Source organism: Cupressus sempervirens, chromosome 4, assembly GCF_028749045.1.
Source record: "Cupressus sempervirens isolate cs-2001-9-10 chromosome 4, ASM2874904v1, whole genome shotgun sequence".
NCBI lineage: Eukaryota > Viridiplantae > Streptophyta > Pinopsida > Cupressales > Cupressaceae > Cupressus > Cupressus sempervirens.
This window is the reverse complement of record NC_143121.1, coordinates 905,934,032-906,006,120: the sequence shown is the minus strand read 5'-3', so window position 1 is coordinate 906,006,120 and position 72,089 is coordinate 905,934,032. Positions and strand designations below refer to the sequence as shown.

The 72,089-nt window shown below is 35.7% G+C and overlaps 1 protein-coding gene across 3 annotated transcripts; it reads left to right on the top strand.

The window, feature by feature from the left end:
* The first annotated feature begins 25,775 nt into the window (after positions 1–25,775).
* LOC149564316 (thymidylate kinase-like) lies at positions 25,776–67,646 on the top strand. Of its 3 annotated transcripts, none has more exons than XM_089827378.1 (7): positions 25,776–25,949; positions 26,657–26,739; positions 26,860–27,210; positions 66,208–66,319; positions 66,437–66,496; positions 66,767–66,871; positions 66,994–67,646. In XM_089827378.1, exons 2-7 carry the CDS (start codon positions 26,711–26,713, stop codon positions 67,108–67,110), a joined length of 774 nt encoding a protein of 257 aa, XP_089683504.1. In that variant the 5' UTR covers positions 25,776–25,949; positions 26,657–26,710; the 3' UTR covers positions 67,111–67,646. The 3 variants fall into 3 exon arrangements, with proteins under 3 accessions (XP_089683504.1, XP_089683506.1, XP_089683505.1); XM_089827380.1 differs by lacking the exon at positions 25,776–25,949 and adding an exon at positions 26,045–26,356 and having other exon boundaries at positions 66,994–67,435; XM_089827379.1 differs by lacking the exon at positions 25,776–25,949 and adding an exon at positions 26,189–26,352.
* The last annotated feature ends 4,443 nt before the right edge of the window (positions 67,647–72,089 follow it).

Sequence of the window (72,089 nt, the reverse complement as noted above, 5' to 3'; positions counted from 1 at the left end):
ATCGAATGCTTAATTACTTAATTTAATCATAACTAAATTCTCTTCCGCGTTCTTGTAGATTATCTCCACCTCTTCACCATTTCATTGGCCTCTCTGCTAGGTGAATTCTTCAGTGTTAATAGTATTCTGGATTTGTTTTAAAAAAATTGATAGCATGTGCATTGAAGTTGATTCACTTAAACAATCTAGTTTTTAAACACTACTATCTGAATTCAGAAATGATGCATTCTTAAGGATACTCGAAGATTGATCTCTTATGCACATCAGGAAAACAACAACTAGTATATGTATATATATTGTTCTCAACTATCATGCCTAGCTAGCTAAGGACAGATATCCAATCAAAAAAGATTTGGAACATATATGATTCATTCTTTGACCTATCATTATGTACTGAATTAAAATAGATATTATACTCAGTGTAAAACATATTAAGAATTGCAATACTTTTCCTGGTGTTGGAAATTGTCTAGACAATCCTAAATAGCATGACACTAATAAAAACTGATGCATTCATATGTAAAAGACATGGGACAATAAACTTAGCATTGTACTGTCATGAACTATCATTAAAGATAAACATATAAAGTAGAGCACTAACTTTGGTTTAACAATTTGAAACAAGCATCAGATTAGACTTAGTAGAAATCACATGAATTATTTGTGTAGACTCTCTACACCTCCTCACCATTTTATGCTATTGTGTTGGTGATTCCCAAGTGCTCACGAGTTTGTACCCAACATATTGTTTAACTCCTCTTCACCTATATTGCCTGGTGAATTCCTTGGAGTTTGGATTCATGATAATATTTCATCTCTGTGATATAAATGAATGTAATAATTTTTGGGCTGAGATAATTATTGACACATGATTAACATGCTTTCATGATTAAGTATCCATATTCTAAAATCTATATATATTCTTCCCTGAAATCGGGTCTGAAAATAAGTAGATATTAATGTTATGAATTTGATGCAACGTGGCACAAAGATACAATTCATGCAATATGGAAATGAATAAAAGATTTTGAGTCTCTGTATTACTATCACTTTCTAGATAATTTATGATTTTCTACAAGCTTATTATTACAAAGAAAAATAAGAAGAAGGCTTACACTAGATCGACAACAATCTTACTTGACACTTCGATTTTGTTTGAGTTACTATGAAATCGGGAGTTTGGCTCCACTCCTGGTTTGGATTCCCACAGCAAAAAATGTAAAGGAGAATAAAAACAAAAGACAATAAACTCAATTGAAAATATTCATAGTCAGATTAAATTGCAGATGGAACTATTCTCAGTTTCTTGAGAGCCACCGACAGCAATGAGTAAGAAATAAGGTGAAGAATAAAAGGTGTGTTGTGATATGACTATGAGACTCTATAAAAGAAAGAGAGGCTCGGCTCTCCAGCTTACTTCAATTACAAGAAGCTATTCAAATGCATCACAAATATAAAAATAAAAGAAAAAGAAATAAAGAGGGATCAGTTGGAAAGACAATTTGAATTGCCAAATATTAATCGATTAATCATGCCAAATGTCATCATTTAAAAGCAAAGAATATTAAATTAAAAAGAACAAGGTTAGAAGGTTGTAATTCGAATATTATAATAATTCTAATGTTACTCAAATATTATTAAAATCTTATATGTACTTATAAACATCACTTTATTAAATTATTAAATTATAATGATGCCAAATCATTTTATATTATATGCACGTTTATAAATAATATGACGAAAGATAAATTAAAATCCTTTCAGATAGGTTTATATTTTAACTTGATTATTAATTATTTAAATAACTCATGCGGTTCTACAGATGTATCATGTTTTAAGTCACTAGATCCTCTACCCATCTGCCCAGTGATGCTGACGCTCCTACCTAATTCTTTTCTTATAATGCTTCCACCCCATGACATGCTCCTTGTAAAAATTAACTCTCCACCGTTAAATTATATTATCATTTTAAATAATCACAACTGTTAACCATCTTCTTAATTTCATGAATTTGTGATTAACGATCAATGAACATGTTATCTTTACTTGAAATCATAACGACTAACTATCTTATCTTTTTGCCAGATTATAATGAATTAAACTGCCAACTGACTTCATGTGAACCTCAACAACTATTTTTCAAATTTGGTCAAAATTTGGGATGTAACAATGGCTAGGATCCACGATGGTCTTATGATGCTATTGATGGTTGGGAGGAATTGCGTACTTAGTTTGGTTGTTTTGCACATTGCGATGTTGTTTTTAGTTATTGCTATGTTATTTTAAGTACACTGCGATGTTACCTTCTATACTTTCCCCTTTACTGCTTATTAGATGGTTAGATGTTGTTTCTATCTTTCAGTATTGTATTCAAGTGTTTATGCATTGAATTGTGGATTCGGTACCCTCCAGTGTGGAGAAACGTCACCCCTTAGCTTTGTTATCTTTTCATTCCTTGCTTTTTATTTTGCGAGTTCGCGCAGAATCATGCATCCTCATGCGAGGATGCAAGATCTCGTATGGTGTGTTGGGTTTCTTCGCATGGTGGAGCACTTTCTCGTGCAAAACCCAACACTAGTGTTGGGTGCTTGGGTTGTTTGACCAAGCACTTCCTCACTCCGCATGGTGCACATCCTCATGCAGAATACATTTTCTCGTGGGGCATACTGCACATCTTCGTGCGAAAACCTGTCAATCTGTGGTCCTTGTGCGAAAAACGGGGGGCATCTCAACTAGTTTTTGAGGAAAATTTTCTAGTGATTCTAGTACCATTTGGGTTTTCTTAAATTACCATGCTTTGACAGATCTTAGATTCTTTGTATTGTTGTCATTTTGTCTTTTTGTTTCCTGTTGTGTGTATATCAGTTTGGGTAGTGGTGGTTGGAGATTCATTGGTTATCGGGATGGTGGTTAAGTCTTCCATTGCGATCTATGTGATCTATGTATGATGTTGTCATGTGCACTCATACTTGTTTAAAAAAATAATAATCTTGGCTTGTATTTCATCCTTGTTCCAAGGATCTCCGAGCAGGGCATTACATTATGCCTTTTATTTGAAGACATGAAGGATACTGTCATTAATCTCGTCAATACAAAATGAAAGTATTTGCAAATGTGAACAGTGAAAGGAAGGCCAATAAATAACATACGATTATTCACTAATTCCCCCTTATAACAAAGAGATTGAAAGAAATTAAATGCTTTAATCTATAAAATTCAAGTATATAAACCACTAGATTTATCAACTTGGCAAAGGTATACATAAAAATGTTTCAAATAGAAGAGAAATGATCACGAGATCATTTTCAATCCAAGAAAACTATATTCAGACTTCAAGATCACATAGATATATATTAATCATTATTTCAAATACAAAACACATGATTATAATACTTTTGCAACACTACCAAGTTACCAACAAAATAAAATGAAAGCATATAAATTCTCCCCTACTCTCTATACAATCACTATTCGAAAAATGTTTCTTTCCTTTTTTGTAGCCATAAGACCTCTCAGAAAGAAGAACCCCTTTGTCTTAATCTCTTTGCAATAAATCATGTCCTTAAATTATTGTTCAGTTATTGTAATCAATTCTTCCAGAGTTGAATACTCTATTTATAAAAGTTCTATAAAGGTTGTATTAAACCTTTATAAGCATTTATGTAATGTTTTGTTTTTAAGATCAATCATTATCACCATATTTACAACTTCATGAAGTGTGATAAAAGATTACAAATGGAATATGAATATATATATATATATATATATATATATATGGAAGTTTTGACCTTCTAAATTATTAGTCGATAGACTTTCCCCTAGTCGAGAGCCCACTGGAAAGTTATCATACTGCTACTTGACTTATTGGAAAAAGGAAAATTCGATGCTAGAAAAAATTTGTAAGGAATGATAACTAATAAAAGTCAAACAATATGAATATATATATACATAAGTTTTGACCTTCTAAATTATTAGTCGATAGACTTTCCCCTAGTCGAGAGCCCACTGGAAAGTTATCACACTGTTGCTTGACTTATCAAAAAAAGGAAAATTCAATGCCAGAAAAAATTGGAAGGAATGATAACTAATAAAAGTCAAACAATTTTACAACACCAGCTTGTGTTTACATCCGTTTTGACTCGGACTTTGATTGCATTTAAAGCAATGTTAACACAGGCAACCACAAGATTTCTTGTCCATTTTCAGCATTTTTTGCACCAAATATTTCCTCAGGTAGTAGATGAGTTTTTGTTCACCCATAGATGGAGTTCGTGTATTACCGAAATACTGATATTGAAGAAAAACTATCCACACATTATTTAATGTCCAAAGTTGTGAATAAGGAGTTCTCTTCGAGAAAGAGCTCATATCAATAAATTTGTATTTAACTGATCAAATTAATAAGTTGATGTTAGGCTTAAAGCTTTATAAAGCTATATTTCATTATTTTGTTTTAGGTTTTTCAGTTCTTTTAAATTGATGTATTTTAAAATGATTTAGAGGTAGGTTGATTGGTCATTGTTGATAATTTATTAGTGTATAAAATTTAAATCAATGTTTTTGTGAGTGAATTAAAATTATAATGTATTTGATAATATTGAAAATGGAAAATTAAATTTTATAGTGTATTCGACATTTTTATGAGTGACCTATAAATGATATAGTATGTTTTTATCTATTAAGAAAAGTTTTGGTGGTAGGTGAGGAACTTCAGTTAATCAATTTCCTTCTTTATAAAACAAATTCTTTAAAATGGTAATATTCAATTATAAAAAATTATATTATAATAGGAATCTATTTATGACTACATAATCTTAATCAACATGTGGATGCTCTGTGTGATTGTATGTGTATATCACAAAATAAGAGTGTGATAAATTCAATAGATCACATAATACCTTTCATAATTTTAATACAATAGATCAACAATCTCTTACATCTTATACCATAAATGTTAAACCATGTAACCTTTGTGCTAACACAAGAATTTAAAATATTATAATTTATCATATGGAAATAATCATGCTAAATTCAAATATGTCTAGTTGTTCTCTACTCTAAATGACACAAATGCAAAAACCTAAATCAACATAAGTTTTTACTATTTTTTTTTTTTTAATTTTTAATTTTTTTTTGCATTTTTATTGCATTGAGGAGACAAATTGTGAGGATCAAACTAGTCCCAATCACATGAAAATCTATTGTGGTATGCATATTTTGATCTTCATTCAATTCACGACCTTAATAATATAAAAGAAGAAATATTACTTTCAAGCACCATCTCTAAATCACCACAATACCTCTCAAGATGTTAGGCTTAAAGCTTTATAAAGCTATATTTCATTATTTTGTTTTAGGTTTTTCAGTTCTTTTAAATTGATGTATTTAAAAATGATTTAGAGGTAGGTTGATTGGCCATTCTTGATAATTTATTAGTGTATAAAATTTAAATCAATGTTTTTGTGAGTGAATTAAAATTATAATGTATTTGATAATTTTGAAAATGGAAAATTAAATTTTATAGTGTATTCGACATTTTTATGAGTGACCTATAAATGATATAGTATGTTTTTATCTATTAAGAAAAGTTTTGGTGGTAGGTGAGGAACTTCAGTTAATTAATTTCCTTCTTTATAAAACAAGTTCTTTAAAATGGTAATATTCAATTATAATAGGAATCTATTTATGACTACATAATCTTAATCAACATGTGGATGCTCTGTGTGATTGTATGTGTATATCACAAAATAAGAGTGTGATAAATTCAATAAATCACATAATACCTTTCATAATTTTAATACAGTAGATCAACAATCTCTTATATCTTATACCATAAATGTTAAACCATGTAACCTTTGTGCTAACACAAGAATTTAAAATATTATAATTTATCATATGGAAATAATCATGCTAAATTCAAATATGTCTAGCTGTTCTCTACTCTAAATGACACAAATGCAAAAACCTAAATCAACATAAGTTTTTACTGATTTTTTTTTTTTTTTTTTTTTGCATTTTTATCGCATTGAGGAGACAAATTGTGAGGATCAAACTAGTGCCAATCACATGAAAATCTATTGTGGTATGCAAATTTTGATCTTCATTCAATTCACGACCTTAATAATATAAAAGAAGAAATATTACTTTCAAGCACCATCTCTAAATCACCACAATACCTCTCAAGACTCTCTAAATATCATTCTTAGTTGCCTTTGTTATTTACTAAGTGGGTTTTTCATACCACTAATTTAGTTGGAATCTCTACCAAAGATGATGAGATCATTATGACCATATTTTGTTATTGAATGGATTAACTTGTCATTTCTACTTGTACACATAATATTTTGCATCTCCACAAGGTCATTTTAATTAAGAAGCATAAAGCTTCACATTTTGTTTATGGTGTGAATCTTTATAAATATTTACAAGATTTAATTTGCCTATTCTTATATTAACATGGGTAAGCAGTGAAGAGTTATTATTATGTGGAGCTTAGTGATATGCCAATGTCTAAAATAAAAGATCTTATTATGATATTGCTATCAAGATTTAACTGTGTAGTTTTTGAGTCAAACTCATTGACCCATATTTCATGAGTAGTGATTCAACATGAATCTGTCTCTCATGAGAATAAATGGAACACTTAGCACTCATTGGATCTAGGTGATGCTCATAGGGGTGAAACACCGAAACTTTCCTAGAGGTCACCCATCACAGTACTACTCTAGCTTGAGCACGCTTAACTACGAAGTTTCCTCCATGGTTAAACCAACTCTACTTGCAACCTCATTTGCAAAACCTTCACCAAGTGTTGTGCCTTATGAACCACTCATTAGAAAGCCCCTTAAGCTTAAGTCAAACTCATTGAGCCATATTTCATGATGAACTTAAGCCCCTTAACTCAAACTCATTGGCCCATTCATTAGAAAGCCCCTTAAGTTTCTTCTTACAATAATTTGTTAAAGTTCTCAATTCACTAATTGATATATAAATAAGTGCATTTAACAACATATCAATATATAATTACATATCAATATTCAAATGTATATCTTATTATTTAGCTAAATTATTTTATTACCATTTTTTATTTTTCCACTTATTACATTATATTATATTGCTAAAATTACAAGTATTTATAAAGATTTTTTCAATTCATAAACTCTTTAATCTTAAACAATTTATTTAACATATATAAAATTCTCTATCAACTTAACCTTGTACCGGCTTTTGGTACAATCGCTAGTTTATCATGTGTACAAGAAGGACTATTGTGTTATGTGGCATCTTCCTTATGTGACATGGGAGTCCTTTCACAACGACAATAATCACCCTGAGATTAGGGATTCTTTCTATTTCGCCAATGTCTATGCCGACATCAAATCAGCATTTTACTGTTTTAAAAAATTAAATTAAAAATTATTTTAAAACTGTATCTTAAATTAAATTTGATTTAAAAATTGCTGTTTTGATGCCAGCATAGACATGGCCTTCAATTTCACCTTAAACTGGGAACGACTCTGACCCCTTTGGTGGCTTCGGCTTTTGGTGTGGATACATGCAAACAACACAAATAATACATCCATAAGACTGATGTGTCTTCTCCATTCATATGCTCGATCAAGTGCTTATTGCTTTCTCACAAATCTTAGCAACCCAATTCCCTTTCGGGTCCCATGACCTTTTCACTGTTTCCTTTTAACTGGGAGAGATATGGATATTCTATAAATGCTTTATAAATGGGGTTTCCGTAATTTGGATCAAATACCCAATTTTAGTGATTACACATGGGACTTGGCACTGTGTCACAATTTTGATGGGTATACTGTCACTCATGCGTGGAACCCATTCATACTTTCTGTGAGGCCAGTTTCACCTCAAACTTTTGTTAAAGCAACTCACAACACGGAGACACGGGAATCCCTGTGTAGATTTTAATAGATTCAAGAGGGAGGCTTGGGAATTCTTGAAGTGTCTTCTAATAGTTAGTTGGGAGTTTGGGCATTCAAATTAACCTTCGTTTGCAACCACCTTCATGATAAATAAAATGCCTCAACTAATTCATCATCCTCGTGCCTCCATGAAACTCAAAAATGATGAGTCTGTGGACTCCAATATTCGATCAACATCCCTTCATACTGAGTGCGTGAAATGTGACCTTCGAAGTTTAAGACTTCTGAAATTCATTCCAAAATATGCGGCCATCTCCTATGCATTTTGATTTGTTTTAGTACCGACGACATTCTGTCAAACAATTTGAATACCCCCCTCGATGATGTGCTTCACCGAAATTGGTTGGGCAATTTTTGAATTCTCAGAGGTCAATACCTAAAAGCGGCAGGGATAGGACTACATTTGTAAAGTGGAAATATTGTTTGCCCTTTCTCTGTATGGAGAATCATCGTGTGTGGTTGGATTTCCATATTTAGAAAACATTAATTGGTACTGATTAGTGGCATTTTCCCCCTTGTTTGGTAAATCTTACATTTACTCACCAATTCATCCACTAGTCGCACTGGTATCTCCATGATAGGACGGACCTTGTAAATTCACGCTTCATGCATTCCACCTTCACCGTTATACACGGCCTCTAAAATGAGATCACTGAACTTGAACTATGAACTTTGGAACTGACAAACCTCTGAATTGAACCTTGAAGCTGAACTCCTGAACCAACGGATCTGGACTTTGAACCTTGAACTTTATCACTCAAAAGTTTAAGTTCAACACAATCTTGGAACACTGCCTCTTCGCAAATTAAGCTTTACAAAAGCATATTTAGTTATAAAAACCCACGAGAAACTGAAACAATTTAAGAATTCCTTCCATGAAACTATTCTCAAAATTTTAAAACTTGGATGTTGAAGGCATGCTAACAAATCTTATGAGGAAGAAGATGACACTAAAAATAATCCATTATATGGAAATTTGAAGTTGAATCCAAATGGCTTGAATTATAAAGAGGAATACATATATGCATATAAGTTTAATTGAAAAAGCAGAGAAAGACAGGTTGAAGAGGAAGAAACTAAAGAAGAAAACTTTAAGCAGAGCATTTGAAGTATTTTCAAATTTATTCCCAGATTATCTATTGAGACAAGTGAACCATTGATAGATCGGTTAAAAAAATTGTTGGTGCAATAAAGAAATTTGAACATGATATAGAAGTTGAGCTAGGCAAGAAGATTGAGAAGAAAATGTAGAGGAATGCAAATGACAAGTTGAAGCAAAGGATCACACAACTTATAAATTTATTATCTAAGTTAGTTAAGGAAATAGAAGACAATCTAATTGGCAAGCATGATATGCAAAAATAAGATTCACATTGTTACGAGTTTTTATACATAAATCAATGTTAAAATAGAAGAGGTAAATGCTAAAATTGCCACTGTGTTAAATCAAATAGACCTTATGACAACACCTATAATGGAGCATACAGTAAAAGTAATTGAATTATCCTATAGAGTAACAAAGTTGAGAGATGCAAAAGATAAGACAAGGATGCAGTTAATTGAACTGCAGAATATAATCACACCACTCATGTATATAATGTAGAAACAGGTGAGGATAATGGAAGATCCAATCAATACACACAAGAGCATAAAACTCAGAAAGTATGGAAGGACAAGCAATACATCTAAATGCTCATATCACTTCACTAAATAGACTTATGGAGCCAAATTTTGATGACTATTACTTGATCAAGTTCAAAACTGTGATTGATAGGATATAAATAGGTGAGTACCCTGATACACATATCTTTGTTATGATCTTTGACATTGCTCCCAAATTAAAAGGGAGAGATAAATGTACCAACTTTTTTTTAGTTATATTACCAAAGAGGGAAAAGAAAATACATAGGGGGAGAATATTAGATTAAAAAGAATAATAAACAATGATTAATTCAAGGTCAAAGAGACAAGGAGATGGGAACTTTCAAATTTTTTTTGTGACAATTTTAAAGTTTTGCCATCAATTCCAAAGGAGGAAAATTGTTGATTAAAAAAATCATTTATTGGTTATTGGTTGAAGATTTTGGAACATGTTTTTCATTGTTGGCAAATCATGAAGAGATAAAGATCACTATTAAGAAGATAGACCAAGAGGTAAACAATTATACACCAAAGTTGCACATAAGCAAATAGGTACACTACACACTATCAATAAAGGAAATAGATAAAATGCTATCAGTGAACTAGAAATAGAGAAGTCTTATTGGTGCAAAGCTAAATTAATATTATCAATAAATAGTGCATGGAATGAATAGGTAAATGAAATAACAGTTTTGTAAAATTAGATGCGCAATCATGAAGGAGTGAGACTCATTAAATCTGGACATAAGATGATATGTAGTACAAGGATCCATGAATCAGAGGAAATAATTTATAAAGATTTGTGCAAAGATCTAAGTGATGAATTCGAGGAAGGTTAGAGAATGGAAATAAGGTTCGTTATCTTGGGAATGACAAAGCATATTAGATGAAGCTTACACAATAAAAACATATAATGGAAAGTTCAAAATTTAGGAAGATTTGAGAGGAAGTCAAAGGAATCCCTAAATAGGTTAGGTAGGCATGCAAGGCAAAAAGAGATCGAATTAAATTAAGATCAATCACAGTTATTTTGTTGTGTCGTAAGTTGAAGTGAATGAACTAGTGTTGAGCCAAGGATCAAACACAAAATAAAGCAGTTACTAAGAAAGAAGAGAGATTTTAGGATCTGATAGGATTTAGGAGGAAGTAATCATAGGTCATACCCTTGTTACTTCATTCCTAACAATTTACCAACAAGTTTATGAAATCCCTTAACCGAGTAATTATTAATAGGATGAAAAGTCTTTCATACAAGACTATATGTAAATCCTTTGACAAGGTGAATATCGTATTGGTTGGATTAAATCTTTTAATAGAGTAGTGTGTAATAAGATTGTAGATAGTTTTAACATGGTATCACTCACTCCTAATAGGGTGAGTCACTTGGAAGGTGACAACATTGTAACTCCTAATAGGGCATTCTTATTACAATAGTGATGGGTTGTGGGTATCGTCCCCACCATAATCTTTCCTCTAACCAAGGGTTTTCTACAAGACCAAAATATGGTGTTATGAGTTATGTGTGTTGATGTTACATGTTTATTACTTTGTAGTTTTGTATTTCAGCAATAGGTAATGAATTATTTCATATCAACATGTTGATTAGTTTGAGGGTTTGAAGATTAAGAGATTGAAATTAGTAAATCTGTTTGTAGTACTGAGTCACCCCTAGTACTTGAATCTTTCCAACATGTTATAGTGTACATGATATCTTGTAATATATCTTTTCTTTTGCTAGTTCTTTGGTCCATGGGGATCTACACGGGAGTAAATGTTTTTTAGAATTAAACAATGATGGGGTTGACAAGCTTCACTTGATCTTGATGTTGTGATTTTTTTTTGGTTTTATATGGATACCTTTATTTTGTAAGTGCAATTTGTGAGTGACATTGACAAATGTTTTATCTCACGAGACTTGATTAACAACCACCCTTTTTATCGAATGTTTTATACTTAGATGTATACTGAAAACAACCATTCACTTAAAATTTGCACCAATTATTAGTTGTTATTTCAAAATTTACTATTTAATGTAAAAATCACATAACAATATGTTGTGTTTCTAAGGATCGTTTGCAGATGTAATTGCATTGCCATTTTGGTAAATACTTTTCAAATGTATTAATCTCCTCTTATATATATTGTGAATGATACATGGAGAGACATGTCTCCTCGTGAGACATGTCCATCCATTATAATTAATAATTAACAAATTATATAATATCTCATATATTAAATATATATAATTAATGTGTGTGTGTGTGTGTGTGTGTGTGTGTGTGTGTGTCTATATATATGCATGTATGTATTTATACTATAGTCTCATTGGTTTGCCTAACTAGAGCTACCAAACATCAACACTCTCTTTTAGCAAGGGAGGATCAACACAAATATGAACAACGTATTACCTTAATGTTAAAAATGGTTCCTGGAATGTCAACTCATTTGACATTTGAAAATCAATTCAGCTGACTTTGAATATAAACTCATTTGATAGTTGAATGCCAACTCATTTGACTTTGAATATCAACTCATTTGATATTCCCCATGTACTCTATGTAATGGCCTCTTGAACATCAATTTGAATAACATTCACCATGTACTCAAAATCTTCATAAGGTATGTGCACGCACATTCTCACAATGCTTACCATATGAACATCTACCATGCAAAGTATAATCTATCATGACCTGCATAGACATCATAAGATATCCATCATAATAGAAAATTAAGTTATTCTAATATCATCACCTTTCAATAACTTCTGCATATATAAGTGATAATCATTTGGAATTCGTTACTTCCTCGTGATGTACGCAGTAGTAGGCCCATCAAAATCATGCAATCACACACATAGATTTTCAGACTCATTCTACATATCAATCTTTTCAACTCCTCATCCAAAATTGTCTTGAAGAAGTGTTGGACTCCCTTTGAATCTAATATCTATCTCCCTTTTTCTCCACACGAGAGGTATTCCTTTTGATGCAAAGTGAATGGGGTATGATTTTGCCCCCTTTTAAAATGATTTGATATACATCTTTTTGGGGACCATATTCATAATAAAGTCGGCTCCGCAATATACACAAGTCCAATGCTGGTGATATTCATCTATAGAGAAATAATTATCTACACCAATACAATCATCATAGACAACTTTGGGCTCCTTAAGTTCAATGGCAAGAACAAATGAGTCATGTGTTCATAGGATGTTGCATCATACATCTAGTTGGGAACTAGTTGTGCATCCATGTCATAGTGTTGTATTAGGATCGTAGACCCTAACCTTGCTACATACTTAGTCATCCTATGCACGTGGTATACCTTTAGGCACAGGTGACTTTTATTATTTTTGATGACCATGTTTCAACATCCAAGTCAACATTCTCAAGATTTGGAGATTTCTGCATGACTAATTTGTCCATTCAAAAATCTAGCCCTACGTCATGTTAGAGTGCTACATACACAAAATTGACTTGAATTGTATTTCTTTGAGCTAATCTTGCCAATCAATTTCTTCCGATATGGACCACTCAACGATACAACATATTGGTTGGGGCTGCTAGTAAACCATCTATCACCCATGCGACATTTTAAGTAGTCACAACATCTTGTGCAAAAATCAATGTCTCACATCTCTGGTGGTATTTTAAATTGTCAATGATTCAAGACAAACTCTTTTAAAGAAATTTGCAGTTATATCTTCCACATGGATCTGTTCTCATTCAATGACATTAGAGATCTTTGTGGTATTTCAAATATTTGTCTAATCTCTTCACTATGTACAAACTGAGGCTCTAGATTTCAAAATATTAGTGTTTGCAACAAATCTTATTTTGATTTAAGAGATTCATGGCTCTTATACCATGTTGTGTTTCTAAGGATCATTTGCAGATGTAATTGCATTGCCATTTTGGTATATACTTTTCAAATGCATCAATCTCCTCTTATATATATTGCGAATGACACATGAAGAGACATGTCTATCCATTATAATTGATAAATATCAAATTATATAATATCTCATATATATATATATATACACACATGAAGAGACATGTCTATCCATTATAATTGATAAATATCAAATTATATAATATCTCATATATATATATATATATATATATATAACACACACACACACACACATATAATAGTCTCATAGGTTTAACAGACTAAAGCTACCAAACATCAACACAATAGTTTTGTTTTTTTAAAATTAATTAAACTGATAGACTTAATGAGTTTCTAATTTTAGTTTTTTTTTTTTCTAGACAAGTTTTTAATTTAATTTTAATGCCTCTAACTATTTTTTTATAGTTTAATCATTAATTGGCTTTAGGTTATAAGTTAAGTCATGATTTATTTAGATTAAAAGTTTAACATCATGAGATTTTATTCATTATTTTGCAGTGTTGTTATCTGTGATGAATTATTTTTTCATTATCTTCATATAGAAGCTCAGTGTTTGTTTTTAGAGTAGTATTGTCATAAATAATGTTTTTTTAGATTACAAGTTGAATAAATGCATTGTATGCTATAATGCTCTTTTGCATAAGTGTTTCTGTTTTTTTGGATTATCCGTAATAAAAATGTTGAAATGGTTTTTTGGAAGAATTTCCTTCAATGATGTATATAATCAAGTTAATTGATAATATTGTTAGGTTTTATTAGTAATCAACCTATGTATTATATGATACTAAAGTGGTTTTTTGGTAGGGTATTTTGGAGTGATTTATTTTATCAAGCTCTTTATAAAGATTACAGGCTTTATTTAATTAGCCTTTTTTTAAAAATCGATAAACGACCAAGGCCATGATAACTTTTATTAATAACAAGAGAGTAACAAAAGCTTTCTCTGTTTAAGCGGGCACTGGTAGGAAAGAAAGAAGAAGAAAACCTCCAGTCTAGCCTGGGACAGAAGTCCTATATCATTACATATCATGAAAGGGGCATACCCCAGTGACCTAATTACTAGTTTATAATAATTACATTGCGATCAATGCAAGGGACAAGGGTACACCTCTTACAATTTATTTCATCTGGTCTCCATAGAGATGCTGCTATATAAAAAGTACCAGACTTGACTGCAACCTGTAGGAATACAGATCTACCAAACAAAGAAGCTATCCAGCTAGCTAAACACCACAGGAGGTTAGAGTACAAATTGATAAAAGGCTCTAAAAATAATCCTAACAAAATAATTGCTATAATTGGATCAAAAACTGACATAAACAGAAAAGTCTCAAAGGAACCAAAATGCTTAAATTATAACCTAAAGCTGCCAAATTAAGTAATGATATTAGAAGAACTATTAACTATTCTATCCATACTACACCTATCAATGACATAAGGAAGACCAGAACATCTGGTATGACCACATACTATGTTAGAAAATCAATAATCAAAGAATTTCAATATCTGACCCAAAGATGATTTCAACTTAAACCATACTCTCCTACACCAAATCATTTAAGCTCAAAATCATCTTAACTTGCATACCACCTGTAAATCTATAACCGATGCCTTCAAACATTACCATTCCTCTATATATTCAAATCGAGAGCATAGATAAGAATGTGCATATTCAAACCGAGGGCAAGGATAAAGATATAACCAAAGAAACAAGATGGATCTAATTAGACCACCCTCCAAGAAGCTCCTTTCTTCAACATTCCAGAATAAAATTATAGGGATACCAACCAATAATGTAACCATAGGGGAATACCAATCCATCCAAAGATAATAATAATGATTTCAGAAGCTAGCTTGAAACACGGATTAACAATAATCTAAAAAATTAGAAGTGACATAAAGCTAATCTTTCAGGGATCCTAAAAAACCTGGCAATGACTTTAGAGGCTACAGAAATGGGCCAACCTAAAAACGAAAAGAAATAAATAGGGCATCAAACAAAGACCCATCTTTGGAATGCTTCAAAATGATTTCCCCTAAGCATTATGAAACAGAGTACTACCAAAGCTTTGAAATCCTTTACCTAGCTGGTTAGACCCATTCTATAATAGGTCTTGGTTCTGGGATCCGAGTTATTACATCTAAATATATTCCAAACCGAGCATGGAGATGAAACATAATTATGCTAATCGACGCTTGAGCGAAGGAATAGAAACAAACTTTTAAATATATCCTAATAAAATTAACATAACCAGATCCTAGACAGCTTCATATATGCATATGCCAAAGACATATCAGAAAATTGAATATATCAATATTGCCTTTGCGAGGAAACATACCACAATAAATCACCATATCAATAGAATTTAACATTTTAATAAAATTCTACCGAGTCTTAAAACCTTCAAAATGTTAATTCCAAACACAATCTTGATCCTAGTATTAGATTACAGAAGTAAAATACAAATTATGAAACAAACGTTTCCCCATTCAATTCTATATGGATTCAACTTTGTATTCGTATCCGATTACCATACTAAACGCAAAATCCTTTTAGCTATAGACCAGCTTACCATCGAATAATCATAATTCCTACTTAATCAGGCCAAACATTAAATATATTCAAGGCTACAATAAATTGATGGCGCAGGTCCCAAAAGAAGCTTGAAAGAACAAAAGGTGTACAGTGGTTTCAAGAAACCATCCAATACAGCATTTACACATACGACAATTCACACCATTCCATATATAATCTTATTATATAAAACCATCTTCGTCTTCCTTTAATTACATTTAAGCATTCTATTAATAGATCAGATACTATTTGCGAAAAACCCCATAACAGGTTGAGACAGTCAACAACTAGAATTGTCTGTAATATATCTATGTAAGAATTAGTGATTTAGTATACTGGATTCCTTTCCCTATCTAATATTACAAAATTTTGGACTCGGAACAAAAACCCAAGGGCTTACATACCGTATTCTTAAGGTAAATATAGTTCAAACCTTAATTTAATATTCAGTTCTCCTTAACCCGGTTCCTTTCTTGCTTCTTCCACGAAACCATGATCACCTCTGGAACGTCATCAGATTCATCCTCGACAAGATAAGGGGGTAGTTCAAATGAGACCTTATTTTTGCTCGTCTTTTTCGAGTTAACGGTGCAAAATTCCAGATCACTGAGGTCATCAAAGATCACTCCTGGCTGCACATAAACATTGAATAGTTCAAGATAGTCTGTGACCCACTCGTTATTCCCTTCTACAACTATCCTTCTCCATTGTAAAATAAAGTTTACACTAGCCTCCATCTGCGACCATTCCCTATAGAAGGCCAGGCTTTCCCTAATAATGAGGGATTGGTGATGAGGGGCTGTCTCCAGCTCTACAGAACCCAGTGGTAATCCCATATACCTTTCGGGTAGTGGGATTATGTATTTATCATCAATTCTATGCACCGCCTTCTCAATTCCTTTCCTCCAAACAGGGTTAAATAGATCGAAACAGAGCCTCACTATATCTTCTTTCCAGATCTTTGCCCTTATCATTACCCCTATGAAGGAGCCAATTATGGTGTTGTTGGTTCTCCAGGTAGCATTGTAGTCAAAGAAACCTTCTCTTATGGATCTGATCACCACAAAGTGTGTCATATCATCTGCAACCCATAGAAGACAATTCCATCTCTCGAGTTTGACTTGCCTTAGAAAAGCCATTGTCCTATTTTCAGTTGAGTGAAAAACATGGATATTTGTCTCCATCCAAGCTGAGATTAGCATGCCCAAGGATAGCAATATCAAATGCTTCTGTTGAAATGACTCCACCAGCAAATTCCCTAACTTAAATCCAACTGCGTCTCTGTAACTATTACCCTCATCTTCTGTCCTTTGTAAATGCAACAGATGATTTACTTCCGTCATGATGGATTTGACACATACCACCTATTAATGAAACCTCACATATAAGGATCCCTTACCTCATTGTACTCGAATAGCATGATATCTTGAATGTTTTGAATACGATCACCAATAGTGGGATCCTTCAAGTGCCTCCTAATGATGTGTTTTGTACAAATGTTGAGGTAAAGATTTATGAAATGATTAAACATATCCATTTAGATAAGACTGTATAGGGATAATGCAAATGAGATGCCAAATTAATTAAACTCCTTATGATTCTATTTTATTATAACCATTCCTGATTGTAATAAATCTCGAGAGCTCTTCAGCTGCTAAGATGGCTAAGTATTGCGGGGAAGGTTCTAATTTATATATTACAAATTATATCTTAATATTGAAACCCCATCTGCACCCTGGTTAGCTAACCCATTAGCTTTCATATTCCCTTCTCTAAAAATGTGAGTAATATGAATTTCCTCAAATTTGTCTAATAGCATGAGTACTTCTTGAAGCTTTGAATTTAGAACCCAATTCAAAGTCTTTTTCTTTCTAACTACATTAAGGACAATTTGAGAATCGCCTTCAACGATGATCTTGGGTAAGCCTAGTTTCTCACAGAGTTGTAATCCTCTCTCTAGAGCTTCTAATTCAACTATGTTGTTAGAAGAAGGAGGCAACAGCGAAGCTAACTTTGCTATCCATTTTCCATGATCATCGTTGATTATGCAGCCAATTCTAGCTATACCTGGATTGCCCCAGGCCACACCATCAAAATTCAACTTATGCCATCCTTGAGAAGGGGGGGGGCACTTGCAATTAGCTCTTGCCTCCTTATTGTGAGAAGAGTAAACCAATGGAGGGTTGATAATAGTGGGCCAATTCTTCTTCATAAGCCCATCCCCCATTGAGAATGAGCCTTCTTCTTTAGATGATTTCCTAAGATGAGCATTTAGCACTTCCACTATACATGTTTCTAATTTTAATAAAAACCTCTCTATGTTCAGTGCTTTTTCTCAAAAGATGTGGTGATTTCTCTCTTTCCATATTTCGCAAACCATAATTGAGGGGCAAATATTCCAGAGCTTATTATATACCCCATGAATTGAGTTCGTAAACCATGAGCCGAGAAGCCCTTTGACAAAGTTTTGCAAAGGGGTAACCTAGCCAAGATGAGCCCTGAGTCATTCCCAACAGTTGAGCGCATAAGGACAATTGAGGAATAAGTGATCTACATTTTCATTGCTTTGCTTACATAAAACACACCAATGAGGGCCTATAATACCAAATCTTAATAATCTATCCGCAGTTAGGACCCTATTTTGTAGAACTAGCCATAAAAAGAAGTCAGCCTTAGGAAGACAAACCGCATCCCAACACAAATTAAGTAGGATTTCAATCTTAGTCCATCTCTGAGATTGAATGATAGTCTTATATCCTTGTTTCACACTATATGAGCCATCCTTTGATCCAACCCAGATAAGGTTGTCCAACTTTGTGGATTGTTTGATATTTCTGCTAGAAATAATCTTCTCATAGGCCTTTATTAAGTTCGAATCAAGTTCTAAATTATCCAATGAACACCACTTCCATTTTAGGACCCCATCCGAAACCTCTTTAATTTTATAGTCCTTTACTTTATTACCCCACAATGAGGTCAACCTTTGCTTAAGGATATCATTACTGGGGGAGGACTCAATCGGGGGAAGTCTGTCCCATGAGTCTTCCCAAAACAGAGCTTTGTCGCTTGACCCTACATCCCAAGTTAAAAATTTACTTATAAGATTCTGACATCTAGTCATAAAGTTCCAACATTCCGATCCTTTAGGGAGTCTATTCATTCTAAACAAAGATTATGGGTCTGTCGGGTTAAGATATTTGTTATATATGATTTTAGCCCATTTTTTATCAGATTCCTTATATAACCTCCAAATTAGTTTTGCTCCCAAGGCCTTGTTTTGCCATTGGGGCTTTTTAATTCCTAGGCCCCCATATTCTTTTGATTTGCATATATTATCCCATTTTATATGGGCAAGTTTCTTATTCTCTCCTTTATCTTTCCATAAAAAATTCCTAAGTTTGGATTCAAATCTCGAAGACATCCAATTAGAAAGAGGTAAATAAGCCATAGGGAAGATTGGGATGGTTGAGAGGACTGATATGATCTTTGTAATTTTACCCGCCTTAGAGAGCCATTTGTTTTTCCAACTCCCAATCTATTTATCTACCTTTTCAATTGTGTCCATCCAAACTTTGTTGTATTTCGAACCTTTCTTTAGGGAGATACCTAGATATTTGCATGGAAACACACCCTTTTTAAATCCCATGATCCTATAGATCAAATTTTCCATCTCTGGATTGGTATTCAGAAAGAATATCTCAGATTTCTCTTTGTTCACCTTCTGTCCTAAAGCATCCATATAGGTGTGCAAAATACGCTCTTACCCGGTAAAATGTTGTCATTTGCATACTGTTGATGAGTAATGTTAGGAACATTTCTAGTTACAGTGATACTCGAGATCCTTCGATTCAAATATGCATCCAAAATTGCCCTCCCAAAAGCTTTAGCCATTATGATGAAGAGGGAAGGTGATAGAGGGTCTCCTTGTCTAATACCCCTAGAGATCTCGAAAAAGCCTTCAGGGGTCCCATTGATGAGAACATAAATTTTAGGCGTGGAGATAAACTTGAAGATTAAGTTAATCCATTGATGAGAGAAGTCGAATGCTTCTAAAGCTTTGCAAAGAAAGCGCCAATCAACCATGTCATAAGCCTTCTGTATATCTAGTTTCATCAGCATGCACGATTCCTTGTCTTTGGTTGCTGAATGAATAGTTTCCTGAATAATAAGAATGCCATCCAAAATAGATCTCCCTGGGACAAAACCTATTTGTTCTTCCAAGATCAGTTTTGGTAGGTATTCCTTGAGTCTGTTAGCCATGATTTTCGAGTAGATTTTGTAAATTGTATTACATAGAGCTATTGGGCAAAAGTCACTGGGATGTTCCAGCCCATCCTTCTTAGGAATCAAGGTAATGAAAGAGTAATTAATTTCTGCCAACAACGATTCACCATTTCACGATGCTTCAATGGATTTCCATAAGTCTATCCCTAAAATATCCCAACATTTTTGGAAGAAAAAGGCCTGAAAACCATCAAGCCCTAGCAACTTGTCAGGGTTCATATTAAAAACTGCATATCAAACTTCTTCAAGGGTGATTGGTCTGTTGAGATTTTTATTATCTTCAGGTGTAATGAGTTTCGGAATGAATTAGAGAAAATTGGACTGAGCCTCCCTATTTGATCCTTCATGATTGTTGAGTAAATTTTTAAAATGGGAGACTAACGTATCTACTATTTCTTGTGGATTTTCTATGCGTGAACCCAGCATATTAGTGATACTGGTGGTTCTAGAATGAGATCTATTGTAAATGGTTGAGTTATGAAAATTTTTTGTATTACGATTTCCCTCGTCCAACCATTTCTCCCTAGATTTTTGTCTCTAGAAGGTTTCCTCTTTTGAAAGTATATTTTCTTGTTTCGCGAGAAGGTCTTTTTCTAAATGGTATTTCTCATAACCCATGTCAAATCTAATGATTTCCTGATTTAAGTTTTTTAAATTTGCTTCAATCTCCAATTTTTCTTGTAAGATATCGTTAAAGTGTTCTCTATTCCATCTTAAAATGTTTTCTTTTAACATGTTGAGCTTGGAGACAAAAATGAACATTTTAGAGCCTTCAAAGTTTGCTTGTGCCCATCATATCCTGATTTGTTCAATAAATTTTGGATCTTGAAACCACATTTTTTCACACTTGAATGGGTTTTTGGGTGGTTTAGATGGTTCTGATATTTCCATGCATACTGGAAAATGGTCTAAGCCTGCATATGGTAAAATGGATGATTGGAGGTTTCTATTACAATCCGTAATTTTCCCTACTATAAAGAACCTGTCTAGCTTTTTCGTAATGAAAGCATGATCCTTCCTTTTATTATTCCAAGTAAATGTACCATTACTTAGCAGAATTTCTACCAAGCTTTGTTTATCTACCCATGATTAATATTCTATAGATGAAGATGTAAGATGCTGTATACCTCCTACTTTTTCATTCAGGTTGATAATGGTGTTGAAATCACCACCCATTATGACGTGGCTATTTTTGTAATTATGCAGAATCACACTTAATTCGTCCCACACCTCTTTTTTCTTTATCATACAATTTGGTCCATACACATTGATTAAAATAAAATGTATATCAAATTTTAAACTCTGTATGCTGACACACATCTAGTTAAAGCTACTAGCTAAACACTGCAATTCTACTTTTTTCGGATTCCAGATGATACCTAGACCACCCGATGCACCCATTGCCTCTAAAAATACTGAATCCCAAAAACCTAGCATCCTATTTAGTTTGGAACCTTCTAACTTGTTTAATTTAGTTTCTTGTATTAAATTTTTATTTGAGTTAAAATTATTTAGGTATTGTTTGATTAGTCTTTTTTTGCTAGGGGCGTTTAAGCCCCTAGCATTCCATGTTGTGATCCTCATGATGCCTTGGGAAGGCACTTCCCCTTCCCCATACTTAGAAGCTCGTCAATTTTCCTCTGTTCCCTGCTTAGTCCTTCAGTCTCTCGTAACTCCTTCAATGTTTTCCTACCTCTTTTTCCTTTCATCTTACCAAAAATTGGAGAGCTCAGTCCTTCCTGATTCATATATAATCCCAATTCTTGTTGATTTTCATCCAAGTCATGTACTGGTGAAGTTACAGTATCTCCTATTTTTTTGAACTCCTCATTCTCTATTTCTCTACATATCTTAATTCCAATATCTTTTTCATCCAATTCCTCAGGCTTATGTTTTGCCATATTTCCTACTGATGTCCTATTCTTTCCTTTAGTGATTTTTGATTTATTCCCACTTTGCTTATCCAATTCCATAAGACTATCCTCCATTTGAATTTTTTGTAAATCCCTTCGAAGATCATCAGTTGTATAATCTTTCCCCCCAGTTTGATGATTTTTTGGATCAGTTCCTCTTTCTGATAGGTAGTACTATTATTTATATTATCATCATTGAAGACCTGAATCAATTCTTTAGCTAACTACTCAAGCTGCTTATCATCAGTCTCTGGCACTCATACCTTTGGAGGGGATTTTGAGTCCTTGTTTAAGAAGTTCTAAACCTCTTTCAAAAGTAAACTATCTGAGTTTATGTCCTTACCCCGCATCTCTGTCTGGCTTTCCTCTGGAGTAAAGGGTGAAGTGGACTGATAATTGGGTGTTTGCCAAAATTTTGAGGTTCCTTTGGATCTCTTATGGCAAGGAGTGGATAGATCTGCCTCGAGATTCCTATTTGATGTCTACTGCAGAGCAACCTGATTATCAATCTGCATAGTACCTTCTTTCAATCTGTCTTTCGAAGATGAAAAGAGAAGATCAATTTATGCTTCGCCTATATCATAATTCTCAATTATTTTTGAGACTTTGGCTTGTGTTTCACTGAGTTCTTTATCTTTGAAATTGATCTCTCCTGTTTGAATTGATAGTTCCTTGTTTTGGTTTACTTCCCCTATTTGTTCTGGGATCAGAGTGCAGTTATCTTTATCCTTCCTTTCAGATTCTTGCAACTCCTTCTACAATTGAGGATCCTCTCGGGTATTTTGTTCTGAATGTTTCCTCATTTTTTTATTACCTATTCCTTTGCAACCATCTTTAAGATCTGGTTGGGTGGTATATATAGTCTCCTCTTGCGTTGTACCCTTTTTTGTGATTTCTCTGATTGGAGTCACATTTCTATCTAAGCCATTATCTGCTATATTTCCAGTAATATGCTATATCTGTAGATTGCCGCCTTTGCCATTCTCAGTTCTACCTGCATCCTTGTCCTTCTTATCCATTCCCTTTTTCTTTTTTCTTTTTTTGTCTTTTTATGGATATATCATTAGCTTCCATCTCTGACTGTTCTATAGGCATAGGTACTATAACAGATTTAAGCCTTCTTCTTTCTGGCGAACGCTCTTCTATATCTTTGGATTCCATCCCCTCCTTATGATCTATTTGAACATTCTGTTGCTTTGTTAGAAAATTTTGTTCTTCGAGTTCTTGAAGTCTTCTATTCTTCATGATTCTTAGCTAGGGAAACTTGCTTCTAACATCAGAGGTCAGGGGAAGTATCTTGGGCATGATCTTATATGATACATCAAATTTTAAAATGTCAACTATTTTCCCTTTATATGTCTGAAAGAGGATATCATACTTAGCTTTACTAGTTATGAATTCCTTTTTAAATTCAGATGGGTGATTAAACTTAACATTAATTAGTATCTTTATATTGTTACAACAATAAAAGATGCATCAATACCTTCCACCTCTCCAACTATAGACCCTATAGATTTAATAATATCTTCTTGACATAGCTCCGGAGGAAGAGAGGGCAAAATAAACCAGGAAGGCATCTTACAATCTATCTTTTCTTCGCTAAAATTCTGAGACCATTCTATGAATTTAACACAATAACCATTGAAAAAGCATTTAGAAACTAATATAAACTCCTTTTTTACAGATTCATCTAAACATTGTACATATAGAGCCTTATCCAAAAAATGTGAGATACTTACTTGCTCCTCCCAGATTTCCTCCAACCAGTCAGATAATAGAGGGAGATCATGCTGCGGATCATTCCAAATTGTGAACACACCTCCCTTGAGGCATTTGTCCCACATAATTTCAATTTCTCTAATTGATATACTGGACAGATCTTCCAAGTTTTTACATAATCCAGCAGACGCATTAGGGTTTGGTGCCGAGTTTTGGTTATGAATTCAACAGTGTGGAGGGATGTAGGATGGAGGCGAATCAGTTTTGGTAGAAATCCTTGCCATTTGGGCTGTTGCCAAATATTGATGGCATAAGGGTTTTATGGTAGGCTCCATGTGTGCATATTTTGTTAAATTAAAGATCCAAAATTGGTTGTCCAGATGCTCGAGCGTGAAAAACAAGTGATGGTTATGGGGATTAAGTACCTCTAGGATTGTGAAGGAGGCTGTCAAACATGAATCCGTGCATTGATTAATCTTTTGTCTTTGCTTCCCTCTATTTCCTCTCTGTCTGGGAGGTTCTCCAACGCACTTATTTAAGACCTCAAAACTGTTTTCAGTTTTAATTTTAAATTGATCGGCATGGTTGTTTTGAGGTATCCTTTGATGCTAGTTTCGACCTTCGACTGGGGGTGGCCTTTGCCAGTACTTCCCCTGATCATATGCACTCCTTTTCCATTACTTTTGTAGGAATTTCTTCTCGCGATTCTTCGCTAGTTTTTGGAAGTTCGACATCTTCGAAAAAACAGAGCAGAACGGATACATAAATTTTACCTTAGAAGAATAAAAGTTAATAGCCTTTTTTAAATTTATGAATAGTCCTTTTCTATTAATAAATAATATACTAGTTACAATTCACAAAAAAGGGTTGGGGGATAAAAGATCACCTCGTGAGAGTTCACACGGCCAAAGCCGGAATCAACAACTATTCATAAAAAAAAACATTAAGCAACCCCTCAAGTTGCCAAAGCAGTGCCAGCTGAGGGGGGTGGTTCATCGCGATCATGAAAACCCCAGTCATCCTTGGGATTGGCAGGCGGGCTGGGAACAGTCTAGCCATCAACAACATCATTAGGGGCTTGGTCTCCATCCTTCATATTAGCTCGCGAGGGAGAAAAAGCCAACTCCAGGCGAAAAGGCCATTTGCCAAAAACCACATGAGGAGCACCAGGAGGGGGAGCCACCAGACCTAGGGACCACCTGGAGCCACGACGGGGTGGAGAAGTCGAGCGATGATGCCAACTACCATCGCCACCATTAGGAGAGCGGTAGCGGGGAGCCCGCGAACGGGGCATGTGGGAGCGGCGGGTAGATGAGCTGTGCCCTCGACGACAGCCCCTAGGTGGAGTGTGATCTGTTGAGACGTAAGGAGACACTCTGACAACTGTATAGGAAGCATTACCCCAATGATTGAGTAGCGCTTGGATTAATTAGCCTTTGATTCATCATTATTTAAAAACCAATTATTTATGTGATAAATTTAGCTTTTTTTTTTTTATAATAACCACCTAATATTTTTATTCTCTTAATTTTTAGTTAACTTTTTTATTTGATTATATGTAGATATTTTTTTAATTTATCTTTTTCATAAAAAATAATTCAAAAACTTATTTAAAAATTTCATTAAAAAATAAATCAATCAACTTACTATTACACTACACTCACAAAAGCTCATTAAACCTTTTAAGAAATGATCGAATGAAGTACATTTTTATAACCATCTCGAGTACATATCTTGATTCCTTTCCCTATAAAAGGGAACAGTTAAAATTATAAAATTATACGAAAAGGAGAAACCCTGACACAAGCTCCCGCCAAAATTGTAGCTATATTCAACTCTCGTTGTTTATTTGCAGGTCGCCATTGCCTTCAAACTTAAATGTATGTGAGAAGGAACATTTAGAAGATTCAACAATTATGATCCAAAGAATCACATCATTTTGAATGTTCAAAGGTTCGTTCCCTTTCCCCTAGTTAAACTCTAAAGCCTCTTTAATTTCTTTTCTTCTCTTTAGCAATATAATTCTTGAATGGTTGCCTTGTGGCTAGATTTTATATTTTCTTCGGGGGTTTGAGTGTAGCCTAAGCTCTGGGAATATTTAGCCAAAAGGGCTCTTTGACCCATTTACGCGCTAAATTGTTTTAAAAGACGAGGTTAAGGCCTACTGAAGATTTCCGTACTACGAGTACCTGGGATGAAAATATACAAATACTGACATAAACGAGTCCTGCGAGTTAGTGAACAGTAAATGATTAATGCGCTGTTTTGAAGGCCATATTTATGATTAATGTCTGTCCTGTATGAACACTTGCGAAAATTTCAGCATTTGTGCTGCATCAACGGATGTTGGAAAGCTGTAGGTATTTTACATTAGTATCAAACTGTGTATCTTGATATGTTGAATATGTAATTCTTTTCAGTGAATTGAGCATTTCGTTTTTTCTGAAATAAGGCTTATGGAATCCAAAGTGTGTCTCATGGTAGGGTACTTTTCTAAAAATCCTTTAATTTCTTTTGACGCATTTTTTTGGAGCTTTTTCCAAAGGCCAAGAACGTTTCCGCATATGGATCTTAAGTCTATGTCTGAATTTCGGTTCTTGCTATGGGTTTACTATGATCAATTATAAGCCAATAATATCTGGAGTTGCTTTTTGTTTCAGGTGAAAATCAACAGTACTAATAGATGAGCTCAAAGCAGTTCAAATTCATTTCTTATGCAAATACAACCCCTCTCTAACCTAGTGTAAGCTCTTTAATTACATCTCTATGGTAAATAATAAAGCTAGCTAAATGATATTTAAGCCGATCATGTGGTGTAATAAACTCCATATTTATGAATTCTTGTATCTGAGACACATTGCAGCACAAGGACTGCAGTTCTTCGATATTGTATGCAATTGGGCACTACATTTCACACTGCAAGAGTACGAAGAACATTTATTGCAAGAAGGATGTCAATGCAATCTTATTGTACTGGTGGCAATAAGCGAGGAGCGCTGATTGTGTTGGAAGGACTGGATCGAAGTGGAAAAAGTTCCCAATGTGCTAAGCTGGTCTCATCCTTGAGTGATAAAGGGTTTCCTGTTGAAGAATGGCGGTTCCCTGATCGCACCACAGATGTAGGGAAGATGATATCAGCTTACTTGTCCAGCAAAGCAGATTTGGATGATAGAACAATTCATTTGCTTTTCAGTGCCAACCGTTGGGAGAAAAAGTAAGCTCTTGAAATTCCATTGATAATTTAACACTTAATTAGATATTCTTGGAGGATTCTCTCTCTACAAATGCTTGAGCTTTGCTCAATTGCTATATTGTCCAGATATCCATGAAACATGAGTAACCGATTGTGTTGATTATTCTGGATTATGTTTGCAAATTTACTTACCTACTATTTATGAATGGATTTTGTGATTTTGAATACTTTTTATTCCAAGCAACAATGCAAGTGAATGACAACTGCATGCTATGCATTTTGATGTCCAAAACATGTGTGAGTTACTGGATATCACATATTTGAGTATTTTCTGAATCATTTGTTATATGCTTCTTTCTGTGACTTATATCATTCCATTTCTGAGCTGTGTTATTGTTAGAATGTGCACCCTTGTTGAACCCGGTTTAACCATTCAGTGAAACATTGGGATGACCTCCCAGAGTGTGGGTTCTAATAGTCGAGGCCAAACCAATAGTTATAGAGCCGGTTGTCTGTTAGTACTTTACCCACAATCCATTGTCAATCTGTTAGTTATAGAGCAGGTTCTCTGTTGGTACTTTACCTGCAATTTACTCTCAAATACTGATTTTTAGGTAAAAGGGAGAAGGGATAACTTAAAATGAAACCTATGGCTATGATGATGTTGCCCTAAATTAATATTCTGATCTGCACTGCTGGGGATTTGAGTCAATTTATCATGACAAACAAATTTTCTTCTACACAACTCGTGTTTTGATATATCAATACAGTCAACCTTTATCATACTTTATGGAAGAAAAAGTGGAAGTTTTCACAATCAAGAACTGTTAAAATTCATAACACAGACTATATGCTGTATAAAACCTATTTCTTCTGCACTAAGATGCTATAGGAAGTAACAACTATTTTGAGGATTTGCATATGAATCACATAAAATGCATCAGTCATCTATATTTGCATGCAAATAAACAGATTAGAGAAAGAAAGGTACTTCTTTGTTGATAGAAATCTTTTCATATACTGTTGTACATTTCTGAGAATGTGATTCTACTTTGAAAAATTATGCTCTTTTCTGTCACAAAATGAATGATCTTTCAGTCGTTTTGCAACTTTCTGATTGATAAGAAGTTAGAACCTAAGAAGTTAGAATGTACTATAGCAGAAAGCAAGCAAGAACTAAGGAAAACCCTCCCTAGCTGAACTATATCTTCAATCTCAACAAATATGAGAGAAAATAGAGCATGATTAATGGCTTCAATTTGACCTGGTTGCCTTCCATATTGGAGTTGGAAAGAATTCTGCTTTGATTTGGCTGTTAAAGGTGGAAGAAAAGTCTTGCTAGTAATAAGATACTCCTTGATAGGCTCCTAGATATCTGACAAATGTCTCCCAGATATGTTATGTGTTTTTAATGTCCACTAGACTGCTCAAACTACCTCGTAATTACCCTTGGATGCTATCATATGCTTCATTACACGTCCTTAAACTTCCCAAGTGCACTATCCATGTGTATAGGCCATGTGAAAGAAAACTGAATTGGTTGGAGACCTCTTATGGTGCAGTAGAATTTAAAGGATAAGAAAACAAACAAACTGATGTGTCACATCTATATGACTCCTTTATTTACATTCCCAATGAGCATAAGTCATTACTCTTCTGCAGACCTGTAGTCACCTTTTCTCTGCTAAACATGCTTATGCACAAGCTTGAAACTGCATAGCATTTTGTCTTCATGGGTGAATATGAACATTACCTTGTGACTTTCCTCCTATGGTTTGTTGTTGATTTTGTCTTGTGCTTGAGTTCTCATTTGGGACTCCAAGGACTATATAACTCATGGAAATTTCCCTATCCTCTTTGGGTGTCACATGAAGCTTATGTCATTCATTAAAATTGTTTTAGGTCTGCTTCTCATAAGAACTTCTTATGCCCTCTGGGACTGAAATTGTTAAAAAACAGGATAATTATTGTATTATCAATGAACTTTTAAATAGAGTTTACAAACACTAATAATAGCGTAAACAAAAAGCAAAGTTGTCTTAATTAAGACAATGTCTAAAAACAGAACTGAATGATCAAACTAAAAAAAAAAGCCCAAGTGACCATTAACTAGAACTAACCAAAGATAACGGGAGACTAAAAATATTCTAACACCCTCCCTTAGCGGTCAATCTATCAAATACACCAAGTTGCCCCTAAACTTGATAAACTTGTCCAGATTGAGAGACTTGGTGAGTATGTCTGCAGTGGGTACATATTGCAATGTCATGGTTTCATCTTTGACAAGCTGGTGGATGCAGTGACAATGAAGCTGTACATGCTTTGCCCATTCATGGAAGACTGGATTCTTGGCTAACTTCAGAACTCCCTCTGTGAAAACTGTTTAGAAACCAACCGTGCCTTGTACTTATCAGGTGTGCCATCAGCCTTATACTTGACTTTATAGACCCATTTGCAGCCAATCGGTTTCTTCCCTGGTGGAAGGTCGGACAGCATCCAAGTGTTGTTCTTCATGGGACTTTGATGTTCAGCTGCCATTGCCTATTCCCACTCTAGTATACTATTAGCCTTTGAATATGTCTAGGGCTCAAAAATACTGTGAATGTCAGTCATAAGATCAAAATTGACTATGGCATGCTGCTTGCTCTTATTTCAGGAAGATCTACCGTCAACTAACTCATCATCATGAAGATCCCCAATGGTCTTGGTCCACCACTTAGGCTGGAGAGTAGAAGGACCAACATCTGCTACAATAGGAACAATAGGACCTGGAATCACAGGATGGAGAACTTGAATGTCCTTTAGAGGAGCAGGTGGCACAATGTCAACTAGATCTCTCCCATCAGGAGAATTGAATGGAAGACAAACATCCATCTCTATGGCTTGTGAGCTGATCCTTAGGAGAAGGTTGACATCTGGACTAAATATGAGACAATCTGTGTTAACATCAATCAACCGGTAAGCCTTATGTGTATCACTGTATCTTGTGAACATCAATCTCCTACTCTTGGAATCCAGTTTGGTGTTCTTCACATTTGGAATTGAAAAATATGTTGTAGAGCCAAAAATCTTCAGATGACTGATCTTGGCCTTCTATCGAGACCAAGCTTCCTCTGAAGTCATCTTCTTAATGGTTTGTGTGGGAGACCAATTCAAAAGATAAACAGATGTAAAGACTGCCTCTACTCAAAACTTCTTTGGAACATTGTGATGTTCAAACATTGATCAAGCTATCTTAGTGATTGTACGATTCCTGTACTCAACAACACCGTTCTGTTGTGGGACGTAAGATGTAGTAAGTTGATGCTTAATCCTATGTGTTGCTCAAAAGTCAGAGAATTTAGATGAACAAAATTCTCCATCATTGTTGGACCTAAGAGTGAGAATCTAACAAGTGGACCCTTTTTTCCACAAAGGCCTTGAACTTTTGGAACACTTTGAACACCTCTGGTTTATGCTGAAGAAAATACACCCACATATTCCTGCTGAAATCATCAACAATCAAGAGAAAATACCTGCATCTTGTGAGTGATAGAGTGTTCATGGGCCCATAAACATCTGCATGGACCAACTGCAAGTGCTTTGAGGCCCTTGAAGCATCGTCATTTGAAAATGGAGTCTGATGCTACTTCCAAGCTTGACATGCTCTGCACACTCCATGATTATGTGTCTGAATCTTAGGTAATCCAATGACAAAACTATCTCATGCCAATTGAGAGAGAGAGTGAATATTCAGATGCCTATATTGCTGATGCCAAAGATTGGTGATGGAAGAATTTTTGGGTGCCATGGCCTGCTGATAACTAAGGTGAATGGAGGACTTACACCGAACTTGGTCAATTTTAATTGGTGTTTGATGTAGTCACAAAAAATAGACAGACTCCCCCCAAAAATCCATTTGGTCTTCAATTCTAGGTATTGGAAACCTATACCTAATAGTGATCCGATTTATGGTTCTAGAATCCGTACAAAGCCTCCAAGTTCCCCCCTTCTTAGGTGCTAAAACAGTAGGGACTGCACATGGGCTAATGCTCTTCCTAATTAGGCCTTGGTTTAGAAGCTGTTGGATTTGTTTGGCAATTTCCTCATTTTGTTGAGGAGTCATCTTATAGGCAGCTTTATTTGGCAGGGTAGCTCCTGGAATGAAATCTATTTAGTGGCTAACAAGTCTCTTTGGAGGCAAGGTGGCAGGTTATCCATCACTTACAATGGTTTAATACTCCTCAAGTAACTCTTGCACTTCATGTGGTATTTTCTTCTTGGCAGCATTTTCATCTTTAGTTAGGACTAGTGCAAAACCAACTCCATCTCCTTCCTCTAGTGTTTGCAAGAACTCCTTCTCACCAACCATACGCATACTTGGTCCTGAGGTCTTCAACTTTCTCTCTTCTAGCAAGGATTGGATCTTGAAAGTTACTCCATCCTTCTTGAATGAATATGCATTCTTAGTCCCATCATGTATAGCCTGATTGTCAAATTGCCATGGCCTTCCAAGTAGAAGGTGGCATGCATCCATGGGAAGAATGTCACACAATACTCTGTCCTTGTACCTTCCTATAGTGAACTCCACCCATGCTTGTTCTCCAACCAGTATATGTTGACCCTTATTTAGCCATGTGACCTCGCATGGATTTGTGTGAGGGATTCTTTTCAACTTCAACTTGTTGACTGCCTCCACATTGATTATGTTATCAATTGAATTTGAATCAATTATAACTCTGCATACTTTTCCCATGATCTTACATCTGATCCTAAAAAGTGCTCTCCTTTGACTTGGTTACTCTTTGACTGGTTCCTTGATCAGTGTTCTCCTTATCATCAGATTCTCCCCTTCCTCGGATTCTAGGGGTACCTCAGAGTGCTTGTTGCTGCTGCTAGATTCCTCTTGTACATAATTGACTCTTTTTGTGGTTCCTTGAGTAGTTGAGCCTTTTTCAGGGACCTATAGGCAGGATGTCCTAGCTGATGGCAATGGTACCACTTCATGGTGGCAAAGTAAGAACCTCTTTCTTGGTTACTGCTCCTTCCTCGCCAACTTGTGTTAGAGCCTTTGCTCTTGCTGAAACCTCCTCTTCTTGAACTTCCCTCTTGTTGTTCAGTTGCTTTATTGTCTCCTTGTGACTTGTAGTCAGATACTCTTCCACCATAGCTTCTACCTCTTCCATCTCTACCCTTACCTCTTGCACTGAAGTTTGAGTCTACCTTCTTCTTGTTCTTCTCTTCCACTTTCAAAGCAAGTTGGAAGCATTTATGAACTATTGTAGATGTTGGCTTCTGAATTAACAGCTTTTGAATAACTCAGTGATAAGAACACATGCAACTAGGGGCAGCTAATTCCCATGTTCAATGCACCTATTCAGACACCAGGGCCAACTATAAGGCTATACTCTCCTCCTCCTTCAGGCTTTGCAAAACCTAGGCGGGTGGACCTCAACTTCTTTATATGGTACTATTGTAAAGGCATATAACTGAATCTATAAAACAGATAAAAACCCTTGAATCTTCTATGTTTATGCGAACATTCATGGGCATGAAATAGCTAATAATAGGACACATGAATCTGATAAATTAAGTGAGGGTAACTTCTTTTCAGCTCTTAAACATAAAGGGAAAAGATATTCGATTAAAGATTTGAATATCAGCTAGACCAAGGTATGAACAACAAACACATGCAATCTCATAGCTGATTAGTCCCTTATGCATTGGGCATAAACTAAGTCAAGACATACACATGGATATCCAAAATATACTCATATAATCAGATATCTAATCTATCTATTTACTTTACAAATAGACATCTATCTTCATAAAAACTCTCATACTTATTGTAATATCCTCTTGATGAAACCTGCAACCCTATCAAGGTAAGTAAGCATTTACTTGGCTCTTTGTTCCAATAGCAAAACCTAATAAGACATACAACTTTAAGGGGTTGCAAACCGGTTTAAGCTCTTTGTTCCTAAACCACAAAACATTGTAGACAACAAAGGAAGGAGACAAGAATCAGAATGAAACTAAGAAATGAAGCTCTATATTAATCTCTTTGAAACCAATAGAGCAAGTGTATGCAGAACTCAGAATAATACAATGGATGACTGTATAACTAATGCTCAGAAGAAATTACAACTGCTGTCCATAACAAAGAAAGTGCTGAAGATGGTGGTATCACATCAATAAAACTGGAGTCATCCTTGTGGTCATAGTAATAGAGACTGGAACTCTGTTGGTCTCACAATAGTGAGAAAAATCTCAAAATTGGAACCCTTACAATGAGAGGAGAGAATATATAGACAAGAAGAAGTTTTCGGATCGGATTTGATACTATCATGTGTCCACTTGAAACTCTCCCTGCTGCTGCTGTAGAGAATATCTCTTCTCTTTGTAACTATAAAATCAAATTTCATCACAACCAAATAACAAACTTGCAAAAATATCTCCTCAGAGTGATGAAAAAACCTACTTTTATTGGAAAAATATTAGGTAAGCAGGAGCCTTTAATTTAGTTCTTTTTGTCTTTGTCTGCTCATGATCATGAAATTCTTTAACTACTTTCTGCCAACAATGCCCTCAAAATATTTACTTCTTTGGTGGTTGTTCCACGAATATGATTTTATTTGATTTTCTCGACTGCTTTACTCCATCTGAAAATCCGATCCTGATCATGAATGTTCTGGTCGAGCCACTAACCATCGATCTAGTTGGTGTCGGTGTCGACCAACACCATGATTTGTTTCTGTAATATACTTCAATATTTCATTCGCCACCCTAGGGTGAAAACCCAGTTGACTACCAAGTGAGATCCATGTATTATATTATGCAATATTATAAATTTCACTCGAACCTGAATCCGCACATGTACATTTCTTTCTATTATGCTCCCGAGCCCACATTGCCACATTAACTTTTCTAAGCTCTTCATTTTTCCTCCTAGAGTGTGCCACATGTCAACCTTTCTACCTTGTTGGCATTCCTTGTATAACTTGCTAATGTGGCAAAACACATGTTAGCTCGTCGTTATGTCCCTAAGAATAAAGAACAAGCAACTTTCGATAGCGAGTTGATCTTTCATCTGATCTATGACCCAGGTAAAACTGCAAACTTGTGACCCTTGTCTGCCTTACAACCAATCAGGAGCTGCCCCTACACCACCTCAATAGGGACATCCACATGGCGGCCAATCGCACCTTCAAAACCTTAACCCTAGGTTAGCTCTTCACCCCAGCGACCATGCGAACAAAAGCTAACTTTAACTGCTACTGAATCATGGACTCACCTATACACATGGCGCAAGGGCGTATCCTTGGTTTCCTTAAACATTGACCAACTTCAAAATCTGTAGATACGCCCACCATAAATCTTGGAAGATCTAACGGCACAGGCAAAAGTATCATCCTGCATAGAATTGAATTGAAAAGAGGATCCACTGGGACAGGTGTTAGCCACTCGCACCACTGCGACTTAAAATCTTAACCTCATGAAAACCTTGTGAAGCTGTGAACACACATTGCAAACCAATCATTTAACATTGTCACCCAGTCATAGCATATAATGTAACCCTCTCTTTTAACCTGCGAAATTGCAATCATCATAAAGGCATTGATCGCCTAGTCGCAACATAGACCGTAGGATTCACCTTGACTGCCGCGAAATTGCACAAAGGAAAATTTAAACCATCTCGCACAATCGCACCACCATAAATTGTTAACAGTTAAAAGGCGGTGAAGCTATGCCAAAGGGCTTGTCGCAATGTCGCGACTTAAAACATATGAGGCTAGACATGAAAATAAAGGTAAAGGGCTCAAACATAGGATATGGAAAATATGACATGGTTTTCATGAATCCCAATCAAAAGGTTAAAACCCTAACCCTAACAAAATATAAACAAGTCAAAAGCCCTAGGGTTTAACATGAATGACAATTTTTCTGAAACTCTAGGTAGTCTAGGCATATAATTTCCTGATTTTCACAGATATTTAGCAAATATTGGTAAACTGAAAATCAGGCCAATAGGAGGAGTCCTCATATTAATCTCTTCTTGAATACTCCATTTTAAATCTTCTAGATACCTAGCTACCTTGATGGCTTCATCTTCTTGCACTCATGATCTCAAGCACAACTTTTGGAACTCTTCGATATAGGTTACTATGTCCATGTCTTTCTCTTTCAAACTTTGTCTCTTCTTATGAAGTTGAAGCTCATAGTCCTCTAGTAGGTATTGCTCTTTCATTTTTGTTACCATAGTATTCCAATTTGCAATGGGCTTCTTTCCTACTTTTTCCTTCTCTTCTTGGAGGTACTTCCACCATGTTAAGGCTGATCCCCTTAGCCCAAACTTGGCTACTTTGACCTTTTGTGCTTCTGATGAAGGGCCACACCACCCTACCAACACATAACCAAAAATGCAACAATATGGAGATAAAGAGATGACAAAATGCTTCTCAAGCAATTTTATTATACTTGAAAATCTTTACAAATTTACAATATACTCCAAATAAGAGAACTCCAAATTCTTACAATATGAGAGAGCTTCCTCACTAAGGGCTTCCAACAAACTTGCACACCAAGAGCTTCTACAAGAAGAGCTTACACTTCCCCAACTTGATTACAAATGATCATAACCCTTGCTTAAATAGGCACTTCCAACCCAAGACATTACAAACACAACCAATGTGGGATAAAAGGTAAATACAACTACCTTAAAGCAAATATTAAATTCCCACCCAAATACAACTAAGCACCACCATGTGGCTCAATTAGAAAATTACATTTCTTTTGTGGATCACAACAAATATTAAATGCATGATTTAAGGAACTTTCCACAAACTTCTAAGATGCCACCTACACACTTTGATAAATGGAATGACAACTATTTTTCTATTTATGCCACCTACGCACTTTGAAAATAGAAATTCCTCTTTTCTCCTTTTTTTCTATTTTCTATTTTCTATTTTATTATTATTTTTCTTTCTATTTTCGTCACTTTTTCTCTCCACAAATTCTTTAAATTTTTTTTTTTTTCCCATGTAAGATGCTCCTGCATCAGAGTCCCTATGTAGATAAAAAAAAGAAGTGTGCCCCACACTTTGATGCCAAAAGAAAGATTTGCAACCATCTTCATCTTCACCAAAGATTTCCACCTCAACAGGAACAAGAAAACCAATCTGCACATCATCCACATATGCATCACTTTGTCAAACACCAGAATATCAATCATCCAATCAGCATGCTCACTCCCAGGAACAAACTGAACATAATGCTTCAATAGAAAACCCTCATCCACATCAACAATTAGTAAATCCACACCAGCAACAAAAAACTCCATATCAACAACAATATGTAACTTCTCAGCAACATATGCCAAACTCACAGCACTAGCAGTCTCATTGCTCACAACAAGATGCTTTACAACATACAAATCATCACCAACAACAACTAGATCATCCACGATCAAGTGCTCCACAATCTCCATGTCAGACTCAACCAACTGATCATGAAAACCAATCTCCATCCCAACATCAACAAGGTTAGGAATATCTTCAGCAACAACCTCCAGTTGCTTTGCAAGTTCTGTATCAGGCTCCACAAACTGATCAACAAAACCAACTTCTTCCACCTCAACCTTGTGATGCCATCTTCTCTCTCGAACAAGTCTCTTAACTGGCCAAACAACTCTCTTCCGGATCGGTAGACTCCAACTCCACAAACGTTCATGAAATTCCTTCCTCACCCCATCCCTAACTCGATTAGCCAAGCTAGCTTCAAGCCGAGCAGTCATCTCAGAAAACCTCCTCTCCACCACATCACAGAGATTCGCAATTATCTCAGGGTCCAATCCTCTTGGAGCCGTCTACTAAGATTTTCGTAAACCCTCTGCAACAAATCCTTCCCACCCTCCTTGTGACAACCTTGAATTGTTTGCAAGTCAGATCGCAACCTGCCACCTCGCATGAACAATCAGGAACCACATCACAAGTCCAAGACCACGGATCTGCAATCCACAAAAGCTCTACGACCATGCCTCAACAAGATCAGTCTTCCATCTTCCAATCCATCTGCAAGCCCTCTGCAATTGCAAGTTAGAACCACGATCTGCCACCTCGCAACCAAGAGATCTAGGACTCCAGAAAGAACAATAAATGACCAAATCAAGATCAACTCACATCTACTTCTCCAACCCAAGTCCTGGTGCAAACTGCCTCAGCTTCGGCGATCTGTCTACACACTCAGGAACTCCCGCTTTGATACCACTTGATGAAGGGCCACACCACCCTACCAACTCATAACCAAAAATGCAACAATATGGAGACAAAGAGATGACAAAATGCTTCCCAAGCAATTTTATTATACTTGAAAATCCTTATAGTATACTCCAAATAAGAACTCCAAATTCTCACAATATGAGAGAGCTTCCTTACGAAGGGCTTCCAACTAACTTGCACACCAAGAGCTTCTACAAGAAGAGCTTACACTTCCCCAACTTGATTACAAATGATCATAACCCTTGCTTAAATAGGCACTTCCAACCCAAGACATTACAAACACAATCAATGTGGGATAAAAGGTAAATACAACTGCCTTAAAGCAAATATTAAATTCCCACCCAAATACAACTAAGCACCACAATGTGGCCCAATCAAAAAATTACATTTCTTTTGTGGAGCACAACAAATATTAAATGCATGATTTAAGGAACTTTCCAAAAACTTCTAAGATGACACCTACACACTTTGATAAATGGAATGACAACTATTTTTCTATTTATGCCACCTACGCACTTTGAAAATAGAAATTCCTCTTTTCTCCTTTTTTTCTATTTCCTATTTAAATTTTTTTTTTTTTTCTATTTTCGTCACTTTCTCTCTCCTCCACAATTTTTTTTCCCATGCAAGATGCTCCTACATCAGCTCCACTCACACCTTCACATTCAGAGTGTTTCTCCATTCATTCCACCCATTCCATCACTAACTTAAGGTCCATTTTCCCATTGAATAAAGGAACTCCTTCTAGGGCCTTTCCACCCAAGGCTTTGATGGCTTTTAGGAATGGCTCTTCATTGATAGGAGGGTCATGTTCAAGGATAAGGTCTTCTTCATCAACCTTTTCTTTACCCCTACTGTTGGTTTCACCTTCTTCCCGTTTGCTCTTAGCTGCCTCAGTAACTTCTTCCAATTTGGTCTTCATTGCTTCTAAAGCTTCCTCTAGAATCCCGTTCTTCTCCTTTTGTTCACCCATCTCTTTGGCCAATTTTGCATTGGTCATCATATTGGAATCTCCAACTGATTCTGTAGGTTGAAACATCTACCCACAAACCCCAAGCTTTCTTGCTCTCATACCACTTTGATGTAACACTAGGTCATGCTACTCCCAAATCCTACTCTTTTAGGATTCACCCAGGTTTGCTACTAGCCTATTAGGGTTTCCTAGTTCCCCAAATCCCTAGAGGACCTTCAACATATCCTCTGATCACTTTCCAACCTAGTTACATCATTGTTTTTGATTCTTTCCTTACACAATTGCTTCTTCACAACTCAATGTTGACCTTACTCCTATGGCTTTTTGGCCAAAACCCTTATCCAAGTAGAATAGTGACCTCCTTCAATGGTCTTGGACTTCTCTTAACCTTCTGGACACCAATCTTGCAAGTTGAAACCAAGTTCATTGCCTAAAAGTCAAAATTGCTCAAAACAGGGCTACTTGGATTAGCCCTCCAAACTAAGTTTTTTGACTTTATGTCTAAATTACTCCAAAGGAGGTGGCAAACAAACTCGATATTTAGGTACCCTTTTGGGAAAACTTAAAGATTTTGTGGGTCTCAGATCCTGGAAGTGTCCGTACACCCAAAAGCAACTTTTAGCCTACTTTGAAGGGTTTCAAGGCAATGCTGACTGGTCTGAATAGGGTATGTTATTTCACCCTCCAAAACCCATCCTAGAAACTTTTCCCTCGGTAGGATTTTGCCTTACTCATTCTTCCTCCTTCTACACCAACTGGTTTGAAGTATCCAAACACTTTCAAACCCCAAAACTTCTCTTCTTGAATTGTGATTTCCTAACCAAGTGCACAGACTTGCCTAGGGCATCACCTTAAAATTGCTTGCCATGCTTTCCTGGGCCCCAAAACTAATATACATTATGTACGTGGGCTCTACTACCATGTCCCTTGAAACCATGAAGAGCTCACGGTAGGAATTCATGGGAGAACCATTATTGCTCAAAAATTCAAACCTGGAACAGCACACTGCATAGTTTGAAAATACTTTCAAAACCTAATCAGATGAATACTTACAAACTAACAACTTGAAGAGAAAAGTACTACACAAGCATGAGAAACACAAATCCAAAATCAGATTCTTCTATTCAATCCATCTGTTCGTACAAGTCAATCAAATGCAACAAATTGTCTAGAAAAACGTGCATTTACTTGCTCAGGCTTCCTTATTACAATTCCCAACCCTTGGGATATGCTGGAATGATGATTAAATAGGTCTTCAAGGAGGTTGTAGGTGGTTGACATAACTACCAAGTCCATTCTTGTGCTTTGCTACTTTTGCCCAAAAAGTTGTTAAGCTACTTTTCAAAAAGTTGCACAACTTTGACAATTTTTGGTTTCTATGAGCAAATTTGCTCTCTTTCATGTTGGAACTTCCTGACCTATCTGGATTTAGCCAAAAATGATGTCAAAACATCATTTTGTCCCTGAAACACTAATATGCATGTGTTTTGGGCCATTGTGCCAGCTTGACAACTTTTGACAATTTTTGCCCAATTTGACATCTTTTACTTCTTTGCACTTCCTGACTTCCATAACATGTTAGGAGTCCTTAGCCACACAAATGAGTGAAATCACACCCTAGATGACAAAGGTGGATTGAACACACCTTTTTCACACTTCTCTAGGTCCTAGATCTATGTTCCAAAACACGAACCACAACTTAGAAACACACCAAAACATCTAACTTACTGACAATCTTGACTAGGCTAGAGTCAGTACAAGCCCATCCTAGAACAAACAAAAATGAAGACTCAAAGGAGACTTAGACCAAACCTTGGACTAGGTGCTCCTGCACCAATACGTTGCTTGCTAATGATCAGGATTGATCTCCCTTTTGATCACTTCCTTCTACAAAGTATTCAAGAGACTTCTTTATATATTCACTTCTCTTCAAATGATTGCTAGATATAAATTATCATTTGATTCCTTCTCCCCTTTATCTTTTGTGAGGAAGGATAACACCTCTTCACCATGTCTACTCATTGCAATGGTCACACCCTTTCACAATTACCACCCTTTGAAAGGATGGCAACCCTTCACCTTTTGAAGGCCACTTCCTTATTTTCCTCCCTTAACTTTCTTCTTCCCCTAATCCTTCCTTGTTTCTTATGCTCTACTTTCTCTTCCTCCTTCCTCCCCTCCTCAAATGAAATGCTCGTCTTTCCCTTTTATACCTATCATTTGAGGGAGGCCATTCATGAATTTTGGCCATTTGTTTAACTAAATTAATAGTTAAATTATTTAAATTTTATTCTTTTATATTTTTAATTTAGTTATTATTATTATTATTTATCATTTAATCCAATTTAAAGAAGAGAATATGACAGTTTGGCTGCAACATTATGCTCTAGAACTTGAAGACAAGCATCTTTATCCATATCATAGATTCATCAATAGCTTTGTTGGTCTAAGAATTAGTTCATTGTTGGGCTTGCGTGCATATCATCCCACACATTGTCTAGTGTAACCTCGTTCTTTGCGGCTTCTCTCCATACGAAGGTATCAAGGCTTACGCGGTATAGGAAGTGGAAGTTCTGGGTTGCCTCGTGCTCGCCTTCTGGGATTTTTGTTTCATCATCCTCATTCGTTTTCCGTTTGTTTGGTACAGTTATTCCCATTTATCCTCGACTTTCCATTCACTACCACTTCGGATTTGAACTGGCAACAGTGCCAAATGTTCAGCCCGTAGGTGAACATGAAAGAAACATATAATAACTTATCAAAGTAAAATACTATTCATTAATCAAATGTTTTTGTACATAACAATAATGTTCCATGCAATGATCCCAAATACATAAGTGAAAGCCACATTTATAATATTCGATACGATGCTCATGAAATGACATAACCATGTCTGTACTGGTAACTGTCTAACTACCCAGTTTGCCAGATAACAAGCTTGTCCTTTGTAATAAATTGTCTCACTATGACTATTTTCCTTGTGTGTTCTTAGCTAGTAGTCTCCAACATTGAGTGCTTTCTTGGAAATTGCGCCTTCATGATTCTCATGCATTATGGTGGCACTAGAAATCAAACTTCACAATATGCTACAACATGGGGGTGTCCTCAAACTAGCATGCTTGTTGTATACCTTAATCATTGTTTTCTCACTATACCTTATTGCATCTTTCAAATCATCATTGTTTTTATGGTTTGTCCTATAAGTCATGAAAATCAGATCTTCAATATCACACTCTCATTATTTGTGCATTAGCTTGAAAATAACCACACAAAACCAGAAATAAAAATGACTTGGATGTTGGATATTAACCCAGGAATCAGATTAGATAAAAGCAATAACGTATAACCATAAAAGATGCAAAAGACACAGAAATATCATGGGATCGAGAATGAAGGGAAAAACCCAGCCACACACAACAAAAGATCATTTTATTGATTATGAAATCAAGTTTACCATGCCTTTTGCTGGATGCGATATAGATAACACAAGAGAGACTCTTCACTTTACAACGAAAGGTCTCTTGAAATTTCCAACAATATAACTCTTTATTGCAAACACAACTCTTTTTAATTCCATGCCTTAACACATGATGAATGACACATGCCATTATATTTAATATTACAATGATAAATGTCCTTTTCAGCTGAAGGTGACTTTAACGGAATTAACACCCAAAGATAAATATTTCTATCTCAACTACAAACTCCAACACTCCCTTTTAGCGAGAGAGAATTCTTTTGCTGAATAATCACAAAAGGCTGCAATCAAAATGTCAATGATAAAATCTAATCACATAGGTCCTATAAAATTTCATGGAATCACTCAACATGAAAACCCTGCAAGAAGCAGAAACAATTTTAATTATGATGTTGTCATAGAATCTCTCAACATGATACTAAGAGAACAATATACTCATTGTTAATAATCATGAAATCACTCAACATGATAATTCTATAACAGTTACTCATATTCATGGAATCACTCAACATGATAGACTTGTAAGAATCATAGCTAAGCCTTTAATCATGGACTCTCTCGATGTGAACTATCATGAAATCTTTCAACATGACATCCAACTCCCATCACGTAATCTCTCAACATGATGTTGTCATAGACTCTGTCAACATGATTGCTCCTCAGAGTGAGAGTTAACATAGATGATTCTTACAATCTTATTTTTTCACACACGAATAAAATAAGTATAACAAAAATAAGACTTAGTTCTATTTAGTCTCAAATTTTACAAATACCACAAACATTACAAGCATATATGAGAATGAAGGGGATTCCATAAGCACTCCCTCTTAATTATGAAGCCTCCCTTTGAAGCTAAAATCTCCCTCTAAAACTTAACCTTCCCCTCTTAATTAAAGCAACATCTTTTTCTCATTGCTATTCTGATGGTGTCCTGCAACGAAGAGAGCTTTTGAAAAACTAATAAGGTCAACTAAAAGCAATCATTTTTTACAAACAATATTCAAGAAATATATCCATAAATACTTATCTCACTGATGTCTGGTTTACTTAGTTGTCTCCAAGTGGTTTCCCTTACATGATATGCAACCACTTGCCACCTTAATGGTGGTCTAACTACTACTTAGTATTTATTTTTCACACCGTAACTTTTGCATATATGATCAGGACCATGTTTGAGGAACTTCTCCCAACTTCCCCAAGACAAATACTCCAATATATCTCTATATATCTTTACAAACACATGAACACGGTAAAAGCATATCAACCAACCCAAACAATCTTTGCTAAAAATATTTTTCCTATAATCTTTGTTAGTTTTAATGCTGAAGAGAACTGACTACCTTGAATATTTCTAAAGCGGTGATGGTAGACTTTGACCACTTGCTGTTACACAAGAAAATGAAGAATGCAAGGAACACAAAGACTAATAAACTCTCTACCCAACACTGAGTTTCAAAATGCTCGCTTGCCACTGATAACAAATTCAGCTCCTTCACGTCCACAGACTTCATCTAGACTTCGCCCATAATGCTATGCCTGCTCTACTGATTTAGCCATGAACACATTTATTGGTACAATGATTTTCGGGAGGCATTTTTGTGCACCTTTTTATTCAAAACAACATCCTCCATTGAGAATCAAGAGGTATGCCAATACGAAAGAATTGTTATAGAATTGAACAAATATAAATCGTCAACATATCCGATCGTGTAATCATCATACGTATGATGTCCATAATTGGGATACAAATAACACATGAATCTTAATGCTTATAATTTAATACAAGATCCTTTTTTTTGGAGGAGGGACATCCGTCTTCTACTTCTTGTTGTTCTTTTCTTGATCGATGCTCAATGAAGGTCTAAGGATAGACTCATTGTGATCATAATATAGTCCACTATTAGATTTCGTGCTAGAGAATTGGACAAATCTTGATAAAAAATCAACCTTTTGATGCCACACACGAGTGAATAGAAATACTAGCAGAGAGCCCTAATTCACCATCTTTTCAAAATTATTTTTCTGAAATATTTGCTTAGAACTAGGGTTTGTGTGAGAATATTGACGATCAATATTTACGTTTTTTGGCCTTTTTAGAAAAAATGACTTTTTTTGGGCATTTTCGCCCATTTTTCATGACAAATTCGCATCCAAAAATTTTGTTTTTTGTTGTAGATTCGCCATTGATTTCAAGCTTTTTTAAGGCCAAGAATTTTTTGTTCGAAACCCTAACTTTTGGGTTCAAATTTTTTTCTAATTGCAGTTTCTTGGTGGGTCTTATGAGAGCTCTACTGGGTTGTCGTCCAATTCTTTTGGGTGCCTCAATTTTCAAGCCAGCAAAGCCAGAAACTGACCATATATTCTTTTTGGGTTTTATGAGCTCTTTTCTAGGTCACTTTTCAATTTTTTCGGGTCTTCCATTTTTTGCCTCGAAGAATGTGCCTTCACATATTTTCATGCTTTTTCATTGAAAACCATGCTATATCATCATTGACTAATATTTTGCTCGAGAGCAATTCCAATTTTAGTGGTCGGAATTATGACACTTGCAAGCAGCGGATGATAGCAATTTTTGAATATCGTTATACTGATTAGATTGTTTTGGGTGTTACACAACGTCTAAAGGTCCTTGATGCTGATCAGGATACATGGGATTTGAATAATTGGAAGGTGGGGATGCTTCTCAAATTATTCGTAGCTGATAATCAGCTCTCTCAAATTCCATCCGACAACACAACTGTCGAGATATGGGCACATCTCAAAAATCTTCATGAGACTTCAGACAAAAGCAAAGCTTTCTTCTTGAAGAACACTGTTTTCTATTATCATGGATGAGCAAACATCGCTCCAGGCTCACCTGAATAGGTTTCAGGAAATTCATGATCGTTGCTTGCCATTGGTCGCAAGATGGAGGAAGAGGACATGTGGTTATCACTCTCTGGAGCTTACCGAAGTCCTACGAACATTTTATTAAGACTCTCAACATCATGTCTTCTAATTTTGATTTGAAGTTCACGAATCTCTGCACACTTCTCCTTCAGTAAGATCGGTGGAAACAACAATTTAGTAGCAATTCCAACTCCATGTCCACAGAGGAAGCCTTTGCTGCTAAATCCTTTCAGAAGGATAACGACAAGTCTCAACAGTCTTCTTAGTAGAAGTCCTCTTCTCCAGCTTCAGAAGGCTCCTAAAAGAAGAACATTCAATGCAACTATTGCCACAAGTTTGGTCACATGAAGGTTGAATGTCGAAAATGCTTAGCTGCCCAATCTAAGCAATCAAGTTCGCAGCCCAAAGCGAACAGTGTAGAGCACATTGAGCAGACAAAATTTGCCTTTTACGCCTTCATGGTTGTAAATCATGTGTAGTCGTCAGCTTGGTATATTCATTTAGGCGCCTCGTCATTTCACCCACTGCAGAGACTGGTTCATTGACTACTAACTTACTTAGATTTTGTTCTTTTTGGTGGCGGAGAAGAGTACACTGTTGTCAGTAAAGGCAGCATTCAGATTCAGTTTGTTGGGAGGAATCTCATTTTCCTCAATTTGTACTATGTTCCAGGGATGGAACTAAATCTACTCTTAGTCAGTCAGTTACTGTGACATTCTCCACACTTGAATGTCACCTTTAGTTCACATCAATGTACCATCATTGATAGGGCGACTTAGTCAATGGTTGCAGTGGGTTTTGAGGATCATGGTCTTTTTCGACTTATTGATTATGGTGATTCTCAGGACTTTATGGCCGCTCGATAGTCTTTTGTTAGCACACTTTGACATCAGCAATATGGGCACTTAACTGTGCATTATCTCTCTTGGCTTGCTCAAGAAGAGCTTGTCCTCGGTTTGCTAGAGATTTAGACTCAATAGCTTCGAGTTTGTGATGCATGCTAGGTTGGGTAGCAACATCCCACACCTTTCACCAATGGTGATTCATGGCGAGCTTCTCAAGTATTTCAGCTTGTTTGTGTTGATATCTGCGACCTTATAGCCACTCCTTCTGTTCTTGGGTCCAAGTATTTTTTGTTGTTTGTTGATGATTTCAATAGAAAAATGTGGGTGTATTTTCTTAAAAAGAAATTAGATGCATTTCCTGTATTTCAAAAGTTTGAACCTTTAGTTGAAAAAGAGTCTGGGAAATCTATTATTACTCTTAGGTCACACAATTAGGGGGGGGGAATTTTGTTCTAATGAATTTTCTAGCTTCTTGGATACTCATGGCATCAAATGCTAGTTAACCACACCCCACACACCACAATAGAACAATGTAGTTGAACGTTGGAACAAAATAATCTTCGAGATGGCTCGATCCGTGCTTGAACACAGACATGTTTCGAAGAAGTTCTAGGCTGAAGCAGTCAACATTGCAGTTTATCTGTTGAACCAGTCACCCACAGTGGCAGTAAAGGTAAGTCTCTAGAAGAGGCCTGGTTAGGTTGCAAGCCCAAAATCAGTCACTTGAAGGTTTTTGGCTCCCTTGCTTTTGTTTGGATCCCTGATCCGTTACACACCAAGTTGGACTCCAAGAGTTAGAAGCTTATGCTTGCTGGATACAATAGTCTTCACAAAGCCTATCGCTTGATTGACACCGAGACATCTCATCTCCTATACAGTCGTGATACAGTCTTTGATGAGCAACGAGGACCATTCATGCCTATTTCCCCTGTTCCTGATCCAACAAACCAACCTATCAAGGCTCATGATTTGGGAGTTAGGCTTCCATTAGGTCCACCTGATGGGAGGGCTCCAGTAGCTCTTGCAACTCCAGTTATACTTGTGATCCCCATACAGACACCTCTAACTTCTCCTATAGGATCACCTCGATTTGTAAATGCTTCACTTTAGTTTGGTCTAGATTCTTCTGATGACAAACCTGATCACCAAGCATCTCCTAATACTAATGTTGGTCATTCTCCTCTCCGGCCTAAGTGATGGGCTAAGACACTTGCTGATCTTCGTGACGATGAGCTCATTGATGGGAGAACTGCTCGGAAAAAGAGCAAACCTTCAGAGTCTCTTAACTTTTCTCTCATGGCCAACATTCATAGTGTGTTTGAACTCAAACAAATTTCGAGGCTAAAGGAATTCCAAAGTGGGAACATGCCATGACATATGAACACTAGAGCGTGCTGAAGAATAACACTTGGGTCCTTTTTGATCTTCCACCAGGGAAGAAACCCATTGGTTGCACATGGGTTCACAAAATCAAATACAAATATGATGGTACTTTGGATAAGTACAAAGCTCCTTTAGTTGTGAAGGGATTTTCTCAGTGTTAGGGCATTGATTATGAGGATACTTTTGCTCCTACTACAAAGATGAGCACAATCAGATTAGTCCTAGCAACATCACAACTTGGTTAGAAGGTCCATTATATGGACGTCAAGAGTGCTTTCCTGAATGGTGACATGATGCAGTCTCTTGGTTTCAAGGTTGCTGGTAAAGGCCATTAGGTTCTCAGATTGGTGAAAGCTCTCGATCATAGAGCATGATACATAAAAATTGATAAGTACCTTTGTGATCAAGGCTTGCAGAGGAGTTTTTCAGACTCAAATTTGTACATCAAGACTATTGACAGTGACATCATCCTTCTGGTTATTTATGTGGATGATTTGATCATCACCAGCAGTTCGACGTCTTTGATTCAAGGAATTAAACAAAATTAATGCCAGTCTTTTGATATGACAGAGCTTGGGCTCATGCATTATTGCCTAGGTGTTGAGGTTTGACAACATTCTTCTGGTATTTTCATCTCTTAGTCCAAATATGTCAGGACTTTGTTAGACAAATTCCATATGCAGGATTGCAAGCCTACATCTACACCCATGGAGAAAGGTCTCAAGTTATTAGCCAAGTTTGATTCTCCTCCCGTTCATGATACTGTATACACACAACTAGTAGGCAGCCTTATCTACCTCTCTGCTACTAGGCCTGATATCAGCTTCGTAGTCTGACAGGTCCTAAGGCTGAACATTGGATGGCAACAAAGCGTTTGCTTTGTTATGTGAAGGGCACTTCAAATTATGGACTTCTTTACTCTCAAAATTCTAATCTTAGACTCAATGGGTTCACGGATTCAGATTGGGCAGGCTTTGTTGAAAATAAAAAAGTCAACTTCTGGAGATGTGTTTAGTTTGGGATTAGGTGCCGTCACATGGACCAGTAAGAAGCAACAGAAAATTTCTCTCACCTCTACAAAGGCCGACTTTAGAGGAACAATCAAGGCAGGTTGTGAAGCGGTTTGGCTTCGTTGGATGCTTGGGGATATGTAGAAGTCACCAGCATGACCGACCACTTTGTTTGTTGATAACAAAGGTGTTATCAAGTTAGCACAAAATCCAGTCTTCTATGAACGAACCAAGCATGTGGATGTTCACTGTCACTACATAAGACAATTGGTTGAAGACAAGACAATCAACTTGCAGTATGTTTCTACCATAGATCAGATTGCAGACATTCTCACCAAGCCCCTCTTGGTCTTGATAAGTTTGTCAAATTTAGAGGACAACTTGGCGTTGTGGATAGATTAACCATTAAGGGAGGGTATTACGATAATAGATAAGCTTCTCTTATTAGTTAATGGTTGTCTATTTGTAATCTATTGTAAATCTTAGAATGTTTCTAATATTTAGTTAGCTATAGTTATCTGTTAGCTTTCTTTTAGCTAGAATAAAATATTTATTTTCTTTACGATTGTCTCCTAAGGAAACATCGCTTTATTCTTTTGTAGTATCTCGATTTGTGTTAATAACAAGCAAGTATTTTACCAATTTCTTCGTAATATAACGGACATACCAATATCATACAAAGATGATATCCATAACAAATGCACCAATTTGAGAGTAATGAGAAATATTATACAAAAGGAAGAGATAAGAGAGCTCGACAATTACAAGACTGCCGAAAAAAAATGCTGCAACGGTGTCAGGCAGCCACAACACCAAGAGGGCTTCGCACGATCATTAATAGATCAACGATACTACAAAACATAATCTAATCAGTATCAAAACATCCATAATAATCGTCCAATCATCCAATTTGTCTGATCCTTTAAGTTCACAGGTTGCCTTACACTCGATGCATCCGCCCTTTGACCATTCACCTTGTAGTTTACGTCCCTCTTGATGAATGTGCTACAAATTCTCTTGGAGGAACATGCATGTGCTTCAGATCATATTGCACTTTGACAAGAATGAAGACATGGCTCTCCCATTGGCTAATTATTTGATTTGCGTGAATATGCAAGAGTCAATGCTATGCTTAACTTTTGCTCCTCTATGAACACCTTGGTTTCGGGAGCATTGATATTTTTGGAGTATCCAACAATGAAACTTCCGTGTAGAGTATGATTGCTGATTAACAAACAAATGACACTTCTTTATCAATGTTATCTAAAATGGCTCTGATACCATGTTGGATTTTAACCCAAAAATCAGATAAACAACAATAACGAAGAACTAGAAAAGATGTGAGAGACACACACAAATATCTTGGGAAAACCTTTCGAGAATAAAGGGAAAAACCCACCCACACACAGCAAATGATCATTTTATTGATAATGAAAATCAAGTATACAAGGCCTTTTGCTAGATGTGATATATATAACACAAGAGAGAAATTTCACTTTACAAAGAAAGGTCTCTTGAAATTCCCAACAATATAGCTCTTTTTTTTTGGATCAGTACAACAATATAACTCTTTATTACAAACACAACTCTTTATATTTTCATGCCTTAACACATGATGAATGACACATGTCATTATATTTGATATTACAATCATCATAAACACCCTTTTTAGTTGAAGGTGACTATAACAGAATTAACGCCTAGAGACGAAGATTTCTATCGCAGCTACAAACTCCAATATTGGAAATTCTCTCAATGGTAGATGTAGGATGAATGATAATATTTTCTTTGTATCTTCATATCTCTGATGTAACACCCTGCCCGAAGATCCTTGGAAACAAGGATAAACATAGACTAACATTTTTTTTGTTAAATATTACGTAAAAACATGCATAAATACATGCAACAACAATCCAAATGTCACAACGGAAGACTGAACTAACCAACCAACCAAAGATCCTTGAACATTCATCACTTACAAATGCGTACATTTTCATCTACATGAATTAATCATACATGGTTCTTTTTAAAACCCAAAGTACAAATTCCTACATCGTTCAGACATACAAGTACATTTCCTCTTAAAACATAAATCAAAATAAGATATCTTCTAGCTGTTAAATCTATTAACTTCATATAAAATTCCGTGTACTGTGTTTTGTGAATTGTGTATGTGTACTAACATGTATCAGAGTACTCTTCTATTTGGTTTCATTTCAACTGCTGAGAATCCCCAGTGTTGTCAGGATTGTTCGACTTCAATAGTTAACTATGTTACTTCTCTAGTTGAAATAAGAATTGGTATTCATCCTGGCTATGTATGATTATTGGCGTTGGTTACCTTTAGCATATCGATTATAACATAAAAGTCAAATTCAGTCTCCTACGAACAGTGCAAGAGAAAATTCGAAGCTCATATTTATTTTGGTGGTTGTTCCTTTGCATACGTGTTGATGTGAGTTTTTGTACCACTACATAACATATTAACAATTGAATAGTTGATATGGAGTATTAAACACACAATTCCTCTCTTGAAACATTAATACTCATGAAGACATAAGCATAACTCCAATGTTCCTTACACCTGTGGATGCTAACTCAGTTATTGATGTGATTTGCTGGTAATCATGTTGGCGGGCTTATGTTATTCATTCGAAGATAACTTGGACTTTGAGATGATGTTGATGGTGATTCAGTATGAATGCCAGATGATGTTGATGGTGGTGGTGATGGAGAGTGAGTGTGCTCTGATACTTGTACTTCCCTATCTACTTTTCTAAACTTCGACTAATCGACTACTCGCTATTCTACTCCTACTCCTATGAATGGAAAGATTAGCAAATGGACGGGGATCGAATCTAATGAAAGTTTACTAGCGGCGCCACCTCCATAGATGCAATGATTCAAAGGGAAAAGGGATTAGTTTGCCACACAAGGCTTCGTAACAAGCCGCTAGGATGCTAGTGGTCTAGTTATTGATCCTTATCAAACATCCACTAATGCTACCATGCAACTATTCATCTACTTTACTCTCTATTTAACAACTTGAAATGCAATCCACTTTAACAACTCCAAAATGAAATCTAGTTCTAACAGTTGGAAGTAGAAACCATGCAACAACACCAAAAGCTCTTAATCACCATGCAAGTCACAACAATGAGAAAGAAAAACGATTTTTGGGCATTATCGTTGCAACAATTTTCTTCGACCATTACAAATGAGAGCAAATGGCCTTATATAGAGGCCAAAATGTACAATTGATGGTAGAGATAAAGAGGCAAAATCAATGATCCAGGTTGGATCTTAGAAACCCTAATTAGGGTTGCTACCCCATCGGCCAATGAGAAGATGCCACCTCATCAATGGACCAATGAAAAAAGTGGAAAAGTAGCAACTAATGAGAAGGCACCAAAATGGTGGCCAATTAGAAATAGACACTTGTCCTATCCTAGAAGAAAGAGAAATTGTCACTTGGGCTTACATCAAATGATCTTCTAATATAAATCTCCCTTTTTCTTTCATTCTTTTAGCTAAGGTAATGAACCTAGCTAGCCTCTCGTTGGCTTCCTCTATGGGAAGACAAGGTGTATGCTTTATCTTGAGTTTAGCTGATTTCATCATGCTACTTGCTGCTTGTAGTGTCTTCTCATGGTCCTCATACTCATTTGCGTATCCAATAAAGGCATTGAGAGAGGAAAGGGTGCCCAAATGTTTCTTCTTGATAACAACCTTTCCTAGCTCATCCAGTCTTGATCCAAGCCTTGTCTCATTGATGTCTTTTTCTTTGATATTCTCAAAATCAAGTGCCAATCGGACGTCACTCATCATGGTTGAAATGGAAGTGTCGATGCCTGGGCTGTGCTGTGCAATTGTATTTTGTATCTCCTTGAGTGTTCTCGATCTGGTAGTCAAGGCAACAAACCAAGACTCTACCGTACCCAATCCTCGTTTATCAACCAACTTGGGCTTTTCCAAATGTCTCTGGTAGCCCAATGAACGCCTGTAGCCTGGGAATAGTTAAATCCTTGATTGGAAGGAAATCCTTCCACTCCTCTTCAAATACTTTGAATCTGTCTCTAACACTCACTAATGACTGGAATGTTGAGATAAAAGAAGGCAAGAAATTTTGCCTGTCTTGGATTGTATCATGGATCCAATCCTTGACTTCATGTAGCTGAGCCGATATCTCTTCCATATTGTTCCTGCTGTCTTGAGGAAGGGCTGCCTGGTGCAACTGTTGGATAGGCTGGCAATCTCTCCAATATTTGTTCTCGGTCTCCAACTTTATGATCTTTTCATTTGCCTTCCTCAATCTTTCCCTAATTGAAGCTATGCCTTCCCGAATCTCCTCACATTCCATGTCATCTGTATTCCTTCCCAAGTTATGTTCCACTATCTCATATTCTTGGGCTGCAATCTCATCCATTGCCTTTCAACTGTCGGTATAGCAATCTGAACCCTTCGGTGACCATCACTATCACTTCTAATCACCTTTTCCACTGTTTTTGCCATCTATTTCTGCTTCTCGCTATCACCCTTCTCTACTAATCCTTGGATGTCTTCAACTATTCGGGCAGTTACCACCTCATCTCTGGGCATAAACATTTGCCTTAACCATAGTGGTGCGGTGCATCTCCCCAAATTTGGATTCGGTTCGACTAACAAAGCATCACCAACGGCCTCGGGCGCTTGACTTATTCCCTCAATATCAATCGGCCCATCTTCTTCTTCACTGGTAACTGCCATATCATCTCCTTGTTGATTCTCTGAGAGAGGAGAATACTCGGTGCTATTACTGTAACCACTTGACTCTGAATTAGAGCTCACTTCTACTGTGGTCCTTTGTTGACTTGTGTCATCTCCTTGGCCTCTAGCCTCAATTATACTTTCCCTTGACGGTGCTGTGTGTTGTTTCTTTGTTGGAGGTTTCAGATGTTCTTTTCCTTTCTCAACCTCTAAGGCTCTCTTCTTGCTTCTAACCGTTTCTTGTTGCCGGCTACTTCCTTCACCCTTCTGTCTGATTGATTCCGCTAGACCTTCCTTTGGCTTCAACTTCTCATAAGTAAGGTGTATCCTTTGACTTTGTAGTTTCCTTAACTTTCCATTATACCACGACTCGGTATGCAAATCTACTGTCCTTGTGATTGCTTCCAAGGAAGGATCCTGACGATCATCCCAATCTACTGGATTCAACTCTGTTCTTTCTACTATATCATAATTTTCTCTTAGCACATCTCCATCATCTTCAAGTTGATCGGGAATACCAAGGCCTCTTCATTTGATATCTCTCATCATGTTCACCGACAATCTTGAGAAAGCTAACTTTCTCACATGAAAATCATCCTTGGCATTGGCCCAAAAGTCTTCTATAGTGGGAACATGTTTGAATGCATTTCCATGAGACACCTTGATAAAACCGTTAGGATTGAATTCTTGCCTTGCTCTGTACCATCCTAGATGATACCATTCCAATTCCTTCTCCGCAGCTGCAAAGGAGGCACGATTGGGGCAGTTATCATTGCCAATCCGGAATGAGAAGGTAATGCCTGTCTCACCCTTGAGTCTCATTATTCTGTCGTAATGCTCAAGTTGCCTAGCCAATTCCATCAAAATTATATTGTCGGGCGGCTATCTTGGAAGTCTCTTGGGACAAATTGTGCTTCTTGCTACTCTAATGTATGTGAATTGCGGAAATTGGATGAACGAACTCCCATACTTCTTTATCTTTGCTTCTGCTTTCGATGAAAGTCTCTTAGCAGGTGTCTATTACAGTACCCTTACTGTCTTCATGACAAAGGCGTTACAAAATATCTTGTAATCTTTGTTGTTGTGCAAATGAAGCTGAGGATAGCATTTATGCACCAAATATTGCCCCAGCTCACTGCTAACTTCTCCTGAATCCTTAAGTCCCGAATTTTTATACAATCTAGCAATTAGGTAAAACAGATAAGATCCCATGTAGAATTGCTTTTGGTTTTGTACTGTTCTAAGTTGCAACTCTAGATTCTCACTTATGATCCTAGCCCAATCAAATCTTCTTTTTCCTTTTTCAATTTCATCAATAAAGAAGTACATCCAGTTTTCAAATTGCATACCTTGAGCTAGGCCCATGATCCGACTGAGACGCACAATGAGATTGCTGTATTTTGATTTGAAATCCGTCACTGTGAGCCTTGATGATCTGGTTACCCCTTTCTTTCCCTCGTGTAGCCAGTCCTGTTTTAGATGCATGAAATAAGCTTCTTGGTTATCCTGAAATGACTTGGCTGCCTGATCCATCATCACCACTGTCATGCTCTTGTGCTAGGGAATGTTAAATGCTTCTTCGATTGCCTGTCCACCAATGTTGGCCAACACCCTCTTCCCTTCATAAACAATGCTGAATTTATTAATCAAATCAAACTTGGATGCGCACTCTATAACCAATTTTGGACAAGGCAAGGTGGGAGGAAAAGTTGCTGCGTGTACAATTCCGCTCCTGTATATTTTCTTTGCTAAGGGGGATTGTCCTTCTTTTAGTCTATCCCTTACCTGTATCATGTTTACTGAACCGACATTGGTATTGGTTATTCGCCTTATTTTCGAGAAGAAAGTTGTTTTTGGCATCATATCCTCTTTGTCTTTCTTAGTGTTTGTTCCCTTAGGGTTCTTGCTTGCATTAACATCTACCATCATAAACACTTATTTTTGCCCTTTCGTTCTAAGTAATATGGACTACCCTTATCAATCTCCAACCTTCTTTCTATTGATGGAATCTACACTTATTTCTGCCTCGCCAAGTTTTGTCACTACATTTATCAATCTCCAATCTTCAACCTAGGGTGAGACTAACACTTATTTCTGCCTCGTTGTTACCTTAGGATGGACTACACTTATCACTCCAATCTTCAACCTAGAGGTGGTCTAGCTTATTTCTGCTTCTTCAATGTCCTATCATGGATTCTACACTTATCAATCTCCAATCTTCAACCTATGATGGGATGATGAAGTGGTGGATGATGAATGCAAGAAGAACCAAGAGAAGCAAAACTAGACAAGAACGAAAGAGCGAAATTCGCTTAAGGACCCCTTTCAACTCTAAATGAATTGAATTTACCTCTACCAATGGCCGGGTCTTCTTTTGAATTTTAGATTAGACCTAAGAATTTCAAATCCCTTGCAAATCTTGATGCCCTAGTTGAAAAAATCAAAATTCGGTGCTCTTGGAACTGCCCGTGCATGTGCCAAAAAAATCAGACTTCACCACTTGTTTTTGTCACCAAGCAAAATCGTCCAGCCTTTTAGAAGAAAATCAGACTCTTTGCTAGAAAAATCAAACCTCAAAAATCGGCTAGGGCAAGCAAGAAAAAATCGTAGCCCTCTAGCAAATATAAAATCAGACTTAAACAATAACAAATCTGCCCTCCAACTTTGCAATTCTGAAAATGTTCTCCTTTGTCAAAATAAATCGCCAAGAGTGGGAGATTTGATTTGCCCTAGAGAAGCTACCAAGCATGATAATTTTGCCTTTAGCATGCAAAATTGCCAATATAGAGTGCAAATCTTCCCTTAAAAAAAATCACCAAGCATGGGAGCAGCTCTATCATGAAGAAAGTTGCCAAAATCAATGCCAATCTGCCGTTGCTAAAATTGTCAAACATAAAGAAATTTGCTCCAAGTCAAAATTGCCAAACACCATGAGGAGGAAGAATGAGGAATGAGGAGATAAGGGGAAAGGACTTCCTCTTATACCCAATTTGCTTGCTTCTCCTTAGCTGGCCGACTTGAACCCTGGGAGCAAAAAACATTAATTAGAACAGAAATTTGGCCCCAATTAAATGCTTGGTTAAAAATTAATTTTGCCAAGATGAAATTTGTATTTTTTAAATTGCCGGTTAGACCAAAATTGCAAAAAATAAATAAATAAAGCTTTGGAAATGCTAAATGTTTCCATTTAATGACGATTCAGAATAATATATCATTAAAAATCAGATTTGGCTAGCCAAAATTGATTTTTTTCAATTTTAAATTACTAATTTCTTCAAATACTTAAAAATCTTCAAGGCAACTTTAATCCATTTAATTCCAGTTTTTTTGCAATTTAATCTAAATTGATTTTGCTATGCAATTTTAATTTTTTAATTTTAACAAAATCATTTCTGTAGAGTCTAAAATCGATTTTCCGATTTGATTTCACTATTACAAAATCTTCTTTCACCCAAAAAAATATTAAAATTTTCCAAAAGACCGAATCTAACAAAAGTTTCATTTTTTCAAAATTATTCAAATTTATACAATTATATCCAATTTTTCAAAAAATTGTCTCAGTACAAAATTTACAATTTTATTCTGCCAAGTGTTGTTCTTCAAAACTTGTTTGGCCTAAGGATGAAATTGGCCGTTCTGGAAAATTAAGTTTAAAATCGAGTGAAAATAAATCTAACTTTTCTCCCTCTGGGCTTGAAGGCGTCCAAGACTTAAAATTCTCAAAAATCAAAAGTTTTGGACAACTTCGAAAATTACTGCCAAGGCGATCGAAAAAAAGGGGGTCCTCAAAGTTTTGGGGTGATGGTGTGAAAACCTCACAACAATACGTTACTCAAGAAAATTCTTTATGCAGTTCTCAGAGTTGGAGCAAGATCGTCAGTTGCTGAAAATATGTCGTTTTCTTTTGGTGTACTTTTGTCGACCAAGATTATTTGTCTGTACTTCTTGCGTATTATAATTATCATTCTTCATTGCTTCAGTAGGGTGCGTGAATATTGGCGAATATTACAAATTAATGTTCGAAGAGTTATAAATGTTGATTTTTGCTAAGTGCTAGAATTTGATTCTTTTGGACATTAGATTCTGTATGTATGTTACTGTTTTCTTCATATGTAACAATGATTGATTGAGGTTTTCAATTGAGATTTCTTTAGTCTCTTTTCTTATCTTAAGTGATTTTATATCACATTGATATTGATATTGTAATTCTCCCGATTTCTGTAATATAAGTTTACATTTGTTGGGGCTGGGTTGTTTCCCTTTGTGAAGAGGGGTTTTCCTAGGACACTATCTACGTCCAATAGTGATCGAGATCTGATCTGTTATGACTTGGGAAGGTGTGGAACCCAAAAGGGTATCCAAATATCCAATTTGCACCTCCAGATTCCAAGCAAAAACACTCATTGTTTGTTATAGGATAATTTAGGTTCAATCCTCGTACGAGCTAGTATTGAATATAGTATGAGCATTTTACATGAGCCATATGAATTCATGCTAGAGTTGTACGAGACAATGCTTCCTCGTATGAGCATATACATTCTCATACGACGAAGTGCTCTAGTTGTACAACAAAATGGTCTGTCGTACGACATTAAGAGACAACATTCAAAATATTAAAAGAATAAGAATTTGGCTAAATAAATCCCTACACGGGAGAGTACCAGATACACGTATCTAAGGAACATACACTTGATAGCATCAATGGCATCCAAGCAATGACATAATACATCATCATGCTAATCTTTCAAATATAAATCTACTACATCGCAATGACAATACAACATAATGGTAAAGCAAGATAACATCTAACATTCTAATCCATAAAATAAATCTATATCCATAGCAATGAGATGCAACATGTACACATGAGCATCAAGTAGACAATAGAATACATTAGCACATAATATGATAGCTAATGCATCAAAAGTAAAGCATAATCACAATAGACATACTCTAGATACATTGAATCTTGAAGTGAACATCAAACTCCAACCTCAAAACTAGAAGAAGACCGTCTCTTTACACCAATCCCTGACATTGGTATAGGTAGCTATGCCTCCCAACCACGTGGTACCCTTAGGCCCATACCTGTCGTGTTGATGGAGATAGTGAACCAACCACAAACACAAAGTATCTAACAGTTACACCAAGCAAAACATGAATGCAACACCATGATCATGAGGACAACGTAGTACAACTAGTCATTGGTCAGACCCTTGGGATAACTATGTAGGGACTCTTGTGAACTGTTATTACTTGCCTCAAGTAGCGCAAGTAACTTCGAGCCTTTGTTTTGAATCCCACTAGAGGCCAGACTCAGAATGTATCTTTAATCACCTCCCATAGGTGGCCAGATACTGTGTCTTTGATCAACTCTCTTGGGAGCCCACACACACATACACACCTTCGATCAACTCCCTCGGGAGGCCAAGTGTTCCACGATCTTATCTTTCATTAAGTTCTTTAGTACCCATTTATTAATTTTGGTTATCATTTGATTAAACCTCTTCATGTTACCTTGTCGGCCACTTTAGGCTCAGAGTACACGAAAGAAGCCATTCCACACGTCTACCCTACATATCCATGCTCATCACATGACGAGTGCCCGTAGGCAATGCACGTTCCCAACTCAACACCCAAATGAACAATCTCTTAACTGACATATATCCAAGATTTTGGATCTCGCAAGATCTCGTCATACACACGTGCATGTGCTTGTGTGTGGGCACAACCAACTTCACGAATCTAATCACATCATACCAATGCAAGGGTTGGATATGAGAAATGCAACAAATCACCAAGTGCAACATAACTCACTCAATTTGCCTAAATTTAAGAGTATGGATTCAACGATGAATCCTAATGTCCATAAAGTAAAACCATGACATGAAAGAAAACATGGAATACAATCCATTTCCACAATCTAAACAAGTGTTGCCAAAATCCCAACAAAATATGGGTGGCACGAAACGAGACAAGATACAAATGCTCAAAATTCCAACTCCTTAGAATAGAATAAAACTTTCCAACATGTGGTCAAATCAGGGTCCAATAAACTTCACAATCCAAGTTCAAATCCGCAATCCAACAAAGCTGACAAGAATCACAAGTCCACCAAAACTAATTACTAAAAACCCATATCCAAGATTTGGTCGAATGAGGATCCAATAAAATTCACAAACCAAGTTCAAATCCACAATCCAACAAATCTGGCGAGAATCACAAGTCCACCAAAACCAATTTGAAAACACGACTTTAGCTTAGGAAATAAAATACCTCAGAATCTCCTATAATCATTCTGACTTCACGATCCTACTCGTTGTAGCAAAGACTACTAATGAAAACTCTAATCAAGCCAATCAAGGGTGACAGACGAAAACTAGATGGCACACAAAATGAGACAATGCCAAAAACTTTCAAAATTTCAAACACCTTAGAATTCAATGAAATCAAAAACTCATTTCACAAATATGCCCTAACTAAGGAAATTCAAATAAAATTCCACTTTCAAGCATAGATGCAAAAAACGACAGCATAGCAATGCGAAAACTTACATTTCCAAAATCTTATGATATTCAAATGCTCATCCTCATAAGGGGGAGATGGAATTGCGTAAGAATGTCATAGGGGAACACTAGCTCTCCACTCCCTAACATTTAGCAATCAAAAGAATCACTTAAAATGGAGTCAAACTAATGAAACCAAAAAACTCCACCTCTCACATTTGGTAAAAACCAAGAATGGAAAGAAATAAAAGAATATTCCGCTGGATCGGTTGAAACCTTCGGTAAAGTGAAGCAATCTCGATACGAATCCAACAAGACCGATCTCACGAAGATTCATCAAGCCAATCTCCTACAACGAGCAAAACACTAAATCCTCATAAGAGGGTTGTAGAGCAATTCTTCCAAACATGAAATTAAAGTGAGAAGTGAGTGTTCAAACTCACTTTTGTCTAATATAACACTTTTATTAAAGTGACTTATAAATTAGAATACTAAATCACTTAATAGACTAACCGGTCCCTTTCCCTAATTAAATAAATCGATTCCAACTATTTGGAATTCAACTATGACAAATTAGTTGACAATAAAATTAAATTAAATCAACTAATGAAAATCTCCCAAATCAATTAAGTGAACATTTAATTTAGTATTCTTCGTGACAAGTGCAAAACCCTAAATGCATAGACACGCTCACGGGTCTAATCACATAATGCATTATGAATCCGATTTTACCAATTACTTGAGGGTTAATAATAAAAAATATAAAGAGATGTTGTCCATACAGGGATGACATTGGCTTAACATGAACGACCAGATCACTAACTCCATGTGCCACTATCGGGGATATAAGTCCTTGTACAGTAAACAAACAACATCAACTGTAGATGCACAATACATAATAGTTGAAGCAACAAGTATGCATAATCGCGTACTAAATTTTATTTTAATAATCATTATTCATCATTGCATAAGTCTACTTTAAGAACAAGATAATTATCCGTAACACAATAATCCATGAATCCAAATGAGCACATTCAAAATACAATTAAAATCCACAATCGCGAACCCAATATGGATAACTCATTTTCCAATTATTCTGAGCATTTAATAATGGAAATAATTCTGAATCCCAACATCATATAAGGCACATTATAACAAAATATTTTAGACAATCATCCTGAAGCAACAACAGTAACCTCAAATGTAATATGCACCAAATAACATCATTAAGAATCATCATATAGATATGGCCAAAATATCATTGATCAACATGATCAGACACGAGTCAGCACTGTTGCAGGAGCCAAGTTAGTTGCAATAGACCAAATAACGCACAATGCAACCATTGTTCACATCTCAGAGGCACTCATGGAACCACATCATAATACCATAACATTTTAAATAACCACTGGCACAACCTCAGTGGAATCATCTGATACTTATAATCCCAAAATCCAGACATAAAGCATAACGGACCTACTAATACAACCGCAAATACAATCACCCCAAGGGTGTAGACCACGTAGAGAGCAACAACACCAAGATCATACCCATCAGGATGGCATACATACTTCAAATGTGAGAGGCACTACATTTGATGTTTTATCTTTAGCTCATTGTCATCTTATAAGTGTCTTTGGCAACCCTTCATAGGTTTTTCTTTCGATTGTTATTTATTTTTCCTTGGCAATCACTTTGTGGATCGTAACATCTTTGAGCTATAAAAATGTTGCCTATGGCTTTGAAGCCTTTTCATACAACAGTAGAATTTATTGAGACACAATATTGAATAAGAAAGGCCTAATGATGTGCAGAATCTTAAGCTTTGAACTTGCACACCACTCTATAGTAGTCTAAATGTACAAGCAAAATATACTTCGAAATTGTGTTGATGATCAACATATTATGATCTATGTATGACCTATAAGCATTTCCATATATCCAGAAATCTTAGCTGTTACTTGCCTGCATAGGTAAATAAATTTCTAGGCTTCTATATTGGTACGAGCATAACTACCAGAAAAGAATGTAGGTGTCCTTGATCCCAGTGAAAAGTTTCTACGATGATCAGGTGATCTTTCAAAGCTTCTTCCTAAAGTAGTGTCAGGTGTCAAAAGAGAACCGATCAACTGGAACCCAAGCTTTCATCAACCTTGGAAGATTGAGAAACTAATTGTTCTATATCATTGACTACCTCATGAAGTTTGATTACTGGAGGGTTACCTTCATTAATCACTTCCATTATCTCCACCTCAATTATAATATCTTCCTTTACATTTTCCTTTTCCTTTTCCTATCCTACTTCTCTCTCAACCATGCCTTGATCTTAAAGCATTATCTCTCCATTCTATATACATACATACATATTTACACACGCACGCACGCACGCAAATGCACGCGCTTATTAGAGGAGAATACATAAATCTTTTGGTGAAGGTGATTAGGTAATGGTTCATTTGAAGAAAAAACAGATTTTTTGTTGAAACATGTAGAAAATTGAAGATAAAGAAGTTTGGGCCTTGTAAAATTCTGAGAAGGTTTGAAAGTGGAAATACTTTTGAAGTGGAGTTTCTTGAAGATATGGATATCTCAATCATATTCAACACTTCTGATATCTTTGAGTACCGCTATCTTGAAAGTGAGTTGACTGATAATCCAGATTATCCAAAGAAGAAAGAGGGAGGAAGGAAATAGATTTTGGTATTAATAGATCTTGAATACCAAAATAAGTAGAAGCACCAAAGGAAAGGGCTACATGGAATACCTTGTTCAATGGAAAGGAAAACCAATTGAAGACAGTTCATGGATATCCTAGGCTGAACTGGATCTTTATGATTCAAGTTAGAACTCAGAAAACTTCGATTATACCTAATTGATCTTGAACCCTAGAGACAAATCTTTTCCTTGAAAATTTTTTGGTCATGAAAAATTATTGACCCAATTTTCAATAACTTTTTTGCATATAAGGAGAGCATTAAAATCCCTAAAAATTGGCAAAAAAACATTAATTTTTTTTGCAAAAACCTATAAAACCCTACAAAAAACTCACGTAATGGACAAATCGCTCAGAATTAGGGTTGATTGCCAGATGACAATAAAGTCAATGTGGGAAAAAATTCCAATTTATCCTTTTGGTTTTCTTTGCAACCTCTTGAAAACCCTAAGCAGAGGAGCAATGACAGTCATCAATGAAATTTGAAAGGGCCTTAGTCATCCTAAATTGTGGGGGGTATGTGAGACAGTGTCAAAGTAGCTAATGAATTTGTTCTAAATCACAGTTTCAATATGACTCGAGCTCTCTACATGCCCCCCCCATAGATTTTGATGAGATCACATTTATAATTAATATTATATACTAATTTCAAAGTTATAATACACTATTATAGATGGCCTTTAACGGAGAAGCATCAAACCCTTATAGTTTATCATTAATATTATGAAATACTTTCAAAATAATTTTTTATTATTGATTAGATCTATATATTGTTAGCACAAAAGTAGATGGCAAAAAATTACGAGAGTCCACATGGGCAGCAATTTATTCCCCCCAAATGTAGGAGTTTTTGGTCGACGACTTTGGTGTGTTTTTTGCAATTTATTAGGGACTCAATTAGCAAAAAGTGGTGTTCAATTGGCAACAAAATTGAGGGATACTAGTAGAAACCCTAAATTCGACGCTAACATGAAAAACTTGCAAAAATGTGATGTGATTCTCTACAAAATTGATGTGCAATGCCAAAGACACTGTCAAGAAAGTTGGGTTGAAACTGTTGCAAAGTCCTGAAGTGTTGCAGAGTTGAGAAATAACGTAGGAGATAGGCAGTTATAAACCATAATTTCCCCTTTTTCTATATTGAATATATTGTTTGGTAATGCAGAGGGAAAGTTATCACTTCTAGAATCCTTAGGGCCTCAACTTCAAAAGGGCTCCTAGTAGGCACCAATCAATGGTCCTCTAAAACCTTCATGTCTTCTCAATATGAACTTGCTCTTGGTCCTCCCTTGAGATCTTCCACGATGAACAATTGAACTTCACAAGGACATACAACTCCTCAAATCAAGCCCCATCTCCCTAAGACCTTTTGAGTAATCCTCTCCACTTGCAACTCAGGATCTTATTGCCAAAGTCATAGAGAACATATGTGGGTGTCTCCTCTAGCCTAAGAAACTCCAACCATCCTACTTGATCACTTGGAAATATTGTCAAGAACCCACACTGTGATTTAGCCCAATTAGGTCTATTAGGAGATCTAATGTATAAATTTCAATAATGCTATGGAAAGGTAATAAAAAATATGTAATAAAATGAACTAATTTTTAATCATTTGTATAAGAATATTAATGTACAGCATTTTGGGTCTCATATAAGACCTTTGCAAAATGGGCTACAACCATCTTCAATCATTTTGTTACATATAAATTTCAATCATTTGTATAAGACCTTTATCATCTAAATTTTATCATTTGTGCTATAGAAAGTTCTCTTAATTTGGAAAAAGTAGTTACTGTTTTTCATCAATTCTACACACTTTTTTACAAATCCAATTTTCTCAAAATATCCTTCTGCTTTAGTGTGCCGATTTATTCCTCAAACAATTTATGCTTATATGCTATGACAACTCTCTAGCTGTGTGGAGAGTATAGCTTAAGAGCATTGAACATGAGGTCACATATAGGTGCTGTTGGAAGAGTATGGGAGAGCCATACGATTCTTTTGACTTTGATATGGTGGCAAAGGAAATGGCTTGCATTGCTGCTAAGTACTTAATTTTCTTTCAAATTATAAGATTCAATGTCAAAACATTTTACATTTTATTGTTTGTCTTTCTTTCCTTTTGTAATAAAATTCTCCCTGGTTGGATAACCATGTTGGACAATTTTAGACAATGAGAAGATATTTGGTAGAACACACTTAAAGCAGCGTGATATGTAGGCACAGGGATTCATTATGATTATGTTTATTTGCTATGATTGTATGTTGTGGATGAGGTTGCTGCAAAAAGAATTTGATATCAGTGTTACTTGGGGATCTGTTTCGGGCATAATTTACCCATCCTGGAAACTTTTAGAAACCTGTCCCCTGCCTGTCCCATAAAATCAATTTAAATAATGTTTGAGTTTTCATAATTTGTTTGACTTCCACTCTCACGTGAACTCACAATTTAAATTATTTAGGACAAGTGTTGTATGTTAAGGTTCTGTAATGTATATAAGCATGCTTTATCCATGTTTTCATAAGAATATTTAAAATTTTCCTATTTTTTATATTGCTGTCCCCATTGCAGTCCCCTGCTGTGGAAATTTTTTTTTGTCTTGGAAAGCCGTTTTCCCTTCCCCCCTTCCTGAAAACCTGGGGTAGCTTAGCTTGATACAGATGTCAATTGTTTCAATGAAATCAATCCCACTTCGAAGGGGCTAGCAAAGAGTATCATTTATGCAGGATTTTCCAACTTGAGTGGACTATACTCATGGTATTATAGTGGCTGAGAAATCACCTGCGTCTACAGGGAAAGCATCATGGTCTATCCAAGACCTGGACATCTACAATGCCAGGTTTCTGTACAAGCAGGCTTAGTGTTAATCAAGGTTGATGTTACTGATTTTATATTTGTTGCTACAATTTTTTATCGGGGGTGTCCATTTTGGTATGGACTTGTTCATCTTAGCAACTCCTAATACAAAATGGTTTACATTGGATGTTTTTTAAGTGTAATGATGAATCAGCATAGATGTAAATTGGAATATTCTATAATAGAAATGTCCAAGGAGTATCAATTTTTAATATTAAGAGTGAGCTATGTTAGATTCCCCTGGAGTCGACAGAAGAATTTTAATGTACAGCATTTTGGGTCTCTTCTCAGTCCATATCTACAGGGAAGATGGTTGAAACCCATTTTATAAATATAGAAAACTTTTAACAGTCTTACTGTGAAAACATGGCAACCTTAGGTCAAGAATTAACAAAGTGAGGTGAGAAGTGATGGAGTTCTGTTTGTCTTTCAATATTCTTAATTACACTTCACTTGAAATTACTTAAGATAACACATTGCATAGTAGTTTCATAGTAGTTTGCGTATGAGAGACCTAGGAGTTTGCACCTTATTTGCGCATAGCATAGGAGAAATTTCACTCTAGGGGATGACAGTTGTAATCACATTCCACTTTATATTTTGACTACACCTCTAGTGCACTTATCAGATTATCATCCTCCACATGTTTCACATGCTTCATTGTATAATGGAGGACGATCCACCTTTGCTGGACATGTGATTCCACCATGTATGGATGATAACCTATCTTCTTCTTATCATACCATCTTATTGCCTTGCCTATATAAGTAGGCTCATTATGTACATTTTGTTGATGTCTTAGCAATAATAACATCCTTCCATTGTGTTGCAATTGTCTCGCCATTCTCTCATGGAAGTTAAGTTGGTCTTTTATTTGATACTTGGGGTGTTGTAGGGTCACCTGAAACTTTAAGTTCCAATGTTATGGGGTGAATGGAATTGTTTGAATAAGAACATCTTTTTTCAAGCTTGTATGGCACATATGATTTTAAGTCAACCTGTTCTTTATTTGAATTGTCTGTTAATCTGCAGACCCATCAAAATTTTCTCTGTTGGAAAATCTATTTAAGATAGTTCAGCTATCCTTTTTAATCTGCATTATGCATTCCCATCAACCCCATCTGCAAGGAATCATTTATCTAAGATGTTCATAGTACGGTCAATTTTCAGAGATCTTACTCATAATTCTTGGAAAACAAAATCAGATAAAATTTTACTCCTTTCAGTGTATGTTTTGTGCCTTAACCTCCAGTAAAAAACTGTCTGGAACTGCTCACTTTTTCTTCTCTGCAATAGATCAGTACGAAATTAATTTTTCTTTCCATTAGCGGAGGATGTAAATGTGTGCGGCAATTTCAGGTCGTTAATTGAGGCTAAGCTAAAGGATGGAATCTCTCTAATTGTTGATCGTTATTCATATTCTGGAGTCGCATTTTCAGCTGCAAAGGGACTTGATCTTAGCTGGTGTAAGGTATTGGTTATTTTGTGGGCACAAATTTTTTGGGTGCATGTGTTAACATTACCACGTGGAATTGCAGCTATTCTTGATAATGTTACAACAAGAAATTATTACGGTGATTAAATGCAGGCTCCTGAAGTTGGGTTACCTGCTCCAGATCTCGTTCTCTACTTAGACATATCTCCAGAGGTAAAAAGATGGGCTTGAGTAGCACGAGTTTGTTTTGATACATAATTCAAGCAAATTATGTGCCTTAAAATTTTATAGCTGTTTGATCATTTAAGTGTCCCCAAGGAGAGGTCCTCTCCAAGGAAGTGGGGGTGAAAAAATAATTGACTTGACCTTGATTTCATTTTTTAAGTTTTCAGGACTCATGTTGAGTTTTTCAAAGTAAATGGCTATAAATGATGACAACTTGCACTAGTTTTGCAATTAAATAGTTCTGAAATCAAATTACAGAAAGCCGCTGAACGAGGAGGTTATGGAGGAGAGAGATATGAGAAATTAGAATTTCAAAAAAAGGTTGCCGAGCTATACAAGGCCTTGCAGGGTTCAAATTGGCAGGTTTTATTAATATCTGGCATAGTCGTTTTAGGGCTTGATTGAATTTTTTTTTAGTTATTCTCTGGCTAAATTACATTTTTTGCATATTATATGATCGACTGTCATCATATTCACCATCACAGGTTGTGGATGCATCATTGCCGATAGAGGATGTACACAATATTTTGAAGGAACTTGCTCAAAAATCTATTGAGGACTGCCAAAGAGGCAAGGAAATTTCCTTTTTGTGGCCTGCATAGTGTAAATTGCACAGATTTTCCATTTGGGTTACAGACACTGTCGTTCACTTACTAAGGATAGGTGGCTTTCAACAGCGTGGGGAAGTCATTCCTTGGACAATCATGGATTCTCATAAATTAACTGCTAGTCTATATCAAGTGCAAGAAGAGCACTGCAACAGCTGTTTGAATTCTAAGTACCATTGCATTATGTATTTTAGTTACTCCATGTGACATTAATCTAAAATTTTATTGTAATATTTAATCTGCTAGTTAGTTGTTTCTGTTCAGGCAGGTTAATGCGTACTTGATTTCTCTTCTACAATTTGAATCCATTTGGGTTACAGACACTGTTGTTCACTTACTAAGGATAGGTGGCTTTCAACAGCATGGGGAAGTCATTCCTTGGACAATCATGGATTCTCATAAATTAATTGCTAGTCTATATCAAGTGCAAGAAGAGCACTACAACAGCTGTTTGAATTCTGAGTACCATTGCATTATGTATTTTAGTTACTCCGTGTGACATTAATCTAAAATTTTATTGTAATATTTAATCTGCTAGTTAGTTGTTTCTGAATGAATGAATGAAAGATTTTTAATGACGTCCATGAGGCTATAAGCCTAAGGGACCCGCATAGAACTCTTAGTCAGTCTGATGCGATTTCTTCAACCTGTCTCTTTTGTTGTGAATCTGCATAAGTAAAATGGCCCCCTTAAGGAGTTTTGGTCCTTCGAAAAGGTCTTTTATGTTGTTCACTTTTAACATTTCTTTGTGTTGGCTGCGAATTCGTATGCCGTTCAATCCTTCAGATAGTGCCACTCTGTTTCCACAACACCCTTGTTGCAAAATCTACAAATTTTGTCCTCCTCTTCCTTAGGGATCTTCCATCTACCAGTTGCACACCTCAAACGGTGGGAACCAGATCTCAATTGAGCAATTAGGATTCTTGCATTTCCTTTGATCTCTGCTCCTAAATATTCTTTTTCGTCATGTTTCCATGTGTGATTAAATTCTTTGACATAATAGGCTTTTTTTCTATCTAATTGATTTGCCCACGACAGATTTGAATTTTCTTGCCACCCACTTTTTTATTTCAGAATTGTTTTCTAGGCATTCTTGGTAGTCAATGTTCCACTTATTGAACTATTTATTTTTGTTTTTTCCAAGTCTTCTTCTGACGAGTCAGTTCTCCGTCAACCACCCTACTAGGCCATCGATGTGCATCCATTTTACTCACCTTCTTTGGATGACTCAGCAATCTAACAGTTGCCAAGGCCTCCACCAGGAACATGCTCGCCTTTGCTAAAATAATCTCATATGGGATTGTGGATTTGATTCTGAGATTAGTTGTAATGAAGTGTTTTTGAATCCTTTCAATTTGTCACCACTTATGGTTTGATGCGCTGCTCCTTCATACCTCATTGCCATATAAAATAAATGGTATTACCAACGACCCAAAGAGGATTTTCTTAGTCTTCCGGTCTCGTAACTCTGCTGTCCTACACCTGTTTTGAAGAAGATAAGATGCCTTCCATCCCCCTTGTATTCTTTTTGATTTGCATGTTTTCCAACTGAGCCGGTAATGAAAATCTATCCCCAAATATTTCTATTCTTCTATAATTTCTAGTGCTTTGTTATTAAATATGAAATTGCATTGTTGTTTTCTCTTCCTTAAGGAGAAGACCATGATCTTGGTCTTAGAAGTGTTGACCTCCATCCCTACCTCCGTGCAAAAGGTTTCTAAGTTCTTCAAATGTTCTCTTAGCCCTTGTGCTGTTTTAGCAATGAGAATGAGGTCATCGGCATATAAAAGCAACCTAATCATATAATCAACTAGTTGAATTCTCTCTCCAGTGGCTTTGTTTAGCCACTCTTCTAATTGTCAATATAGAGGCCAAACAATGTAGGTGACAACGGGCATCCTTGTTTGACCCCTATGTCATTGCCAAAGCATTCTGACATGCCCACTTTGGTTCTGATTTTCACTTTAACCTGTTCGTAAAGTTTATAAACAGTAGCTCTATATTCTGTTGGGACCTCTAATTCTTCCATCATATTCCATAACTTATCCCTAGGGACAGTGTCGAAAGCTTTCTTAAAGTCAACAAAGCAGCAAAAAGCCTCCTCCTCTTGTTTATCCCACGTTTTCTCTGTTCCGTGTACTTAATTTCTCTTCTACAATTTGAATCCAGTTGTTTCAATATTACATATTGTATTTGAGCAAATGGTAGATCTCGAGTAAAAGTTAGTTGATTGTCTGTTTTTTGTTTTTGGGTTAGAGCATACAAAACTATGAAAATCCCAAATTAATACATCACTTTTTTGTTTTGATGTGTATTTTTCATTTTTCCTTTTTATTTTTATCAATTTTATTTCTGTACACATTCATTGTTGGTTTTTTTTTTTTGATACGATTTGAATTTGCACTTGATTTTTTTAAATGTATTTCTATTAAATTAATATTTTGATAGGTTTGATTATATTTGTAAATCTTGAGATTGATCTTGAATGCGACTGGTTTATATATATATATATATATATATATATATATATATATATATATATATATATATATATATATATATATATATATATATATATATAGTTTATTTCGGTAGTATAGACATTCAATGTACATTTATTATCATGATGAATTGTTTGAACTAACGAATGCACCCATCTTTCTAACTAGATAAAAGAAACTAAAATTTGGATTAAAATCACATGACCTGAGAATGTTTTCAATCATTCACTTATAATTGTCAAGTAAATCCAAATAGGAAGCCGACGTTAGAGAATTGACTCAAGTGATTAGACAATTTCCCCATGGTGTTCATTAATGCCATCATTATAGAATTAAGTCTAGGAAATGTGATGGTGTTGGGATCATTGTTGAACCTCTGAGCAAAATTATTTTGGGCCACTAATTGTCACCACAATTTTAGAATTTTTTGCTATACGCAAGCTCAATTCAAATCTCAAGTTCACTACGCAAGGGTTCTTGGATAGAAGGTAAACAATTCATTAGCTCACGAGCACTAATCCAAAGCTAAGTAACCTGCCCATAGCATTTAATTTCTAAATATAGCATTTAGTTTACCATTCTAAATGTAATTAATCTCAACTATAAATGCTCCATTGTTGTATTTGAACTCATCAACTTAGATTATTAATAGTGATTTATTTATGTATACATTTATGAGGACCTATATGTTCTTACATCACCTTAGTTTCTTTTTCTTCAACTAGGATTTTGATAGGGAGGTCTTTTAAATTGATATATTTTAATTTCAAATATAATTTTGCTTTGATTTACTTTTCACATTTGTATCTTTAGTTTAGGGTTTGAGCTTCATCAGTGATACTACCATATATCTATATAGTTGGTGCTCAAGGGTTTATTTTCTTATTTTAGTAGTTATTTTTATGTTCTTAATTCATTATCATGTTTGTTCTTTTCTTAAGGTTTTAGGATAAATTATAACTATTGCACCTATACGTCATGGTTTTTATGTCCTCTTTACAAAGATGGTACCGTTTTATGAAAGATATTGAATCATCATATTTTACTTTATTTTGGTATTTGGTCATTACTTCTTTTCTTTTGGATACTCTTGCTACACTTATGCATGATTCTCACATGGATTCCTATTTCTTCCATGCATTGGGATTATATTATGTCATATTATAGTGGCAGTTCATCTTTTACCATCTTTCCATCATATGATTCTATTGGTGACACCTTTTGTGATGGATACTTGTTATATCCTCATCTTCTAGTGATCCACTTATAAAAGATACTTTATACGACGAGGTTGCTTCTCCTATTACATAAGATATGATTATAACTAGTGAAACCATTCCCTCATTATGTAGTAACACTTGTATTCATATCATAGTTCCCAAACTTGGAATCAACAAGGCTAACTTGACTCATGAATTGGCTAGGACTGAAAAGAATGAAAAAACCCTTGAAATTTAGAGATTTTAATAATTTAAAACTTATTTCATGCACCCTTTATTGAATATAACTTAAAAACACTATAACATCATTGAATTACAACTAATATGCATAAACAAGAAACATAAATGATAAATCCATCACATGCATAAAATGTAAATTCTAGCTGAAGTAAATAGAAAATATAGGATCATATGACATGTCACATGGATATATAGAATTATAAATGTTGTCAAATCATAAATGTATGTAAGATCCATAAAACCAATGACATCAAACCATAAATGTATGTAAGATCCATGATGATGAAACAATAATATTGTAAACAAAAACCAAGTTGATCTACGCAAGCTCCAATTCTTGCAAGTGAGTTAAGGAGTGTTGCTATTGATTTCTTAATGCTCCCCATGCAAACTTATGGCTTCCCCAAATTGATTTGTGATCTCCTCGGTGCTCTTCATTCTTTTTGGTTGCAAACCTACAGTTTCTCTTTTCTTTTCCTTTCTCACCTTTCCTTTCTTCTTGTCATACTAAACAATTAGAAGGCCTTTTAGGGTTATAAGAAAAAGGAAAAAAGAAGAAGAGAAAAAGCATGTAATTTTTTGTTTTGTTTTTAACTTGCCCAATAAGTCTGTCGCATGATCGAGTAATGCCAGTTTGACAAATCAACTAGCTTGGCGATTCATGGTAGTTAATGTCGAGATAATTCAATGAGTTAGAAAAACCTAGCTTGGCTTATTCGTATCGTTGAATCACCAGAATGCTGCGATTTTGGGAACTCTGATTGATATGATCTATATATCACAATGTGGTGTTTCTTGTTAAGAATCCTTTCTCTAGACCCATTAACCATGCATCAAGTAGACTGCATACTTCAAATTGATGAAGTCACAAATAAAGTGAATATATATATATATATACATATATATGTATATGTATATGTATATATATGTATGTATATGTATATATATATATATATGTGTGTGTGTGTATGTATATGTATATATATATACACACACACACACACACACACAC

What these genes read in the sequence shown, in the direction of transcription:
- LOC149564316 (XM_089827378.1), top strand. Translation starts at nt 26,711, where the DNA reads ATGCAAATACAACCCCTCTCTAACCTAGT. An exon ending in ACTTAGACATATCTCCAGAG is followed by an intron (nt 66,497 to 66,766) that starts GTAAAAAGATGG and finishes ATCAAATTACAG; the next exon opens with AAAGCCGCTGAACGAGGAGG. An exon ending in TGCAGGGTTCAAATTGGCAG is followed by an intron (nt 66,872 to 66,993) that starts GTTTTATTAATA and finishes TCACCATCACAG; the next exon opens with GTTGTGGATGCATCATTGCC.